Source organism: Harpegnathos saltator, unplaced genomic scaffold, assembly GCF_003227715.2.
Source record: "Harpegnathos saltator strain DR-91 unplaced genomic scaffold, Hsal_v8.6 scaffold96, whole genome shotgun sequence".
Lineage (NCBI taxonomy): Eukaryota > Metazoa > Arthropoda > Insecta > Hymenoptera > Formicidae > Harpegnathos > Harpegnathos saltator.
In genome coordinates, this window is record NW_020230724.1 from 544,978 (window position 1) to 617,066 (window position 72,089).

The window sequence follows — 72,089 nt, forward strand, 5'->3', positions numbered from 1 at the left end:
TATTCAACGCGAGCGCACGCGCGCGCGTAGCTCTGCTTTATCTTCATTTCTGTCTAATTCTGCAGACTTTTACATTTTACTATTTTATCCGAGGAATGTCGCGCTCCTAGACTCTAGTTTCCAAGATTTAGCTAATGTCCCCGTCGTAACACACTGCGCATCTCTCCGTAACACCCGCGCCCGGGAGAAATATCTCCGCGAGTCGGGGTATTTGTGTTGAAAATTTCACGATTAAATAAGAATTCGCGAAAGTAGCCCGTTTGCGCGGAGAGCGTCGCAGCAATGACGACGTGGGAAAGAGAGAAAAGCCACTTTCTTAAGTGGAGAGGAGCTTGAATGCGCGTACAGGGGAACAGAGCGGAGCAAACGAGGCAGGAGAGAAGGACAGACAGATACGCGGATTGATGATAAGTAAAAAGAAAATCACTGCGTGCACGTATAACCAAACAGAAAGAAGCTGCGCTGAAGAGAAGGAGCGGAAGACTCGGTGAGAAATCCTGTCGGAGCTCGATTTTCTTTCTTGATTGAACAGAGGGCTCAAGATCGCGGTAACGATGAGAACGAGCGAGAAAGCCGGCTCTTCTCGCGCAGCAGTCAATTCGTTCGGGCGATGCGATGTTATAAATATAGAATCTTATTGTACGCGTCTCGAGAGCGCATAAGCGCTCTTAAACAAGTTCCGCGTTTATTTAAGATGCCGCAATGCTTATGCTTAACGTGGAAATACGCCACCGAGACGAAACACGCCGCGGCGGCAGCGGTGGCTCGCACCTCGTTCGTTTCCAGTGCGCGATCCCTCGTCGTCACGGCTCGCAATTCCGAAAAGCTTCCGCCTAGGTAGCTCACTCCGGCGCGAGAAATTTCGCGGGCTCCATCCCCCACCCCCTTTCCTATTGCCGCCTTCTTCCCTCGGTTTTCACGCTCTACATTTCTGCCAACGTCTTTTACCCGTTCGCAACGTTTCACCGCGATTGCGGTTGTTCTCTGTCACTCGCGCGCGCGAGTCTTCGCGACTTCGATCGAGAGGCCTCTTCGAGTCCGCTCGCCGAACGACTGACGTTTCTCGTCGCGTGCTTGACGCCCGCCGCGGCGAAGTTAATTTCGCGCGATCGCCACGACTGGATCGGAGAGGAAACTTCGGGCTGAAATTTCGATTCTGAAGTCGAGAGCGCGACTTTCGCCCCGTAAAGTCGTCCAGCGAATCGCGGCATAGCAGTAGCGACTTCGTGCTTGTAATATCGTGTTGTTGCCGTTGTCCGTTACGTGCGCGACTTCTATTTGCATGCTGAAAATATGCACGCGCGAAGAGAAAGAAATTGAGATGTGTCTTCCATCTTCTTCCGCGGTAACTCCGTCCCGGGTAATATCCCAGTTTCGCGGAAACTTCCGTGTGCATACACGCGTGTATGTGTGTATATGTGTGTGTGTGTGTGTGTGTGTGTGTGATACGCCACAGATAACCCAACGTCGCGCGTGAAATTTGTGATCTATCTCAATTTCCCTCTCACACGGCGGCTTTCTTGTCGTCGAGTGTGTATCTATCTCAATTCCGTATTCTGGCGAACCGCGCGCGCGCGCGCGCTCGCATCTGTGTACACAACGCATGTAAAACGTGTTCTGTCTTAAAAGCATATGCAAACTTGCGCGATACGCGATATTTCGAATGCATTACTTAACGCTATTTTCTCCTGCACGCGACACACACACACACACACACACACATACACACGACCCGACCTGACCCGACCCGCCGGCCGGCCTGCCTGCCGGGCGCGAAGCGTGCGGCATAAATTTCTAATTTAATAACACGAACATACACGAGTCACACACGAGAGGCGTCGTAACGTTTCCGCGAAAATCCCGGAAGCGGCCCCGTGCAAGTTCGACCCGCGTCGCCGCGTTGCTCCGCAGTGACGGCGAAAAATTCTCACCTCGTAAGGAGCAGCGCGAGCGCGCAGCACATTACGATATCTCGCGCGCGGCTATGTCTCTCTCTCTCTCTCTCTCTCTCTCCCTCTCCCTCTCTCTCTCTCTCTCTCTCTCTCTCTCTCTCTCTCTCTCTCTCTCTCTCTCTCTCTCTCTCTCTCTCGCTCGATCTCTCTCTCTCTCTCTCGCTATACCCTCTCATCATCGCATTCCTCCTCATCGCGTTACACAATCCCGGGACGTTTACACGTGCATATATGCATCCTCGCATGCATACGGAATCCTCCGGCGTTCCCGTGGCGGAGCGAGAAATTGGCCGCGCTATCATCCTATCCCTTTCGCGGATCGCACACGCTCGGTGTTCCTCATAATTCCACTTTGACTCCCCGCGCCACGTTAATTCCGCCCGATATTATGCACGCGCGATATCTGCGAGGGTGAATTAGCGCTACGTCGCCCACGGACGTACGGACGGACGGGGAGACGGGGACGAGCGAACGAACGACGATGACGACGACGACGACGATGACGACGCGAGCGAGCTTCTCGGAATTTTTGCCGAACGAGCCGCGAGCCGTCTCGCGCTATTGCCCGTGAAAATTATGCGCCGACACGAGCCGCTCGTTTCCGGAAAGTCGATCGAGCATGCCGCGACGGGAAGAGATCGAGCACTCAAACTCCCGCGTTTACGATATAAAACGAACGGACAAAGGAGGGGACAGGGGGTAGAGGGCGAAAGGGTGCACGCGACTCGCAGCGAGCCGATTTAAATATTAGCCGGACCCGCCTGGCGAAAAGTACGACTAGGTAATCCGGGATTAAAAAGGAAGGAAGAGGCAGGAGGGAAGGAGAAAATCTTTTTTCCCCCGCAAAGTAATCCGCCGTGAAATTAAGAGGCTGATGAATCGAGCACCAAAAAAATTATCCGTCTCCTTCTGCCGTACGTCAGCGTGAGACGTGCGTTCTTAGATACACTCTCGTCCCCCATCGTTGCTACGACGAGAAAAGCGCTTTACCATTATCCGAGCACGGCTTTATCTGTATTTGCGGATTATATTTTTATATATGAATTTCGAGTTCGAGGGAGAGAAAGAGGAGAAGAGGGAGAGCGAGAGGGAGAGTGTGCGCGCGGGACCGAGTCGTCGACTGAACATGATCCATGTCGGGACGAGTCGTTCGGGCTTGTTTCGGGAAGAAGAGTCGTAAGCGACGACCGAGCACGCCGACAGGATGAAACTCGCTAGCGCCATTTTCCGCGACGTAGGCAGGGAAAATACCTCTCTGCCACTCTAGCTGAGTCCCCGCGCGCCTAATCTCTAAGTGGCGTCATTTATCTGAAGGGACGAAACTCGCGCGATACGTACAAACGCGAGCGAGCGAGCGAGCGTCTCTCTTTTTCTCACAGCGGGAATATCTGCGTGTGTGTGTGTGTGTGTGTGTGTGCGAAGAGGCAGAGGCACGGCTGGGATATATGAGGGAGAGACATAGGTGAAGTGGATACCTAGTCTCGTCAACGCAGAGAGATCGCAGTCTCTCCCAGAGGATCCGGAAGACGAAAAATATACGTTTTCCGCATAAAACGCCCCCGAGAATAGATATACCGTAATTTTGCAGGGGTCGCGTATAGATTGTTAGCGTCACCGCTTTTTAAACAAGAGGGCAATTTTCCAAATGCCACACACACACACACATACATACATGTACATACATGGACACTTCTTACATAAGAGACTCGGTATACTAAAAATTTCCGGAAAGTCAGCTTAAAGGATGAGGGGGGAGGGGATATAGCAAGAGAATTCGTTAAAGTGTCAGGACGGGAGATTCCGAGGCGATCGGCCGGACGAAACGACAAGCTTCGCTGGCTGGAAATGCCGCCGGTAAGGAGATGGCTAGGTAGTTGGGTAGGTGGGCGAAACGAGAAGAAAAAGCGAGGAAAGTAGGAGCTGATCCTAATGGCGGTAGCGTCATCCTGTCGCCCGGGAATCATGTACGGCTCCTTGAGGAGCGAAGCCTGCGCGCCGGCCTCCCTGAAATCCTTGGTAGCGCATCGAAGGTGAGATGGCGAGGTAACCTGAGGCGTTATCCGAACGTTACCTAACCGCGTCTGGCGATCCAAAGCGAAACCCTATCCGCTCCACTCTTAAGAATTTCTCGCTTCTTCTTTTCTCGCCCTTTCTTCCCTCCTCTCTCTCTCTCTCTCTCTCTCTCTCTCTCTCTCTCTCTCTCTCTCTCTCTCTCTCTCTCTCTCGCTCACTCCCGCTCTCTCTCTCTCTCTCTCTCTCTCGCGCGCGCAGGCTGTTTGGGAAGCAAGAGCGAAAACAGGAGCGGAGGCAAAATGCGGCAGCTCCACCTACCGGGCGAACGAGGGAAAGGGGTGCGAAAAAGAAGGTAAAAAAGAGAGAAAGAGGACCTCTCCTCGCTATATTGTGCAGCGCCTCAAGACTATGGAGAGGGGCCTGTCGCGGACGAGGAGAGGAGCGGGCTGCAGGGGTTGGGGAAAGGGGCAGGGGAGCGAGCAAGAGGGCCGCCAGATATTCACGCGTCATAAAGCAGTGGAACAACCTCCTCAGCCGAGTTCCTCGCTCCGCAGCGAGCAGCGAGAGAGAAGCGTCGTACTCCGTCTTCCCCCCCCCCCTCCCCCCGTTTGTGCAAAGTATATCGTAATGGCCATCGGGAGGTATGAGAACGAAAAATGCACTTCGACATCTCGCGATCTCGAAGGAAGACTACTACCGCCGCTCAATTTACCCGCCATTTTCTACCTCGACCTCCCGCGACGCGACGAGGCACTTTCGCCGTGCGAGAGATCGCGTCTCGTCGGCGCGACGTGTGACGCTGCTCCCTCATTTTTACGAGCATCGATTTTCACGGAAAGTCGAGAGTTTTCGGGAGTTTACGGACACTCGAAAATCCGCGCGCGCGCGCGCGAAATCCGTTATTTGATCCCCGCGCGTACGACGCGCACAACTCGAGACGCGAGCGCGCGTGCGAAGCTTCAGTGCGATGGACGTGACGTGTGTCGTCGGTTGCTCTCGTTTCTCACGAACAGTAATTGATCGAACTGCGCGACTGGACGCGACCGGACGATTATCCTCGAAGGATATTCAAGCGAGCTTCCTAATGGCACGCGCGTGGCGCCGCTGCTGTGTCAACGCGAGGACCGCGTGTCGTCGTTTGTTCTCCGCACTTCCCGCGGCTTTTCACGAGCCAATCAGTATAAGTGACACGCCGACATTATGCGTACCGCCACCTATCCCCGTCGGCCTACTCAAATCTCTGTTTTCTCTCCCTCGCGCTACCTTTGGCTTCGACTACTCATACAGGCGGCATACCATCTGGGCATCGCGTCGGGATGGTTGAATATGAGATACAGCGAACACGTATGGGGTGCGCGACGGGGTAAGGGGGGGAGAGAGAGGGAGAGAGAGAGAGAGACCCGTGTTACCAGGTTGTTGTGGCATGTTCCTACAACAGCCATCGCGTTATCAGATTGAAATGGTGTTCCCGAGGGGGTTTGAAACATCACGAAAAGCCCATCTCTCGTGTACATTTCGCCGTGGCTGATTCAGACGAGGAGAGTGTAGTCGCGAATAAGAAAAATTAAATGAGAGCCAGTCATGCCGAGGCGTTTCGCGCGCGCGCGCACATACACACACACACACACACACACACACGAGCGCGCGCCCTCACACGCAGCAAACATGCACCCGCGGTAGAGGCGAAAGTAATTAACTAGCTTACTGCGAATAAAATCATTCGGATTTTCAGCGCTTGAGATTCACGTGGACGCGAGCGCGAAACGTAAACGCGCACGTCAACTCGCACGGCTCCTTCTTTCCCCGCGCTCTCTCGCGGTACTCGCCTCTCTGCGCGCCTATGTGTGTGTGTGTGTGTGTGTGTTCCCTTTTTTATAAATATCCGCACTGCACCGTCGTTACACGTGTTCCCCGAAATTTATTGCCGTGCAAATAAACCCCTACCCGTTCCCACCGATCCAATCTCGTTAGCGTCTGTCGCGTTACGAACAAACGACGTCAAGTGTAAACGCGGACAGGATGAAAAACGCTCCGCCGTGCTCGAACACGCCCGCCCGCGCTTCAATCTTCCGCGTCTACCTGTCGAAGCCAAGACGGAGAGTTCTCTCTCTCTCTCTCTCTCTCTCTCTCTCTCTCTCTCTCGCGCGCGCGCGCGCCGGGTGTATCCCCCAGCATTTCGTTTCAAAGGATAAATTAGCGAAGTTTCCGTTACGCCGGCTAAAGGAACGTTCGAGCTGTTTCTCGAATTACTTCACAATTCAGCAATCAGCGTCATTTTACTTTCGTCGATTTGTAACCCCCTCGCGCCGGGGCGAAAGCCCGGCGCTAGACGCGATCGTCTTACGCCCGATCCCCGGCCATTGTCGACTCCGATTCGGGACGTTTGTGAAATACGAAAAATTCATTCATTCGTCCCTCAGCCCGATCGGAAGCGCCCTTTCCTCCAGTCGCACGATCGACGCAACAACGCTCCGCGTCCGTATCCGAGGACGCGACTTTCGCCGGAACCCTAACAGAGATCGCTCACGGATTACGGCCCGAGCGTGAGGGGAGGGGGGAGAGGAGGTGTAGGTGGAGGTGGAGGAGGACGGGGAGTCGTTTTCATTAGCCGGCACACGAAATTCGGTGTAACGAAATATCGGGCGGAAACCGATATTAATTTTTCTGAGGACGACGCGAGCTCACAGCGCGACGCAGCGCGCGACTGATATCATTTCGTTCGCTTCGTAATTAGAATCCACCGGACACCCAACCGGACTCACAGACCGACCGGGCCTGTGCACGTGCAAACAGCCGTGCGGTCGTGCGTGTACAACGAGTCTCTCTGCGCGTATCGATCGTATCGACGTACCGTCGTGTATCGATTATAGCACGCGCCGACTGAGGCAATTCCACGAGTAATTATCGGAAGGTAACCAAACATCTAATAATCCCAGACAAAATCTATATCCGTTCATGGCGCGTGTGCAGCACCCCCTGACCACGGACGTTGCATCCCTCTTCCGTCCTCCTCCTCCTCCTGCTCCTCCTCCCTGTCGGGCCCGCCGGATGCACAGTGTAATTTGCAACAACGCGACGCGCGTGCAACTCGCGAATGCGATCGACTCGCGACGGTCGTGCCGCCGGAAGTCGGCCAGACGTGCCCCATGCAGCGGCCTCGGGTACGCTCCTGCGCGCGTGAAATTGAACAGAACGAAAAAGTCGGCGGGCGCCGACGTGTAATGATACGTCTCGGGAGGAAGCCGATCGCGGGGACCTTCGACCGTTTAGAGATTTAGACGGCCCCCTTCGCCTTGACACGACTAACGTGTTATTAGGCTGTTCTGCCAATGACACTGTTAAACGGTGCGGAGAAGCAAAGCAGCTTCCGGAGCGGGAACGCGTCGCGCTTCGGGAGACGCTTCATCAATCACCGCGGCGCGATCAGCCAATCGCGCGCTCGTGACGTGACCATCGGAGACGGTCGATCGGCGAAAAATATGAAACGCGCGATTAAACGAGCGGGAGAAGGGAGAGGCAGGGGGACGGGGACAGAGACAGAGGAGAGCGCGAGAGCTCACACACAGTTGGCGAAATTTCATTTGCATAACTTATAGATGCCAGGAGCGACGGATGTAAGCGCGTAGTCGCGGAGACGGCGAGACGGCCATTTCTCAAATATCCTCGCGGAAACTTCCGCGATCCTTTATAATAACTTCGTTGCGACTCTTTGACGCGCGACTTCTTGCCTCCGCCCCGACTTCTTCGTCCGTCAAAAACGAGCGTACATTATGAGAGCCGGTATTTTCGAGAGACGCGATCGCGAATTTTACGGCCCTCCTCGTCTTCCTCCTCCAACCCTCCCCCCCTCTCACTTATCGGCAACGATCCTCGTCTATTTTCCGCGTCGCGACGCGTCCCGTGGCGACGCGAAAGTTCCGCCGCGCGCCGTGGAGAAATTAGAACGAGGGATCCGTCTCGCCTGCCACTTCAAGTATGAGCGTCGCGACGCACACTCGCACGGTGGAAAACGAGCCGCTATGTCTGACGATTGTGTACTTTCCCCGACATCGCGGCAATGTCGCTACCGAGCGTGTACCCGAGTGCGTAGCGTCGAGTAGGGTCGATAAGAGTAACGCATCCGACGCAACGCGCGCGTGCGCGCGCGCGCGCAAAACTTGCGCGGGCGAACTGAACCGCGAGGAAATAACGACCGCGGAAAATACGTCTAGCGATTTCACCGCTCGCCCGGGATTAGCGGGCTGCCACAATTATTTCCAGAGGACTTTCGCAGAGTATCGCTCGTTGCTTATAAATATATTGTGTGTGCACGAGGGCGACTATCCCCTAGTCGGAATTTTCCCTCCACATCGAGCCTGCAAATTCCGCCGGACTTGAAGAGTCAATGTGGCATTTTCGAGATGTGTGCACAAACTGTGTCCCACTTGGAAGTTGAAAATCTTTACTTGCCATCGCGTGTTCGCCGTGCTGAGAAACTTGTGAAAAGTTCTCTGTTTCAGGATTACTTAATATTCAGTTACTTTGATATTCTATCTGCGTTCAGTCTGTCCTTTATTTTAATAAGCGACATGTGCGTTCGTGTGTGTTAATTATGCAACTTGATTGCAGATAGGGTATGAGTAATTAAAAATTAAATAATAAATATAGATCAATTAAGGGGACAAAGGGGGCGAGTAAATAAAAGAGACAACAACATTTTGATTCTCGTAGCTTGTTTTTTCCTCGCTCGATGGAATTCGAAGCTCTGAAGAAAGCTGATCAGATGCCGTAAAGCCAAAGAGATTGTTAATCGTGCGCCCAATAATGCTGTGCAACAATCGACATTTCAATCTGAAATCGGTGCGATGATAAACAAAAGGTAAAAGAAGGAGTTAACATGTGTCAACGAGATGAAACTCGCGGTCCGCGAAGCATTATTAGACAAATTATTATATTTGACAAGACAGCATTTGCGAGATTCGAATTAGATGCAAAGGTCAAAGCTCACAGTCGTAAATGCTTCACCACCTTCACTCGAGAACATAATTAAATACACTTATTAATTTCTTATTCTTATAAAACCGTTATTCGGCTGTCTCGCTCGATATTTCTCGCATAAAATAAGTACAGGTTAACGAATATAATATAACAAACATTTATAAAACTATAAATATAATTACTCCTCTCACGACAGAATAGACTATGAATGGCGGCCTAAATTTCGACTAGGGTATTTCCCCCTATTTTCGCCACGTACATCGGAGAACCGTCGAGATCGGAAATATCCTGTATAATAAAGGATTTGGTGTGCCAAATCCCAGGTGTGCCCTGGGAATATACGATGTATCGCTGCTCCGTGTCCCGCTGAGAGTCCTGCTTCCTCTGTCCCAATGTCCATGCCAGGATCCTGGATCCCGGCTGCTCCATCGTGGAGTTTTGGATATTCGTCCACAGGCGCACTGCACTGACACTCGCGGAGAAATGTTCAAACACTGCCGATACACGCGCTCCGCGTCGCGGCATCGCTTGCCGGCCCGACATAGTAATGACGCGACGTACGAGAGTGCGAAAACAATCGGTAAAAACGGCAAGATCCGTAAACACGTCTGCCTGGCGATTGTCAAGCGACTGCTGTAGAAGCGCTGAAGGGCGCGAAAGGCCGAGAGAGCACAACAGCGACTTCGAGTCAAAATATTCCTCGAGCCCGAAAGCCTCGCACTCCCCTGCCCTGCCTTGAATTTGCCGACGTCGTTTTTCCGCCGCACGGCTCTGTTTGAAGGATTATTACTGCGTCGACAGTGCAAATTTTAATCCCCACCGGAGCTCGGCGTTTCTGCACACGCAACTGTTACCTTTACCTCTACTAAGTATGCCTTTCCCGCAATTTCTGACGTCAATGAGAAGCGATAATAAGCAGATTCCGAAAGGAAAAGAGTGCGCCGTTTTATTTACCTATTATTACCTATTGTTACCGATTATTCATCCGTATAAATTATTTAATATCCGGTTGTCGCGCATACTCCAACTGCGGTTGAGTTAATTACGGAATCAATGTATCGCTTTTGAATGAGAGCAAATACCAAACGGAAAATAACCGAATGTTATAAACGAATCAAATCTCAATATGAGGAAAACGGCAGCGAGAGCGACCACTTATAGAGACACTTATAGAGCGCAGTTAGACGTTAAACAACGAATATTGCGCGCGAATATCGCGAGAACTGTGAGATATCGGAAGGAGACTCGATATATCTCAGTGTCGAGGAACTTTCTCTAATTTATCACGTTAAATGTCGCCTCGACGGGAAGTGCTAATCGATCGGGCAACAATACCGCGCGACAACCAACAGCGTCGGCGGCGGCGCTTACATTTTCCCGCACGTTTCACGAACGCGCATCTAAAAGCATCAAAACGGATCATCGACGCCGCGCAATCATCGAGGAAGTGGGCGGGTGCGACGGCGGCTCTGCGGAACCCTCGATTTTCTCCGTCGGCGAGAGAGAGAGAGAGAGAGAGAGAGAGAGAGAGAGAGGCGACGCTGTCATCGATGTTTCACGAGCACGGAGAAAGCGCAGACGTGTATCTCGTACACGTGTTCGACGAGCTCATGTACGTGTGTATGAGATTCGCACCCCTTCGCCTGCAGCACGCACTTCGCACGCCTCCGCCATCGCCATCGCCATCACCCGGCTGGATGTCAATGACTCGGATGACTTCGTGAATATTCGTCGTCAGTAACAACGACGGCGGCGGCGGCGGCGGCGGCGGCGGCGTCGGCGGCGGTGGCGGGGGTGGCGGGGGCGTCGGTAGAAAATCGATTGCCACCCAGACACCGAGGTTCCTGCAGGGGTGTCGGGCATCTCACCGAATGGAGGTGGGACGGTACAATCCGAGAAAAGAGAGAGAGAGAGAGAGAGAGAGAGAGAGAAAGGGGGGGAAGGAAGAGGAGAAGGAGGAGCAGCTCGGCGAGCTCGCTTTTTTATCCACCAATTAAAATAATTGACTCTTAACGCGGCGGGAACGAACAACGTTGTGCCGTCGTTCCGTGTGGGAAACTCGGTACGGTATTATTTACGTGTCGACGTGTGCAATAGAAAATAACACTTGGCGGAGATCCGTATATTCCGAAGGCGTGATTCACGCTCGAGCTCGTTCGCGCCAATTCGCGAGGCTAATTGGCTCGAACGACAATACAAAATTCGTGTCATTCTCGTCACTCACCCGGCTGATTCCGCTCAACCGCTGGAAATCAGTCACCGTACTCGGATCACGAGACTTACCTGCAACAGAAAAAGAGGAGGAAATAATTAGTTTCGTTGTGTGCGATACAGCGCGATATTGACGTCGGCTTCGTCACTGACTCTGATGTATGGAGGCGAGGTAAGAATGTAGGTGTGAATTACATCACGCGCATTCTCATCGCCCCCGACTTTCAGTCTCGAGGAAAAGTAAGGTGGAATGGCGAGGAGGTGGAGGGGGCGAGGCAAGGCTTTTCTTTTAATTAATTTGGGAATTATCATGAAGGCAAGGCGACTGCCCCTCATAGCTGCCCCAGTCTCTCCCATCGGACGTCTGTGCATTATGAACAACTTTTATAATTAAGCAATGAAGAAAACTTCGCCGGAAAATTCGTAGCACCGCCGTTACTTAGCGCCACCTTGTTTCCTGCGCTGTTTCAAGGGCCGTCTCTTTTATTAAGTAACGCCGTTTATTCTTCTTCTTCTCCCGCGGCACGTAATTTCCCACCTCGAGCGATTACGCCGAAGCGCAATGAGATAACGCGAGCACGCGCGAATAGCAGCGCCGGCAATTAGGTAATGCAAAAGTGCGAGCGTGCGAACAATACTATCCGAACGTTTGCACTGGCAGGGACGGAAGGAGGGAGAGCCGTCGCGATACACTCTGCTTATTTCGAGCTTATTGCAGCTCGCTCGCGCAGACACAAGCCGGCAGCGTAAACCGGAAAACGATGAGGACCCTGATGACTCGTGAGCCGTATCGCGCGAACGCAGCCACCCTTGAGACGGGAAATAAAGAGAGAGAGAGAGAGAGAGAGAGAGAGAAAAAAGGAATCCGACGCGTTTTAAAAGTTTGCCGTAAATGGAAAGAAACTCGACGCGGCGCGGTGTAGCCGCCGGATCCGCCGGATAGAAAGTGTGTTATCAAGTTCCGCCCTATGGTTATTTCATGACCGGCCGCGGTATAACTCAACATGTTCATGCATACCTTATGTCTGCGCGCATGCAACGCCGACATCCGGTCGCGTAAACACCATTTCGCGGCGTGCCTACGCGTCGCCCGTTCCGTATGAAGAATATGTTACGCTATCTGCTTACCGGCCACAACGCCGCGCGAAACGGACGCGGATTCACGCGGGAGTTTGCATTTCATCTCGGACGAGGGGTTCCTCGCCCCTCGGATTTTCCGGCTCCGATCGCGAGCAACGTTACATTCTCCAATTCATGCATTTTGGAGATCTATCAAGGCACCGCGTGAGCGCGCGTGTACATGTGCGTGTGTGTGTGTGTATGTGTGTGTATGTACGCGCGTGTTATATGTCGTACGTAGGTTCCATGTACGATCGAGAGCAAATTGCACATAAATTTACCAGCGTGTGTACATACAGTAACGACGGTGGCACCGTGTGCAACACCGTATAGTATTCCGGACAATTTATTAGCGAGCCTCGCGTGTGCGCTCGCGCGCACGTCCAACTTCTTCGCTCTTATCATTAAAATACGCGACGCTGTTTTCTGCTCGCGGTATTTTGAATCGCGCGGCTTTATATACGCACCTTTTGTTACGGCGTCCCCGTACGCGCACATGCGCCGTCAACGTTTATAAATTGAGAAATTGAACTGCATCTGTGCGTGACAGTTAATTAAACGAGAGGAAAGAACAACTTCCCGAAGCCTCGCTACATCCCGGCGAGAGAGTGCGGCGGTGTCTTGATCCGTCGCGGTGAGCGATGCAATGTTTAACACGTATAATATGACTCTCTCTTTCTCTCTCTCTCTCTCTCTCTCCCCCTCTCTCTCTCTCTCTCTTTCTCTCTCCCTCTTCGCTCGATCGCGATTAAGGCAAGAAACATCGCACGTCCGAAACAATTTCGTTTCCATTAATTCGCCGCCGCCCCAACGCTGAATCGCGAGGCAATATTAAAAATCTATTTACGCCGGTATAATTCGCCCGTCGGAAAAATTGCTCATGCAACGTAAAACGCGAGTTCATAATTAAATTCAATACCAATTATAATAAAAAATATTGCGATGCAGAGCGCGCGCGTGCGCCACCGTTATTTCCGCGATTTTTCACCGGGTAATACCCGGTAATAACCGGAGGCGAATAAACCAACCAAAACTGGACGTTACGCACACGTCCGAAAAAAAGAAAAGAAACGCAAAGAAACGAAGGAAAAGCCACGACGGATGAAAAATGGACGAACATTTGACGTCGAGTCTCATGATTCTTTCAGCTCCGAGATATTATTGCGAGGTTCCTGGTTTCCGGAAATTATTAGAGAACCGGAAGGATCAATTTCAATGAAACGCTGCAAAGTGCGGCAGTCGATCAATTTGCAAAAAGATACATGTGCGACGACGATTTCTTTTTATCCCGGAAATAAAAGTGCACTCGCGCGCGGTTAATCACCCGCGACTGCGCGTTTCTGCGAGTTCAACGAAAATATCGTTCCGTAATGGGTTACTTCCGCTTAATCTTTTTACGGAACACTTTTCTCAGAGGATTGCCGCTGCGAAACGCGAAACGAAAATACACGGGACCGCGTTTTATACGGACGAACTTATTCGTACGTCGGTAACCGTCCATTTCTCTTGCTGGAGGCGCGATTCGAGACGGTGCGAAATATCCGTAGCTTAAATTAAACTCAAAGAATAGGAGGGTAAAGGAGGAAAGGGGGAGGAAAAAGAAAATTCGTGCGATAAGCACCGTAATAATCGGAAAAGCGCTCGCACGCGACAGCGCGCAACATCACGGGTCGCGATCGATTTCCGTCCTGTCGTTAAGTTTTTGCGGCCGCTTGATGAATGGTTTCTTCCAGATGACACTTCCAGATAGGTCGTCGCATCGGCCACGGAGTTATCTCGAGAACGGCGGAACGAACGCATTTTCCTCCACACGCTCGTTGCTCGTCGAAAGGATAAAGAGGTAGGAGAAAACGATCGTCGTCGTCGCCGTCGCTGTCGCCGTCGTCGTCGTCGTCGTCGTCGTCGTCGTCGTCGTCGTCGTCGTCGTCGTCGTCGTCGTCGTCGTCGTTGAGGAGGAAGATGCGAGAAATCGAGAGAAGAGAGGAACAGAGGAAGAGAAACAGAAAGCAAGCGCACAAGCACGAGAGAAAGAGAGAGAGAGAGAGAGAGAGGCAGAGAGAGAGGCAGAGAGAGAGAGAGAGAGAGAGAGAGTAGAGGTGTACCGAGAGTTACTAGAGGAGGAGGAAGAGGGGTCGACAGGGACCCGAGGTATCATCTATCATCCGCCTGTTTACCAGCGAAACAGCCTGCAAATGCTATTCAATTTGCCTGATGGAAAGTCCTCCTTCCTTCCTTCCTCGACCGTGCGCGTTCCGTTTCGCGTCGACATTCCTTGACTACTAAGTTCCTACGCGCTGCTCCTTTTCCCTCTTCTTAAACCCCCGCTACCCCTTTCGTCAGCGTGTCCTTTCACGAGTCTTCCGACGACGACGACGACGACGACGATGACGACAACGATGACGACGGCGGCTGTTCCCTCGCCCTTCGACTCCCTGTCTTCGCGTCGACCTTTCCGCGATGTATCTTTCACTTTTTCTCGCGTAATGCGTTTCCGCGTGTTTGCTTTCATCTGAATTTCGTCTAATGCGCTCTCGGGAAAATGGGGCTCCCTCTCTCTCTCTCTCCCGTCGCGGTACGGAGATTCGCGAGGAGCGCGCATCGGAATTCTTTGATAACGTATAAGTACTCACTCGTAATAACAATCTTGTAGTCCTCAAAGGATCTCGCATCGCGACGCGAGCGAGAGAATTTTAACTTCCCGCCGAGTCGAGTTAGATCGGATTTTTCCTTTTCACACCGATTAAATATCTCGTCGCTCTTGTGCTTCGTACGCGACGAACACGATGCGCTACTGTTTATTTATTAAGCGGAGTTCTCTCTGGCTCTTCCGCCATTTATCCCGTCGAATTTCCACGATGTTTTTTCGTCCGTACATTCTCTCGTATGGGCCCACATTTTCTTTCCGACGTACTCTAGAGTATTTACTTTCCATCGTGTCACACCGTTTCTCTCTCGCTCTCTCTCTCTCTCTCTCTCTCTCTCTCTCTCTCTCTCTCTCTCTCTCTCTCTCTCTCTCTCTCTCTCTCTCTCTCTCTCTCTCTCTCTCTCTCTCTCTCTCTCTCTGTCTCACCCTCTCTCACATGTACACACATACACACATGCGATTCTAATGGCCACTCGAAAGGTGGCACGTTGCCTCCTAGACGATCTTAAAGCGTGCGGTATCGAAGGCCAAAACGAATATACACGTAGAATACAACGATAGAGAGATTTCCACGAGTTGGAGCCAGGTCCGAAAGGAAACTGAAAGAAAGACCTTTGCCATTCGTCTTACAGAAGAAAACCCTTTTCGCAAGTCTATCGACGTTCTCGTGAACACGTGCGCGATGGGTGGTGACTAGCACTCTACGATGAATAGGTAGAGAGACGTGAAATAGAATCGACGAGAGAGAGAGAGAGAGAGAGAGAGAGAGAGAGAGAGGAGCGCAGAGACGAAATGCAGCGAATGAATCGAAGGACCTCGCGCAGCCATAACATGATATAAAAAGCCACGTGAACCTCCCGTCTCTTCCTCTGTATCTCTTTATCGATCGATTCGATTTATGCAATTCTAATCGAGGACCCTTGCACTCTCCTCAAGTGTAAAGCGCAGATGAAAGAAGAAAAGGAGACAATCGTCGTATGTGGGTGCAGAAGTCGAAAATAAACATTCGTTAGAAAAGTTAACAATTATACAAAGAGTTGAGCGCGACAGAGAGAGACAGACGGAGGGGAAATGAGAGAGAGAGAGAGAGAGAGAGAGAGAGAGAGAGAGAGAGAGAGAGAGAGAGAGAGAGAGAGAGAGAGAGAGAGAGAGAGAGAGAGAGAGAGAGAGAGCTGACGAACGGCATCGCCGGCTTGCTTCCATCTACTACGGATTTTCACATGGTATTAATCGCGCCACGGACGAATGCCTCCGGGGGTTAGCTCGCTGCAAAGACTGGGAGACGGGAAGGGTTGAAAAGGGGGGTGCCCGATGCCGGAGTTCGGGGGGTAATCCACGCATCATATCTCACCGTTGACAAGCATTCATGACCCTTGGTACCCGGCGGCCTCAATAGCGAACGACATTCACCAACAAACGTTCTCTTCCTCCTCCTCCCCCCCTCCTCTTCGATACCCACCCTCTTTCGTTCTCGTAACCCCTTGGCTCCGCGTGCGTGCTATCACTCTCTCCGTATTATATACATATCTATATATCTATATATCCACACACACACACACACATACAGATATAGTATGTACATTTCTCTCTCTCTCTCTCTCTCTCTCTTGCTTTCTCTCCTCACGATTCCCTTCTTGTCGCTCGCCGCAAATTCGCAGCGTGCAATCCCATAGACCACAGTCGACGAACCGGACGGAACACGTCAACGCGACTGCTAGTAGCCAGACCGCGCTTTATTAGAAATTAACCGGCTCACCGTGAACGTGTTCGTATTTTCCGAAGCGCCCCCCCCCCCCGAAAACGTGCGCGGTTCCCTTCCCCGGGCCGGACGCGGTCTTTATCGCGCGGAATGCCAAACGACCGGAATTCGCGTCGCGATCACGCGGAAGAGATGCCACTTGCACATACGCGCGCGGCCTTGAATACACGCGCCTGGGTATTGTGTCGAAACGCACCACAGCGGAGCACATTGTGCGCCGCATGGAAGCTCGTCGATCGCGTTAACATTGCCGCCGCCGCGAAAGCGCACCTCGCAGATGAGATTGGATTATCTCGCTCACGACGCGTCATCTATTATATCTTCGACAGCTCCTTCGCGGATAAACAGCGACGCAAAATAACATGAATAACACACCGGGCTGCGTCGGGTCCATCAGGCCAAATTAAACGTTTACACTGCAGCGTCCTGCAATCTGGCGACACTTTTCATTACTTCGGGAAATTGTAACGACATACGTATGCGATCGTTTTCTCTCACCCGAAGGAATTAGAAACTGCTCGACAAAAAAGCTGCACGCGCAAAGATAAATAAAGGGTGTCCCAAAATTCACGCAAGATTTGAATTTCGCGCCGTTTGTGCGGTAAAGTGTTGCCAACGAAAAAAAAAGACAGCGTGACAGTTTGGGGTTTTTAAACTGACCACGCACAGCGAAGAGAGTTCGTTGAATGGATTATGGAACGACAACAAGTGGATGCTGATTTCTCGAACAAAATCATCTTCAGCGATGAGGCTCATTTTCTTGATGGCTTGGTTAATCGACAAAATTGTCGCGTTTGGGGTTCAGAAAATCTACGAGTGATTGTTGAGAAACAAATGCATCCACAACGTGTCACTGTTTTGCGCGAATTTTGGGCTGGAGGCATCATCGGACCATTCTTCGGAAGAAAATGCGGCTGGTCAGGCAATAACAGTTAAAGGTGCTCGCTATCGCGACATGATAATCCAGTTTTTTGTGCCTAAATTGCAAGATATGGATGTGGACGACATGTGGACATTCAACAAGACGGTGCTACATGTCATACAGCCCGAGAAACAATTCAATTACTGCACGAGTCATTTCCTGGTCGTGTAATTTCCCGTTTTAGTGATCAGATCAGGCCGCCCAGATCATGCGATTTAACGCCGTTGGACTTTTTTCTTTGGGTTTTTTTGAAGTCTAAGGTTTACGCCAACAAGCCCACGACCACCCACGCCTTGAAGAAGGAAATTGAGCGCTGTATCAACGAAATTCAGTCACATTTATGCAAAACGGTCATGGAAAATTTCAACAAAAGAGCGCATATGTGCCAGCAAAGCCGTGGAGGCCATTTACCCGATATGCTATTCCATACATAACCCTATACTGTATACTTTATGAATCAATAAAAAATTTACAACGTTTAATTATAAACCTGTGTTTTCTATCAAAATTACTTGTTGCGTGAATTTTGGGACACCCTTTATATCTTATGACGCTCGCGAGTGCCGTCGAATACGAAAAGTCCTGAGTGGCAAACGCGCTCTCTGTAATCCTCTTGGAGAAAGTCACAATGATTAAACTCCTAATAAGCGCGTAATATGTTTACCGCGCGGGCACAATGTGCAAATATATTTTTACGTTTCCGCAATGTGTATAAAGTATATCGGTGCCGCGTGGGCTATTATACAATGCGCATTTTCACGCAGAAACGTAACACAGGATATAAATTATGCGAGCGAAGCGAACGCCAAGTGCTTTTATCGTAAACAGCGTTTCCGTGATAGAATAATTAAGGCCTCCGCAATCAATATAAAATGGCCATTAGAGCGTTCAGACTGGGCGTCAGCGATACGCGGGGATATATCGCGTTAAAGCGTAATTTCATTGAAAATCGCACGCGTACATAATGGCATTAATTTAAGGGGGAATTAATCCGCCGAGCGTCGCATTAATTTAAAAGCGTCCGCCCGAAACGATTTGTTGGCGCGCGCGGTACTTCACTTCGAAACCTGCCAAATTAAATGCCCTTTGAGAGATCGACGGATTTTCGTGCCACCGCGACACGGGTGCCGCCCCGTCTCCCCCAACACTCCCCCCTCACCACCCCCCCGGGCCATTTCCGCGCTCGCGCCGAGCGCGAGTAGAAATTCGGCATAAAAACACGTCGTGGCCGGTCCCTTTGTAAGATTCGCCGGTCGGATTCATATTCCGATCGGAATTTTCAAAGGGAGCGCCGCATTAACAAATCCCCCCTTCCGGCCGGGAAACACTTCCCCTCCACCCGTTCCTACCACCGGTCGGCATGAATATGTAATAAACTCGGATATTTCGTCGAAATTTCACAATTGTCAACGAAAATCACGTTCGGTTCTCCGAGCGCGCGATTTCTGTCGCACGCGCGCGCGCGAGAGGTTAATTGGACTGGACTCGAATCCGGGAAATTGGTATCGTGTGACGCGGCAATTTGCCGGAAACGTCGTCGACACGACGACGACGACGACGACCGCGGAGCGGCGGTGAAAAACGCGCGACGCATCATCCATCAGGCAACGGCATTAACGAAGCGAATTAGTGAACCGCGACCTCGAGGCGCGCGCACGCGGGTGTATCGTCGTCTACCGATGTCCGCAAGTTGTCGCATAGTTTCGGCCGGCCGGTCGGAGATTAAACCTTCCGGGGGACCGGCAAGAACGTCGTGAGCTTTATTAACAATGGCGGCGTGGCTGCATGTGGACGGCATCCGATACGACACGTGCCACGTAAAATCCCGGCATCGGCATGCCGGATATTCCTGATTAAGCGAGCTTTTCTGACGATATTCCGCGAGGTATCGAGCACTCGCGATCGTAAACAAACTATCAAGCATTTTATTACAGGAGCTTTGCGCGCAAGGATACACCCGCGAGCGCGCGCGGATTTACAGCGCAGCGTGCATTTTTCCGATAGCGGAATTATTACTGCGTGCTACTCTCGTTTTCCTTTTTATCGAGTAATTTTTTAATCGAGCGTGCATGTGAATCCACATCAGCGAGCGATTTAATCTTCCGTGTCTTCGGCCACGCGGAACGGTCATTCCGGAATGCGAGAGAGGTCCGCGGACGGATCCGGCGTCACGTTACCGCCGTGCGACGTTCGAATTTTGCCGATGCGGAATTAGTCGCGGGAAATCGCGACTTTCGAAATATTGTACGCTCGTCGCGGACATTTCGGCCGTTACCTTCCGCCATTGTTACGCGTTTCGTTTGATTTACGTGACCCCGGCCGATTACCTTCTCGCCTTCGCTACGTTCCAACAATTTTCGCCAGCATTTTAAGCACCAAGCCCGCCCCTCCCTCCCCCTTCTTCCCCTGGTACCCCTCGCACCGTAGGCACTTTCCTCGGTGTTACACCACCGCGGCACCGACGACACCCGACAGACACAATTCCGTTATAGCGATTCCCACCGATAACGCCGCGAGAGCGCTGAAATGGCGCCGGCGGGTATCCTTGGCGGCAGGCGCGCAGCGGATTCCGCGGCTATATAAGCCGGTCTTAGAGACAATTCAATTAGCCGATATGATCCTCCAACGTGCGTAGGTGTACGTAGAGCTCGCGCACTTGCCGATCCCGATCTACCTTCGCGTTCCTCGCAGGAGCACGCGAGCATTCGGAACGCGCGTGCAGCCTCGGCCGCGAGCGCACTTTTCCCTCTTAGATCAGATCGGCATTATCGAGCGATCGAGCAAACGGACGAGTTGCGGCGGTCGGGATCGCCTTCATAAAACAGCAATTACTGGCGGACTCTGCAGACGTTTACGGAGGTTAAATCCTGCGGGCGCGCCACGTGGTTGTTTCATCGGCGGGCATAACCCGCGCCGATGCGATTTCTCGGCAAAGCCGCGTGCGTTTACCGGCGGTTTCAATTCGCTTAATTCAAGCGCGCCGTTGTCTCTCCCTTCTTCCGCGCTTTTTTCCTCGTCGCGAGTCGGAATCTGCCGGTTATGCGCGCAACAGGAAGCAAACTGCACTCGGCGTTATATCGCGTAGGATTAACGCCAACTCGCCGTATTGTTTCCCCGCCGCGTGTGAGTTCACTTGATAGCGGATCGAGATACGCGGATTATAGCGGGGCGACGGGGAGGGGGGGGGAGAGGGGCGACGTTTCGTCGCTTCGGGGAATCATTTTGGAGATTTATCGAGCGAAACGAGCGTCAAATTAAATCGCCGGCCAACGGGAATCGCCGCTGGCCGGCGATGGCTATTGTGTAATCGAGAGATCAAATTCGGGCGTGCTGCCGGTCGCCCAAGGAAATCTGCCGAGGTGAGTCCTGGGCACGTACCGCCAATCACGGCATCCGCCTCGTTTCACGATAGCCAGCGAAACAGCGCTTTTCTAAACCGAATAAAGTCGCGTCATATTGATTGAGCTAATAAATAAAGTACAAATAGCAACAAGCGGGCACGCGCGCGCGCGCGCGCGCAGGTCCGTTTTCTTTGCGAGAGCGAGCAGTCAAACGGAGCGCGAGACTGAATTGCAAAATACGAGATTACGAAATCATTGCGGATGTTACATTACCAAGCGGGAGCGGAATGCAAGCCGAGAGAAATAATTGCAGCGATAATTACGGCACTAATTAAGCGGATTAATTATTGGTCGGGCGGACGACAAAAGATGATCGCGAATACCCAGGCAAAGCCGATAATTGGATTTGAATTTTTACGACTCGCTCGCTAGCAGGATCGCGCGGACTCGCGCGCGCGCGCGGTGTTTGATATCAGAATAAGTCAATTAATCCGTCGGGCAATAAGGTGACTCGGGTGACGTGCCGCCGAAATTCCAATAACGAATCGCATTATGTCGCGCTCGCACGCGCCTCGACTCCGCGTGAAATTTTGCCCTACCCCTCTTTCGCTGCCGCTCGCACGGCCGACGTTTAATTGTTTCAACGGCGAAACAGAGCCCGCGCAATTAACACAACGTGCACCGCGACGGCCGGCCGCAGCGGATAAACGCGCGTTGGGCGCGGGCGGTTGAGATCCACTGTAAAATCTCGAAAAATCTGTCGGGTCCGGCGCCACGCGGACGGATATATATTCGCGCGCGCGCGCCAATAAAATTTCGACCGACAATGCCGCGAAGGGCGAAAGCGATCGGCGACGACTTTTCCAGCGCGCTGGGCATAAATCACCGTCAAAATAGCCGCTCTCCTCGGCCGCGCGCATACGTCCCCTTGTGCGCGTGTGCATGCGCCCGCTCGCATACGCACGCACGTACGCACGCACGCACGTGCGTGCGTGCGTGCGTGCGTGCGTGCGCGCGGAGCACGATCGTCGAGCTTTAAACGGACGCGACAGAGGCCTCGCTGATTTATCCAACGCTATTTGTTCGTCCTCTCACCCCATCGCGCGCATCTCCCCTCCTCTTCCGTTCTTTGCGCTCGCATTTTCATTTTTTCCTATTTTTTTTTCATCCGATACACGCAAGGCCTTCCTACGGGGTGGTAACACGTACCTGCGGGCGTTCGCGTCTACGTGCCGGCGGCGGCGGCGGCGGCGGCGGCGGCGGCGGCGGCTATGGCGCGCCAGCAGTTTTCCCCACCGGGAAATCTGCAGCAATTTTTCATTACCCGACGCGACAATGTATCTGCCTGTTCCGTCGTCCCGCGTCCCGCGTCCCGCGTCGCTCCCGTCCTAACGCCCTCGAAAAAGTGTCGTGCCGCTACCTGTGTTCCGACACGGGAGGGCCGCGCAGCACTTCGTCGGCCATGATAATGTTTTCATTATTCACCGGATTATACCGGGGCGCGTCGGCGAAAATCAGGTGGGACGGTATTATGCGGCACTATCGGCTGTGTCGAATCGGTGATTTACCGGCACGCGGGCCCGGGACGGAGCGAAGAAGGAAACGGGCGAAAAAGCGAGGAGAAAACGTCGAGGCGCGTCGCCGTCGCGCGCGACCAGCGCTGATGACTCGGCACGGACGTGGGAAGCGAGTGATGATTTATCTGGACGCGCGCCGCGCGTCGGGAAACAAATGCCCCGCTAATGAAACATTCACGCTCGCGCAGCCGCGCGGTATGCGGCCGTGTCGAAATTAAATTCGCGAGCGTGACGCGAGCGCGCGTCGCCACGAACACACACGCGAGATAATCCTCGCCGCGGCCGGAGCGCGCGCTCCGAAACAGCCGCTAACTTGTAATTTTCACCAATGACTCATAAACGCGCGCGCGCGCGCGCGCTCAGGAGGCTCTCACTTTTTCACGACCGCGCGGCGCGTATCCTCGGTCTGCGCAATTTCGCCGAACCTTTATAGGCGCCCTAACTCGCGGCGGAACGACGAAACGATGGCACTTAATGAAATTTCGTCGGTCGATATCGCGCGAACGCATCGTCTCTCGGCCGAATGCAATATCCTGGCCGCCGCCGCCGCCGCCGCCGCCGGTATCGCCACGGCGAGAGGCCGCTTCTCGTGAGACGGGCGTGTTCGCTAAGAACGAGGCGGTACAAACGCGGAGCAACACGGCGCGTCGGCGATGATAGTCGCGACAGCAGCAGCAGCAGCAGCAGCAGCAGCAGCATCAGCGGCGACGGCGGCATAGCGAGCGGCTATGATAGCGCTTTATAAACTTCTTCCATTCCGGATGAAGCCCAGGTCGGTGGAAGCGCGTAGCCGGTTTTCATTGCGAAATAAGCCGCTTCGAGCGCCGACGGATAGGTGGATATGCTATCCGCCTACCGAAGGATTAGGGAAATCGGGTTTACAGCGCGGCACAGATACGAAGGAGCGCAGCCACAACGACGAACAGACGAGGCGAGGGGAGGTGGGGCGGGGCGGGGCGAGGCGACATAGAAATCTTTGCCGGAGCGCGTCTTAGCTCTATTTACCCCCTCTGAGAGATCGCGATGCAGATAGGCTTCCCCGTGGTAACTGCATCTTACGACTTGGTTGTAGGTTGATGCGGTCTCTCAAAGAGCGCCGGGTTGCGCTACTCTCTCTCTCTCTCTCTCTCCCTCCAGCGAGCGCGTTTCGTGCTCGCAAGGAGAAGAGGAGCGCGCGCGCGCGCGCGCTCTGTTCCGCGTGCGTCGCGTCGCCGCGCGCCTGCAAGATACATCTCGAGAGATATCCCGATGTGTCGTCTACGTTGCCTCTCGTTTGCTTCTCGTGACGAGGTAATCTCAAAGTAGAGAAATTACATACGTCCTGAATGGAGCGCGAGCGCGAAGAACTTAAAACCGTTGGAACTGCGAGAGGTAAGTAGCGCGAGAGCGAGCTCGCGGGACGGGGAGAACTCGCGGCAGTTGACGGGTGGAATCGCGCGATTATGCCGAAATATATGAATTACGTTTCGCGATGTTTGTTGAACGAGCAGCGCGCGCGCGCTCTCGCGTTGGACAGCAACAGTTTCTGCGCGATTTACGCTCCGGCGCTGGCGCGGGGAACTGCTTATAATCGACGCGCGAATTCACTAATCGTCATCGATCGTCGCGCGTCTCGAGTGGTCCCGGCGACATCAACTGCGCGTCGAGTAATCAACAATTTAATTACTCATTCTCACTGCCGTCTATTCGTGTAAGCGCGCCCGCTTCCGCCTACTCGTCTCTGTCTCGCACGGTGTCCTTTGTCAGAGACACTTATTGCCCCCGGGGATGATTGGTGAAACCGAGCGGAGTACATTAAGTACCTCGGAAAAGAGTAACCGGCTGAATCCACTTACTACAACGATAATTACTGCATCGTGAAAAGTGCGAGGCCACTGGATTTGCAGGAATAATCGATGAAAAAGTGCGCGCAAAGAGGAGTTGACGAAGGCGGCGGAGAAGAGGGATGAGAGGGGGGGGAGGAGGAGGAGGAGAAGGAGAAAGAAGTGGAGACCCCGAGAAAAAAGAGAACGAAGAGAAGATAATGCGGGCATCGAGCGAAAAACCGGAGAGAGAGGCCAGAGTGCCGATAACAAAGCCCGCAGCACGACAGAGAGGAGAGGGGGAGAGAGAGAGAGAGAGAGAGAGAGAGAGAGAGAGAGAAAGAGAGAGAGAGAGAGAGAGAGAGAGAGAGAGAGAGAATAGCTTATTACGAGAGACTCGACGGGCGCGAACGAGCAAGTGCGTCTCTCTGTCTCTCCGCGCGGCCGGTTAAAACCGTTTAATTCACAAATATGGAGGACCCGCGCGATCGATTGAATTTGGCCCAGTTCCGAGCATTGTCGACGATAGACAAAAGCCTCACAGATGCAGAGAGGCGACGTGCGCGCGCGCTCGTGCGACGGTGTTGTCGAATTGACACAGGAGAGAGAGAGAGAGAGAGAGAGAGAGAGAGAGAGAGAGGGCGGAGAGAGAGAGAGGACGGAGAGCCTCCGCCGCGTTGCAAAAGTTCGCTTTTATAATCGCGAACAAATACCGCGCCGTTTCTCTCGCTCGCGAATAACAAGACAGAAACGACTAAAGAAGAGTAATCGCGAATTACAGCCGGCAAATCGGCCCAGTCAAGTCTAAATAATTCCGCCGATCGTTTTCACCCGCTGATTTCACGCTGCGATTATGTCCCATCCCCTGCCTCATCTCTCTCTCTCTCTCTCTTACTCTCTCGCCAAGAGTTCAATGTTGCAGCGCGATTCAGCGGTTCTGCATTATTAATCGCAGGGCTTCCGATAAGCAAGAAACTGCAAAATACGATATTGCGATAATTCGCCGATCAAGCACGCGGCTAATTGAATAAAGCGATCATATTGTCGGCATAATATCGCCGCCGTCGAGTAATCAACACGATTGTTTACGATCGTGACAGGGTAGATCGGCAAGCGTTGGAAAAATATTATTTGTGACCGCACATCGTAAATTAATCACCTCCCTCCCTCCCTCCCTCCCTCCCTCCCTCCCGTCTCGTAATTCTCTCTTTCTCTTCCGCTCTTGATCTCGACACAACGCGCCTCCCGCCGTTCCATTTCCGAGGATAACCGCGCACTTTAGATTGGTTTTAGTGGCTTAACTGTCTGCAACCGCGGCGCGTTATCTTCTCCGCAGCCGATAGAAACATCGGCCGGCTCGCGTGAGCGAGCGAGCGAGCGAGCGCGAACATCGTCTAATACACTTTATAATACACCTGAGAGCATATTCAGGTGTTCGGGCGCACGGCCGCGCTCCGCCGTTCCGCCAACTTCGGCAGTCTCGATGGTACCTGGTTACAGGTTAATCGTCCGTTAAGAGACTTTGACCAACACGCAGTGCGAACTATCCCGGACTGGCAAGAAGTTAGTAATTACCAATTATACGCTACCGAAGGCGGTAATTGGAGGTATGGCCAGATTTCAGGCACTCTTGCGAGCGCGGGGCCGCACGTTGTGGAGCGCCGCGCGCGCTTATTAAAGCACACCTCGCGTAATATTACGGTTTCTCCCTCCCGCCCTCTCTCAGTCTCTCTCGCAGCCTCTCTCTCTCTCTCTCTCTCTCTCTCTCTCTCTCTCTCTCTCTCTCTCTCTCTCTCTCTCTCTCTCTTTCTCTGAGTCTCTATCTTACTTTTCCTCTCCTCCCTTTCTCTCTCTCTCTCCCTCCCTCCATCCCTCTCGAGCTTGAGCAGCGCTCGTTTCCGCGCGCGCTTTCGTCCTTTAAAATAAATAGTCCTCTCTCCATTATTGCTTCCGTGCAATTTCGAGTCCCGCCGTTGCCTACTGATGTAATAAAGAATCATAAAGCAGCGTTCGTGCTGCGACTTAATGAGGCAGACAACGACGCGCGCGCGCGCGCGCGAGAGAGAGAGAGAGAGAGAGAGAGAGAGAGATCGGCGAAATAAGGAGCCGGTTGAATAAACTTAAGCGTTAATAACGAGTGACGCGGTGGTGGCCGGACCGGCGCGGCGCGCGCTCGTCGCGTTATGAGAAAATATTTGCCGCGTTTATCGCGAAATTAGCGGCGCCTCGCACCGCCGCGCCGCGCCGCCTCCTCTCACGCTCACTCTCCTCGTGCTCTCTTTCGCGCGAGCTGCTCGCGATCTGCCACAGGCTGTTGCTGCTGCCTATCCCGATTCAAACACCCCGGTTCTCGTCGATCGTTCTCGCGACACGAGAAGCCGCGGCATGCAGTTTCGCGCGCGGATTACGGATGCGCGAGGGTGAGAATGCGCGCGCGCGCGGCGGTGACGGCGTTTTCGTACACGGAAGCCCAGTCAGCTAAATTCGGATTCTAACTCCATGATGGGATTCAGGAGCCACGAGCTACGAGGAGGCTCGTGCTCGGCACGGCTCGGCAGGCAGGCAGGCAGACCGTGGTCCTACGTTGCATCGAATTGCCTGTTTGTACACGCGGCCACGCGTATGTAGCCGGCTGCCGAGAGGGAAATGTTTCTGGAGTGCACGTCCCCTGCAGCCGCGTGCGCGCGCGCGCGCGCGCGCGCGCCACGGTGCACGCACAGGGCTTTGTTTAAGCCGGTATTATTGCTGCGGAAATTGGGGTCTGACGCGAGAGGCTGTTGATTCTCCGCGAACGAGGGACGTCGGGCGGCGGGACCGGGGAGAGGGCGGCGACGGAGGGGGTTGAAAGGCGAGAATCGACGGTGCCGCTTGTACACGCGCGCGCTCGCTCGCGCGCGCGGCGACAGTTTGCTTTGGCGCTTTATCATCCTGCTTACGATGCGAGTATTCCTTCCGCATTACGATCAGAGCGGAGTGTAACATATTAAGGGCGCTCAGAGGGGACAGCGGCGGCGGCGGCCCTCTTTCCGCGCCGCGCCACGAGTGTCGCGGTGACAAATGGATTATATAACACGCGGCCCCGCGGTAAACGGATCTGTGTTTCTTCGGGCACGCCGACGACCGCGGCGGCGGCGGCGGCAGCGGCGTCGTCGCGCGCTCGCGCGCGACCGATTAATTAGCGCGCCGACGAGGATGCACGGAGACGTCGCGCCGCGCAATTTATTCGCTTAAAGCCGCGAAAATTCCCATGAGCCCGGCATACCGCGAGGCGCGACACCCGTGACGGATTAATCGCCCGTGAATCGAGCGTGACGAATTTTTAATTAAGCGCGCCTATCACACCCGGCTTGCGGCGCTCGCGCGGGACATGAAAAAAGGGGCGATATTCTTATTATTACTCGATTACGCGTTTCAATGACGAGGCAGGCCTCGCCGGTTCTCCCTCGTGTCGATCGCGCTCGGAACCGCGCCGAACGCCGGACACGGCGCGGAAGGACGCGCGGAAGGATCTCTCTCGCCGCGACACGACGAGAAGGGGGACGAGTGCAAATAGGAGACTGTTCCTGCGGTTTCGCGCTCCGTCCCCCCCCCCCTTCCCCCCCATCCCCGAGCGATCGTAGGCACTCGAGAGAGAGAGAGAGAAGGGAAGAGAGAAGGAGAGAGGGTGGCGCAGAGACGAGCGGAAAGAGAGACGAAAGACGGAATAAGACGGAGAAGACCGGAGGTGGAGAAACCGCGGCGTGATTAAGTGCGTGTCAAAGCCCCATTCTACCCTCCTGGAGCGCCCGCCAGCTTCCCGTACAACCCCAGCGCCATGGCATATCCTCGTGTGGAACTCATCCCCTTTGCGTGAGCACCGCGTGCGAGGGATGTGCGTTACTCTCTTCGCCTACTCGCGCACGTCGCGAAGAGTAACCGAAGCGATCGCAGATTCCTCTGCGATTCCACGCGCTGCGACTCGCGGCTCGTCGTCGTTGTCTTCGCCTTCGTCTTCCTCGTCGTCGTCGTCGTCGTCGTCGTCGTCGTCGTCGTCGTTTACCGTACATCAGCTGCGTGGAGCACGAGACTAGAAGCAACGGCGCCAGGTTACGCAACGTTACGCCAGGTTCGCGATCCCGAGCGCTGTTTGCGCTCGGGCTCGTTCGTCATTACCGGCGGCTAGAGACGCGTCTTGCAGCGTCGTGTGTTTGTTAACAACGACACGATGAAAACGTCACCAAGTAGGAAATATATCTTATAACGGGGCTCGAGACAAGGATACGGCGGGCTTTCACGAGCGCGACTAATCTGATTTATAATTTGTCGGAGCTGCCGGCGTCGTGTAATTTCAACTGCGATGCAGCTTGGAATTTCAAGCCTGATCTATCCGAAACGCCACTCGTCTCCCCTTCACTGTTTCCCTCTCTCTCTCTCTCTCTCTCTCTCTCTCTCTCTCTCTGTCCAGAGCGAGAGAGCGCGCGTTATAGACGGTGGCTGCGCCGCCATTCAGCAGCGACAGAAGATACGTCTCTATACGTATGCACTTCACGAAGCGGCTCTCCTGCACTCGATTCATTCGATTCCGAGCGCAAGAGGAGCTCCCTAAATCTTGAGATTTCACGTCTTTGTGCGACGTAACGCGCGCGAATTCATCAGCGACTCGGCGAGGATCGCGTTTACATCGTTCTTCTATTACGTTCGTCGGCGCCATTGTCGTCCTCGTCGTCGCGTTCACGCTCGCGTTCGTTCCCTTCTTCTCTCGACTCGTTCTCAGCTAACCCGAAACTTTACCAGCGACACCTCCGATATACCGAGATCGACCCTCCGCGGCCCTTCGACTCGCCGCGTCATTTCGGCGCTTCAATTAGCGAGCCAACATACGTTTCATCCGACTTGAAGCTTCCCGCGGCGCGGCGCGTTCACGCTGTAACGCCGCGCCGATTAAGCGAAACCTCCGCACGCCGTGACGATCAAACGGAAGTTAATCTCGCAATCTAATACAGACGCGCATCTCTCTCGGCGTTTGCCCTATCTCACGGCGCACACGCGCACATATTCGATGGCGCAATGCAGCGCGGCATTAGTGCCGCCTCCGTATCGGTGCCACCGCGTCGAGAGCATAAACGGAGAAATGTGACCATTAAAGCTACGACGACACCGCCGCCGTCGTCGTCGTTGTCGTCGTCGTCGTCTCCGGCGTTCAAGGCGACGTCGACGAGATCGCGCGATACGACGTTACGTTATCCGTCGGCGGATCAAAATGCAGTTGCCAAGTCGTACGGCCCTTTTCGAGAGCGTCCATCCCCCCCCTCATCTCCCTCTCTCACCCTCTTTACTCTACCCTCCGTCCCTATCCCCGGTCCCGGCAATTTCGAGCCCGAAATCGCGGCGTTCGCCTAACCCAGCCACCCATCGATATCGACTCGGACACCCATGTCGGCGGTTCGAGCCGGGCATGGCGTTCGCTCGCTCGCTTGTGTTTCGGCGGAGGCGGCGCGTCGCCCGCAACCGGCCCGCGGACTATTATTTGAACGGTTATTGGTATGATAGCGCGTATCTGCGCGTCGTGCATCACGGCGCCAACTCTACGGTTGTCATCCTGATTTCGGCCGTTCTCTCTCTCTCTCTCTCTCTCTCTCTCTCTCTCTCTCTCTCTCTCTCTCTCTCTCTCTCTCTCTCTCTCTCTCTCTCTCTCTCTCTCCTCCTCCTCCTCCTCCTCTCCCCCTTCCCCCCCTCTCTCTCTGGCTGTTCCCCGGTCCCCGCAGTGCACTCACCTCACCCTCGCGGCATCTCCGCCGCTGTTCTGTCTGTCGTACCGCCTGCCGTGTCCCTGCGCACTTGTACAACCTACGCCGCAACCCCGGCTGCGCCCTCTCCCCCCCTCCTCCTCCTCATCCCCTAACGCCCGCCCGTTCCCATTGCCGTTCCCCGTTCCTCCGGGACGACTCGCCGCATAAATGTATGTTTCCAGGATTTCTGGTTGTCTGCCGAATGAATTATGGAGGCTCGACGACCGCCACTGCCGCCGCCGCCGCCGCCGCCGCCGCCACCGCCGCCGTTGCCATTGCCATTGGCGGTGACCCGGTTGAGATTGCGAGGGTGGAAATCATCCTGGAGAAAAGAGGCGCGCTCGTGTGCGGTTCGCTCTGGTCGCGATGTTTACGCCGATACGCGGATCCTTAGAAGCGCCACTGATATAGGTGATACATTAACGTGAGTGATTACGTAACCGCCGTCCCCGAACTTTATCGCGATGAACACGATACGGAGCTCGCGCGCGACGGCGTTTATATGCGCTCCCATCAAAACTTGTGATTAATGGCGACTGTTAAAGTATATCCTTTCCATCTTCGTGCGACTTGGGGAAACGACAGAGAAGGACCCGGGGCGACAGCCAATCGTGATCTAACCGGAACCGGCGGCTAAATGCACAGGCACACACCTCGGCGCATTGCGGGACGAGCAGCCGCGCTGATTAACGAAACTTGCGGAGAGACGAGGCAGAAAAGACAGTCTCGCGAATTTGACTCGTGTCTTCTAGAGCTATGTTCCGATTATTTCCCTCGATCTCGAATCACAAGATACCAACATCGATACCTCGTTCTTGTTAAAACAAGATAGACTAGAATCCGCTTGCTTACGCTCCAGGGGATGAAACCTGTGACAGGCGACGATTCTAGAGAGCGCTACTACAAAATAAAGATTTCCACGGGAAAGGAGAGAGAAATCAGCTCGGGTCTAGAAACGAGCCTAACGAGCGAGCGAGAGAAAGAGGCAGAGACCGAGAAACGCCATCGCGCACGGGGAGTTTTTCTCGGCTGAAATCCACCGTGACGTTTGTGCGCCACGATCGCGCAACGAATCGGCAATAAAAGCGCGCCGAGAAGATTGCTTTTTGTTTCATGTCTCTAGGTCGATTAGCTCGCGAGTTACGGCTCTTTCGAGTGGAGAGCGCGGCATGCTCTCGCGCGCTCTCGGTACTAGAGAGCGCTGCACGCCGGCTGGCCGCTAGGGATGGACTTCGTCAAAGAAAAGCATCGTCTTCGATTTAATCGATTATCAAAGAACTTGTTTTTGCACAATCGATATTTTCTTAAAAATATCGATGATAATCGATGTATTCCTAGTTTATCTTAAATTAATATGAAGAGTTATTACTAATATGCATAAGAGTTGCAACGATAAATTAATATATTATTAAAAGACCTTAAAGACCCTTTTGACAATGGCTGCAAGCATACGCTTATGTTAGAACAAGAATAAAGCTATAAGCGTAAGCTGCAAGAAATAAATCAATTAAAGTCGGTTGTTCTCATAACGTCTTACAAAGTCGACTGTTGGTTTATTTTTTTACCGTTTACTGTTACAGCTTTATTTTCGCAGCTATTGTAGACGGGCCTTAATAGTAGTAAACAAATTCCCTAGTGATCCCAAATTTAGTAACAAATCTAGCAATATAATCGACGAAAAAAATAATCGATTTAGGGAATAATCAGCCTCAGATCAAATATCGGTCTGATAATCGATTTTTCAAGAAAATAACAATCGACGCTTGTTTCATCGATCGATATTTGCCCATCGCTACTGACCGCTATTGCGCGCGCGCGGGCGCGCGGGGTGAATGACCGCGGCCAGCCGGGCGGTCACACTCGCCACGTGCGTTGCGTAACACACACACACACACACACACACGTGCGAGATAAGACATCCCGGGAGTGCTACTACGGAATGCGCGTCTCGCTGATTCAGCAGCAGCAGGTGGCTGATTGGTGTGACGCGACGCGGCGCGGCGGCCGCGTCGGAGTGATCGAGAGAGCGCCCGCGGCTCGTCGATACACCCGTCGATAGTTTCGCTCTCTCGCAGGAGTCACAGAGATTCGGCGGAGCGCTCTCGCCGGAAGGCTCTCTTGCGCGCGCGCGCGCGTGCGCGCGGTCGATCCTCTCGGGGCGAGGATTAATCGCTGGGCTTGGATTATCGCGTTGACGAATACCGTTCGTCCAGATATCGACTTTCTGTCCGCGCTCGTTCGCCTCGCCAAGTCGCAGCACGACGAGAAGACAATATCCGAAAATCGCAGCCGCGTGTCCGTCGAGCTGCGACGGCGAGTTGTTGACCCTTCCGTCGCCTCCCCCCCCTCCCCCCGCGTAGTTTCGCTCTTTGGATCGCGAGACTCTTTTGTTCGTTGCACTGGAGCTTCACCATCGGCTGAAGTCGCTGCTGACACGCACAGCTCGACCCGGGACGGTTGATTAACGAGGTTATACTTTCCATCGCGATTATATATTCCCCTTCCCTCCCGCCCTTTTTCTATGCAGCGCCCGAGCAGCGCCGCGGTGTCCCGCGCTTCCCGCAGCGGCCGTGACGACGTCTTGCATTACCGAAAATAAATCCGCGCGGCAAGTCGATGCGTAAACAGCGCCCGGCGGAATTGTATTTGCTAATTACCGGCGTTCTACGCGCCGGCCAAAGTATGTAATTGTCAGTAACGGCAATATGCAATTAACAGCAAACACGATGTAATTACCGCGGTTGTAATCACATTGGCAATGTAATCTGATGCTACCATTCGCAACCGACGATTCGCCGCCCCGCCGTCCGTCCGTCATCGTTTGATGTATCGTTACCGCGATTCATATCCCGATGAGCTACTATTCTTGCTGCAACGGCCGCTCCGCGCCGCTCGCCGTCCGTAATTACCGTCCGCGCTTTCTTCACGGTAACGCCGCGCGCGCGATAACATCGCCGCGATACTCCTCTCGAAAGTGCTTCGCTGTTTTCCCAGCGCGCGCTATCGACTTTTTCATCCTCAGCCTCCGTTATTTTGTTTCTTACGTCGCCCGGTGGCGCCGACAAAGGGGCAAACTTCGCCTCCCCCGTTCAACTTCGCCATTGTAACGCCGCCCGGAAGGAAAAGTCGACGGCGGCGGCGCATTTGAATCTCACAAGCGACAATAATCGCGATTACGACAATCGCGAGAACGAGGAAAGAGGGTGGAGCGAGGGATTGGCGGGGCGGGGGGGGGGGGGGTGAAGTATATTCCGCCGAGTGCACAAGCTGTGTACACCGAGTTCCGGATCGGATCGTAACTTTTAATTATTCTATCGCGCGTATAAAGCGCAGCGAGACAGAAAGAGACAGAATTATAAAAATAGAAAGAGAGAAAGAAAAAGAGAGCACGGCCAGAATTCACCGACGACGATCACGGGCTCATTTCGCGCGATCGGCGCATTCGACGAAATCATCCTCGGATGGCGGCTATTTCGCCGTGAAGGATCTCGTTCGCGACAACGCCGTCGTTGTCCTCTCCGAGCGACCCGAGACACAACCGTCGCGCGTCACACACGCGCGTGCAAATGATTTCCGTGCGATGCAGACGGTCGAATTTGGGAAAGAATGGCTCACGCATTAGGCATTTCGCGAGGTACAAAGTCGAGATTCTCGTGTCGCTTTATCGCCCGACTTTGAGACATTCGCGAGTCGCGAGAAAAGTGCGAGAGCTTCGCTGAAACGTTTGACGATTTCACGCGAGTTGCTGGAGGCAACTTCTTGTCGTCTCTCTACTGCCCTTTTTCCCGCTCCGAATCCAATTATGAGACACGCGGTGCGCAACAATTTCCAGCCGCGAAATTACCGCGAGCGGCGGGAGCCGGACACGATGTATAAACGGAGAGGGAGACGCACGGCACACACTCGGAAGCGGTGCTGCTTTCTGTCATAGCAATTCGCCGAAACGAGGTCGATAGGAAAGGACGAGAAGTTACAACGATGCCGCTGTGTTTGGAATGATCTCGACACGAGGGTACGAGTGCCTGCCTGCTCGAGAGCCGGTCTCGCGCATCCTTGTTTTCGCAGCATTTCCCTGCCGTCGGACGGAGAGGAGTGGCTGATTAATCGCGCCGAAAGCTCCGAGTGGACAGTTATACGCGAATGTTTGATTGCATCCGTCGCACAGCGATCCAGGAGCTCTCGCGAGCGGCAACGAGGCGCCATTCGCCGGCGCTGCCGCGAGCCGCGCCGCCATCGCTGCGCGCCCTCAGAACATTATCGAAACGGTTCGTTATCGCGACGTATTAAACGCTCCCAAAATATACAAAGCCACGGCGAATTGATTGCGCTCTCGTTAAGCTTCGGCGGGGAGAGAGAGAGAGAGAGAGAGAGAGAGAGAGAGAGAGAGAGAGAGAGAGAGAGAGAGAGAGAGAGAGAGAGAGAGAGAGAGAGAGAGAGAGAGAGAGAGAGAGAGAGAGAGAGAGAGAACACAGAGAACAGAGAGAGGGAGACAGAGGGAGCGGGACGGGGCGGAAGAGAGGAGCGGGCACGAGAAGTCACGAGAGGGCACATCTTGATTCTCGTCGATAAATGTATCGTTTAATAACGTGGCACAGCCGAAATATACCGCGTCGAGACGGATAGAAGGGGCAGCGAAACGAAATTGCAGAAAAGCCAAGCGTTCGCGAGTCCTTTGAGGAGGTGCTTCTTTCCTCTCTCTCTCTCTCTCTCTCTCTCTCTCTGTCGAGCCGTGAATAAATAAACAGTCTTCCGCGGATTAAGCGAAGTATTCACTCTCCCGATCGCGCAGCAGCTTCCAGTGCTCCAGGCCGCGCTCTCCAGCGGATACTAACAAATGCACGGTAAATACGGAAAATTGCCGGCAAATCTTTAGACCGACAAAATACTCCGCGAAAATCCAGCCTGCAAAAAAGCGGCCGTAACTCCGCTCTCCTCTTCGGCCTTACCGCGCGAGATATCGAGCGCGCGCATATTACTACGGCGAGGATTTCGCCTGACGCTTCGAGCCCTTCGAGTGGAAATGGACGAGTCGTACGAACAGGTTCGATGCGCGGCAAGTTGAACGACGGTAAATTGAGCAGCGCGCCAACGACACAAGCGGCCGATACTCCGGTAGTAGTTTTTCTCCTCTCCCCTTCGTCGCTCTTCGATATTTGTCGCTCGAAGAAATGACACTTGGCGCGGTGTCGGCCGGCGAGCAATTTCACGAATGCTTGCCTAGATCGGCGGCGATATAACGACGACTTTGCGATGTAAATTCATCCAGTGTGCGGTTTCGTTTAACGAAGTCCTCTGTCCGCGCTTTTAACGCCGCGTGCGCGCTCTAGCCCGGACATTTACGTCGCAATTACGTCGCCGGCAAAGTGATAGAGCGCGTCGCCGCAGCCGGCGGCCCGTTAACGGGAAAAAGCGGGAGACGAAATAATAACCGCGCGAGTTTAAGCGACAGTTCCGCGGGCGTGGGCGTTTTTGCGGGATCCGTTCGCAAATTCGCGAGTACGTTGCGGTCGCCGACACACGGCGACGTCCAGCCGCGCCGAGAGCTGGACAACGTCGGACGAGTCGGCGACGGGAAAGTCGAACGAGAGACGCGATGAAGCGAAAGGGCGAAGGCGAGAGGGTGGGCGAACGGCGGGGAGGCAGGGGGAGAGAGAGAGCCGGCGTGCGCGAGAACAAACGGCCACCTGGCGCTTCTCATCGTCGGTTAAATCTCACGGATCTCTGGTTTGACGACCGGCTTCCGCGACAAAGATCTCTGATTCCGGGTCTCGAGATGGAGTCGCATTTACGGGAATTGCGATAGAGCACCTCGCCGGGAACTCGAGCGATTTCCGCATTTGTCGTCTTCCCCCGGCCGTTTCTTCATCCATATTCCCGTTCCCTCGTACCTCGTGACGTTCCTCATCTTCCATCTGCCTTTATCTCATCGTCTCATCGATTTTCTCCTTTTCCCTGTCTGTGTTCCTTCGACTCACTCATGCCCACGTCCCGCCCCCGCCCCCGTCGACGGTTCCACCGTCGGTCGGACTCGATCGCTGATTGACTAATCAGATTCACTGGTCTCTGCCTCCCGTCTTGCGGCGCTTTCTAGCTGATTGAACGCGATTAGGTCGTTTCGGAGAACCGATTGAATTTGGATTTATGAATATTAGGAAGCAAGCGAGTCGCGTGGATGTGAATTAAGAGCGGAGCGCGCTGACGGCGACGACGGTGGCGGCGACTGACTGATGCACCGCACACGCTGTCCGGTGCATGGTTGCGCATTTTTTGGTTTCTTTAGTTTTTTTCTTCTTTTTTTTAATCAAACGCGCACGCGAGGAAAAGAATATGCCGAGTTGATTATTTTTCGGTCGGATTTCACCGCATTCTCTCATCAAGTTACATTTACGCTGGCCAGAAGCGACATGTTACATTTCTGCTGCAATTTTCGCGGCAGTCTCTCGTGCTCGTGCACACGGCTGATCATGAAAACAGAAAAATTAATTTCTCTCCCGTTCTCTCCCCCTTCCTTCTCTCTGTATTGTCACGACGTTAGCCCAGCTGGATATCATTATTATACACGTTCGCACCGTTCCTCTATCACACTTCTTCCATTTGCACCGTGCCGACATCGATCTCGTCGATCACGTCGGTCTCGGAATAGTGTGGTTTACGATGGTAATCCAAGACGCACCCCTCGCCCCGCGTAGCCGAGTTCCTCGCCGCCACGATCCATTAACAGTTTTGTTGTCCGTCGAGTCTCTCCTCCAGCCGTGGCCGCGCGCTTCGTCTCTCCGCGCGCTTTTCTTCCCGGCCGCCGTTTCCTTCTTCGCGTTTTCGCGCTTCGTCCGAGTCCCAAACCTACCATTTATTTTCCCTCAAATGTACCGTATAACGGGCGCTCACGAGCACCGCGACTAAAGCAATTAGACCGACAGATATCCGGTTTCAGGGCCGACAACCGACGCGGGAGAGAAGGAGCTTTTACGAAAACGCCATTTCGCAAAAGACGAGATCTGTTACGCGGAGTATCGTCTTCAGACGAAGGATCGCCGCACACTTTGCCGTCCTCTTCACCCTCCTCCCTCCGACCCTCCCTTCCTAACCCTTCGCTACTCGCGTTTCTGTCTTCACGTTCCATTCGTCTCAGAGCAGCGAGAAGCGGTACTTTCTAAAAAAAACTCGAGTATTTTCGTAAGACGCTTGTGAAACGTTCGCGCGCCGCTTCTACGTGTAATTCTCATCTCCGATACAAGACTGTAATAGATGAATGTAGCGAGCAAGAGAAGAGGATAGAAAGAGGGAGAAAGAGGTGCGGAGGGCGGGGAGAAAGAGAGAGATGCATTTAAGCATTTCTTGCCGATGCGCGGCGCGAGTCACGAAACGATTGCGATTGAAAACGTCCAAGAAACATCGCGAATATTGCCCGCTCCATAATTGTATGTCGTGAAACGCCGCGAAAAGCGTTACGGGTTTTGCAGCTTCGGCTTTCCGAAAGAGCGGTCGGGATGGGACACGATATTTCTGCGTGTTAATGTCGGCCCGATGTACGGTGAAATATGTCGAAAAACGCCGAAAAGCGCACGACAGACAGACACGGGATTGCCGGATGGCGACCGCGCGCCATCCGCAAAACAAGATTAAACGTATTTATTCGTTCGGCGGCGCGGCGGGGAAGGGAGACGCGGTAGCGCGACCCTTCCGGAAACGGACCAATAACTTCGGCCGGCCGCCATGTGATTTTACGATCGACATTTACGAACGATCCGACGTACCGAAGTGGAAGTTTACGAGGCCGATAATGCGATCGATAGTGTCGCTCTTCGTCAAGAAGTTGATAGACGCCCGCAGGTAGGAGCCTTCAGGCTCTCCGCCTGCGCCAGACCGGGTTATTATAATCGAATTTGTCAATCTAGTCTTAGATACGACTGACAGGATACGTAGAGTAGAGGGCGGAAAGTCGAAGGAAGAGGGGAAGAAAAAAGGATAGACACCCATCGGAAGTTCTTGACCGACGAGCGCGAACGGTCGGCGAGAAAATTTATAACAGAATCGACGCGGCTATTCAGGAACTTCGCCCCTCTCGGCTGTATCTCCTTTCTTCTACCCTCCATCCACCTCCAATCCGTCTTTCTTTTTTCTCGACCTTCCCTTTCGCGCGGGTAGGCGCACGTCGGGTGTTTGCGGAAACGATAGAACGCATTTCTTTGACTCTCATCTGCACATAGTATGCCGTTTACAGCACTAACCGTAGAGAGATGCAATATTAATTATTCTTCTCTACAATACATCTTGTTTGTGATAATGAATTATACGACAACTATACCCGTTAACTGAAATGAATAAATAACGTTATTATTTCACTAAAACCAATGCACCGAAATTATCGTTAAACGTGCCGGAGCCGCGCGACGCGCAAATAGAACGCGCGCCTCGCGAACACTCACACGCGAAATTTACATAACAAACTTTCAATATTCTGTAAATTTGAAATATCGCGTTGCAAATTTTTAACGCACTCGAAAATAAAATTTCATCCCTCCATACGCGAGTGACACGCTCACCATTCGCGGAAGTGGCATCTGTAAAAAAAAAATAATTTGGACACACAACAACGAGCCCGAGGGTAGCTCGGAGCGGAGAGGAGGGGGGAGCGATAGGGCGAGTTTCATTTCCAATCTTTTCGCTTGTTGGTAGGATCCGCATAATATTCGCGAATAACGCAAAGTTCACCTGGTGGGAGAGCGAGGGAGGAGGCAAAGAGGGAGAAAGAGATAGAGAGAGAGAGAGAGAGAGAGGGGGGGGGGTGGGAAGCGAACGGCGGCTCGCAGCGTACATCATCGCGCAACAATGCGCCAAAAGCTCGTGGCGACGATGACGTAACTTAAATCGACCGTGCCACCCTAAAACCGACCCTTCATTTCCCCCTTTGATATTCGGCCAAATATCCGAAAGCGGTGCGCAATTAATAACCGCTCGATATTATTGCGGAAGCGATATTAATTTGTCATTGCGCGTTCAACCGAATTTTCCACGTTGCGTGTAACATCGGTCCGGCCTCGCTCTCGCTGCCGCCGCCGCCGCCGCCGCCGCCGGCCGGTCGAGCGTGAATAAATCTGCACAAGAAGACGCACGATCCGCGGCACGTGCGCACGATCGCAGTCTCCATTGACATTTCGCGTTTCATCGCGGCCACGTATTCTGCATTGGTAATTACGAAAGTAAACGCGCGTGCGGCCGTGTTTGTTATCGCTTACACGCCGGATTCGATAACCGGCACTCGATTACGTCGTTATCTATGAAAACAACTCTCTCTCTCTCTCTCTCTCTCTCTCTCTCTCTCTCTCTCTCTCCCTCTCCCTCTCTGTCGGGTACAGAGCACGCCTAACGTATATATGCGTATATACGTTGTGCGTGTGCGTGTGCGTACGCGAACGCGTCGCGCGCCGTTTCCACGCTCCTTCGAGCCCGATTCTAATTTATTTAATGTACACATGTCGCGTCGAGCGTCGCGCGGCGCACGATTAATCCATTTCTATTTAACTTGTTAATGCCCGTAATGATTTCGCGTGACACTAGTTTGCATATTAGCCGGCAATATTCATACGTTCCGCGACATTTAAAATTCAAACCCCCGCGCGCCCTGGTAGCGCGCCCGAGCGCGCGCTCGCGCTTCATAATGAGCTCTTTATAAGTTAGTTTCGGCGCGGTAAACGATTTCGCAACAGGCTGATAAATCGGTCCCTAAAATCAACTTTGAACACACGTGCGCGCACGCGCGCGCGCGCGCGCCGGCAACAAACTGTTTGACCAACGAGCCAGGAATTAGTCGATTTAATGCGTTTCGTTTGCGCTACAATTTAGCAAGTGCGCCGCTCTCGCGTCGGATCGATGCAGCCGGGAATGCGGTCCGCGGGCCAAACTTTTTCGCCCCCGCGCCCGCGGTCGGACGGCGAGAGCCACGTTGAGAGCAACCGTTGTTTTTCACCGGGTGTCCGTAAGAAGGAAGGAGAGAAGAAAGAAGGAGAAGAAAATTACTCGCCGTGAAATCAGCGTGCTACGAGAATCAAGAGCGGGAGGAGGGTCGATGGAAGGGGTCGGGGGTGGTTGCGCGCTGCATCTCTCCCGCCGGCGCGGTAGAAATATCGAAAACAGAATACGGAAGATTGAATATCCCGTCTCGGTGCGGAAATCTGCGCCAAAGACACAAGGATCCTCGGGTCCACGTACGGCGCACAGGATCGATGGAGCGGAAGTATTTCGCGAATGCGGGAGAAAGGATACTTCATCGGCAAGGCGCGTCACGTACTTCGGATTCGACCCGCTTCCCCCGTCGCCCTCTCTCACGTTCGTAACAGTTTCTCTATCTCTCTCCGCTCTCCTCTCCCCTCCGCCGTGCATTCGCGATTTCTTCGCCTCGCTTCTTGTAGCCGCGTGTGTCGGACAGTAATGAGACCGCCGAAATACCGGACGGAAAACAACAATGAGTCTCGCCCCGTTCCATCCGCGAGACGCGCCGACACTCTAATCGCCGCGAGACATTTTCGTCGTGATGACTCCAAGGAGAGAAATATCACTCTTCGCGTCGCTCAAGACGCGAGGGAAGAAACTTGTCCACGAACCTGGCGGCCGAGAAGATCGACTGAAAATACTCGAGCCGCGGGAAGAGGGGGGGGGGTGAGGGTAGTAACCGAGCGATTAACCCTCTCGCAATGACCGATAGACGCGCGTTCCGCGTCTTCAAAGTATCGCCGTTGTTTCGAGGTTTCTTATCCGTTCTAACACTTGTCAATTTTATCCCCCCTGTTTTTGTACTGGTCTAGCCAAGTGCTGCTGATGGTGGCAAAAATTTCTCCGAGGAGCGCAGGAGAATACTGGGGGAATTAGCGTATCTGCGGGGTATAGCGCGGGATCAGCATTTATAGGTGAAAAATATCGTGACTAACGGAGGGTTAACGTCCGTCTTCTTGCCGCACGCGAGAAGAGAACGCCGCTCCGTCGTCCTTCGCGGCGGCCAGACCGAAACAATCACGGCCATGGCGTGCGATCGAAATTGCAGCCGCGACGCAGGAATGCCCCCCTCGTGCCTCGGCGAGTGCAATACGTTTCCAGATAACGATCGGTCGGCTCGCGATCTTGCGGTTCGCGGCCGAGTTCAATTGGCCGTGTTGCGGTAACCTTGGAGTCGCGGATAGGCCGCTCCGTGCAAACGGCAGAGAGAAAGAGAGCGGGCGAGAGAGAGAGGAGAGGAGAGGAAAGGAGAGGAGAGAGAGAGAGAGCTCAGGTAATCGCAGTTATCTTAAGCCCGGACGGACATCCTGACATGTCAATAGGGGTACAAACCAATTTTACCCGCGCTCCTAACGCCGCGCTCGCGATTTACCCTTCCCACCACGAGTCTCCTCTTTGCTCCTTTCCACCCCGGGGCCTCCTATATCCTCCATTCTTCCTTCCTTCCGCGGGTTGACCTCGCTTTATAGGTTTCCTCATCTAGATAAACGCTGCCTACGACGGTGCAGGCAATGGCCCCGGCCTTATTGGCGTATCGGCGCATCACCGCGGGGCTCCTGTCACCGCTCGATTATTTCAGATAGGCTAGGAGCCGGGCTTATAAGTCGCCGGGCGGCACTTTGTGCTGGAACTCGACTGCCCCGACTACCCGAGACCGCGATAAACGTCGGCGGCGCTCATGCCGGAACGGACAATCGATCTCTCTCTCTCTCTCTCTCTCTCGCTCTCGCTCTCGCTCACCTTCGTTCCCTCGTTCTCTGTCCCTCGCCTTGTCGAGGGCGCCGCAGACTGTACAGGAATGTCTCACGGAGGGTTGAAATCTCCCACGCCGGACGGCTACGTCGCGCGCGTTCCATCGCGATCGGGTATTTACTGCTATCTTTGTGGAGAGCGTCGGCGGTCATGCGGACCGGTCGGAATGGCGCGGCTCGCAATTTAGGGAGGTAACGCAAACACACGGAGCGAGCACGGCGCGCAGCGCTCGCGTAATGACGGATCGCGCGGAATCGTACCGAGAATGTGCGAGGGGACGTTAGTGCGTGAATGTGCGCGCACGTGCACCACGAGTGAACAGCCTAATTCGAGATCGGGAAATATCGCGCCAAAGTGTGTGCGCTCGCATCGAGCGAATAAGCGTATTGGTAGAGTCGCGTGAGATGGAAGTGTCGGCAAGAGAGATCTCTCGATCGAGAAAAGTCCACAAAAGCTCCTTCCGGCAACAAGAGAGAACAAGAGCGCGGTGAAGTCGCGGTGATCTCGGCGCAAATCACGAAACACCCCGTTGCATAAGCGACGTTTGAAAAGAGCGACAAAAAAATGCGCCGAGTATGAAATAGCGATAAAAAGAGGCGCGCGATCGCGCTACTCGAGCCGGTTAGCGTCGAAGCCCGCACGGAGAAAAGGACCGTCGCGGAGTCGACGCGACAATGTGAACGACACGGAACGGAATTTCCGGCTCTTAGAATCGAATTCGGAATTCTGGCGAGAGCCGGGAATTTTGCCTCCCCTTCGACCGAGGCCCCCTCCCTCCGGCTCGTTTGTCGTCACGTTAATCCGACCGAACACTTTTCGGTGTTATTACGCTTCAATGCAACGTGTTGCCGCACTTTCCGTCTGTATCCCCTCCCCCTCCCCCTCCCCCTCGCGACATCAGCGCGGCTCTCACTTGCGACATTAAATCGCGGCTACGTTATTCAGACTGCACTTAATATGTTTACTAAATTGGCTGAGATTACATCAGCCACTCGTATGCGCATAATATACCCGTCGCTCGCGCATGACACGCATCCCCGCCGTCGATGTACCGCATGGTCACAGAGGGACAGAGACAGAGAGAGAGAGAGAGAGAGAGAGAGAGAGAGAGAGGAGAGAGGGAGGGAAGGGGACGCGTATACACACGTGTCGCCACGTGTACGATCCACGCGCACATGCAGCGCACTTAAGCCCGTAAGTATGCATGTCATATCTCGCGCGCTCGCTCGGGTATACCGGATGCGTGTCTACGGGATTGATATAAGGATTCCGCGTCGTTAGACGCCATAATCGAGCTACAACGAACAGACAAGATATTGCTGTGTCGACAGGCGACATCGTGTCACACGGGCGACGCCTCGCCGCAGCCGCCAGAATTTGTCGATAAAGGTAATTAACTCATCAACGTGTAAAAGAGGAGGGAGAGAGAGAGAGAGAGAGAGAGGGAGGGAAAGGAGCGTCGATCGATGGGCGGATAGCCGGCGACACACAGCCGACAGTCGTTCCTCGCTTGTGCGCCATGCGCCGAGCCGCAGCACGACGACACGACACGTTGCGCGCGCGCGCGCGTCCAAGTGATTTTCATTTATCGCCGAAGAAATTGATAACGTCCCGACATCGTCCGACACCTCGCGCTCGGAGGGTGAGATGCGAAGAGAAGCACGGCGGCGGCTGTAAGACACGATCTAACGGCTCGGTAGCACGCCGCCGTCAGGCTCTTGGCTAGGAGCTATTACAGGTCGATGTAAAACGTGACCTAATGACCGCAAGGAGCCTCGTCAGGTTTACCGAGCAGTTACCGACGGCTGACCAACGCGCTAGTGCCGCTTAATTAATTCGTCTATCGTCGACAGCGGCGGTAACGAACGAACGAACGAACGAACGAATAAACGAACGAACGATCGATCGATCGGCCGGCCGGCCACGACATCAACCAGCTATCCTCGTAAGGTTACAACTTATGACGGGATGGGAGCGCGCGCTTGATCGCTTTGTGTTCGCTATCGTGGTGTTGCTTGTAGCCTCGGCTTACGATGATGCCGATAACGACTCGACGTCGCCGCATCCTGTAATCGGAGGCATCGAACGAACGAACGAACGAACGAACGAACGGACGGACGGACGGATGAACGAATGATCGAAGCAACCAACGTGATACGCTGCGTACGTCATGACGTAATAATTCAGCGCACCGCTGTAGTTTGCCACTGCGCTCCTACCGTCAATTAATTTATCAGTCTTGCTGAGGCGAGCGAGCGAGCGAGAGAGCGAGAGAGAGAGAGACGGAGGAAGGGAGGAGGATCGACCGACGCGCCGAATGATGCGCTTCGATGAGTTAACTTACATGACCAGGAAGCCTCAAGTAGAACAGAAATATTATTGAGGTATCGAATCGCCGGCCAACGGATCGACACAAGGGCGCGCAAGAGCGCGCATCGGCAGCCCGCTGGTACTCGCGACTCGTATAAAACATATTATCGAGAGATCGCCGTCGACGGGGGCGGGTGGAAAAAAATTTTATTGAAAAGACCAGCATTGAAATCGCGTAGCACACGGAAAAACGAACTTTCGCGGTGCCATTCCGTTCGGCGGGATCGACTTCCTATCTGTGTATGTGCAGCGGCGGCGCCGGCGGGCGAGATGAGGGAGAACGAAGTTGGCGTTTGTGGAACAGAGACTCAGGCTCGCGCGGATCGACTTTTCGATAAACCGATGAGAGGCAGGCAGGGAGAGAGAGAGAGAGAGAGAGAGAGAGAGAGAGAGAAAGAGCACCGATTTTTACGGAGGCGGTTCCCTACTTGGCGAGTCGAGTTCCGTCGACAGAGCAAACGCGACGGAGGGGCACAACGCGCGTTCCAGGCCGCGTCCGCGGTAATAATGAACAGCCTTGTGCTGGACAAACGATCGCGCGAATCGCGCCGCAGCATCAGATCGCGCGCGATCGGCTCGGCTAAGATCAATATTAACCCGAGCGCGTTCGTGAGCGTAAAGCTGCGCGCGACGCACCGACAGATACTAACTAAGCGGTAAGCCTAACCGATAACAATAATAGTATCTACGTGTCAATAGCGGCATGCCATAAGCAACGCGATATAATGGCTGACGGCGCAATGGCCGAATTTATCGTGGCCGCTGACAATGGCACGGCCATGATTAATATGTCAACGTGGCCATAGGGGCCATCGCGATCGGCCGGAACAGTCCCCCGCGACGAGCTCACTTATTCGCCGATTCCGTCCTCTCTCTCTCTCTCTCTCTCTCTCTCTCTCTCTCTCTCTCTCTCTCTCGCTCGCTAGCGGATCGTTACGCCGAGCGGCGAGCACCGAAGGAGAAGAGGGTCGGTTCGTTGATCTTGCGGCGAAACTGCAGACACCGTCCTCCTCCTCCTCACCCTCCACCCTTTCGCCGCTCCAGGCCGCTCGCGCGTTCCCGCTACCTTCCTTTTGCCGCGATCTTGCCCTTTCCGCGGACCGTCCGTCCGACCGCTCAACCGGGAGTCTCGGTGCCTTACGAGCGACGAGTCGGCCGCAACGTCGGCCAGGCAGAAAAGCGTGTAATTAACCGGCGACGTGGCCGCACTTCTTTTCTGGCAAGAAGTCATTATCCACCGGCAATTCGGCGCTTTCGCGGGTAACGCTCAATTATGCTAATTCGCGTCGGGCAAATATAATCGTTCACTCGTTCGGTGGCGAGTTACCGCGGCGGTCCTCGCCCGGATGTCTGCTGTCGGCGGAGGCCGAGGGTCCATCCTGCCTATTTCTCCGTTTCTCCGCGCTCGCATTCGGCGAGAGATCCCCGCGTGCGCGCGCGCGCGCGCGCGCGCGGCAGAAAGAGATCCTCCTTCTTCGTCGCTCCTCTCCTCTCTTTCACGGGTAGACAATAAATACGGTGCGGCGAATGGGCAGAGCTCCGCGCTCGCCGCTCGAGCCTGGCAATCAAGATGTCATCGATCGTGCCAAGTAATGCGTGCTTGTCGATCGAGCCGCGAAACGGCTGCCAGACGCGACGAGACGCACGCTCGGCGAGATTAAGTCGGCCGTTTCTCTCGACGGTTTCAATGTCAGAGCCCTCTAATTCGTCGATCGGGCGCTCTTTCCGCGTGATGCAGCTTGATACGCGAAAGAAAAAATACAAAAAGGAGGAAAAAACATGCGCGTAGGCCAATCGCGCCGGCCCCGGTCGATCTGTCCCGATGCAGACAGGTATAGGCGCACACGCGAGAGAGCCACTCGAAATTGATCCGGTTTCGCGCAAACCAGCAGATTGCAGACTAAACGACAGAGGGCTGTGAGCCGGCTGGCCTTTGGAAATGTTAAACAATTAACAGCGCGATAAATGACCTCCGCGGAGCGAGCGGCCGAGGTCGTACGATTCAAGGGGATGTAGCGCGCTATAATAAGCGATAATCTTATCGCTGCGCGCGACAGAGCGAAATGCTCTCCACGTCGAGACCTGTTCGCCGTACAATCAGCGCACTTTCATTAATCAAATGACGTGAAATGAAAGAATACGCTGCTCAAAGGGAGCTAGGACAATGGGTGGGGCGAAGGGCCACAATTTTTATGCCGGTAATCGTTTCTGAGTTGCGCATAAAAGAGAGGCGACAGAGCGCGAGCAACGAATAATATAACGTTAGCGAGAGGGATTAATAAGCTCTCGAGGAGAAATACGAAAGAAATACGACGGAGACGAGGGTGCGGCGAGAGGCAGAGAGACCCCCTTTGAACGGCGAGATCTTTGCAGGTCCTTTGCCCGTCAAGCTTGCACAAGAATCTCGAACCGCCCCGGCATCGATTGCTTGATTTTCCCTTCATTTCGCCAAACTCTGTTTGCGAAATTTATTAAGCGCGTCGGTCGATAATGACGCGCGTCGATGAAGTCGCGCGGATTTTTCTGCCGTTTCTCGAATTCAAAATGTTGCTGTATAATATACAGCTATGTAATAAAATCACTGTTTGGAGGCGGGGGGGGGGTAGGGGGGAGGGCGGCGGCGGCGGCGGCGGCAGGAAAGTTCCCGAAATATCTCGACGGAAAGGTGAATCTCTCGTGCCAATTCAAGGCTGTTTCGTTTTGGGCGACAAACGCGAGACGCCGAGGAATATTTCGAACATTTAGCATGTTTCGCGTCTCCCTATCATTACGTACACGCGTCCGGGGTTAGTTAGAAGAAAAAATTAGTGGCCACTACAGTCGCGACGGCAAACAGCCACTTGCGCGGTCTACAATTATCGTTAAAAGACCGCGGGACAATGGCGCAGCGAAACGATTAATGGATAATCCGAGTTCCCAAAGAAAGATTAACCGCCCCTCGAGGAGAGTTCTCCGGCCACTCGGCGGCAGAAAATGAAACGAAATGGAGCGAAACAGACCTTCAACGGCACATTCTAGTTTCCGTTCTTTCAAACCCGAACAAGAGGCTCCCACCCTCCATCATACCGGAGGTACGTTCGCGGAGTGAACCTGAGCGTTTTGTTTGCCCGCTCCGCGCCAAACAAATCACTTAATGACCGCGGAACGTCGTCCAAAGCCGGCGAGGAGAAGGAGGAAAATGAACGGCCGCGTGGGTATCTATCGAGACCCACTCCGCTGGAAAGAAATAGTCGAGTGTGGCACGTAATCCGTCGCGAGTCACAAAATCGATTATTTTTGCCGGACGAGATTGAGAGTGGCGCGCGCGCGCGAAACGTTGGACCGACTCTTCTATCCCCGATCCAAGCCATTGAACACATATCCCAGATCGATGTGGAGTGCGCCTCTGGAAACTCGCGGTCTTCATCCTTCTAACCTCTTCATCCCTTCCCCACGGACCGGGCGCGTCGAGCGTTCCACGAGTAGAAAATAATTTGGCATTGAGCCGAACGGCCATTGGGTTCGAGGGCCACGGTCCCTTTTGTACTGTCTATCAGTTCCGTTTCTTTTTTTTTTTTCTCTCCTTCTCCTCCTCCTTCTCCATCTTTCCTCTTCCTCTCCCTCGACTCCTCCTCCTCGCGTGAATTCCGCCGTCTCTTTTCCACGTGGGTGGCGAAAAGGTGTCCGCGAGAGGGCGGAAAGGATGCAATCGCGCGAGATCCCTCTCTTCGCACCGTTATCGCGCGCACGTTTCATCCCGGAACGCCGCGTCTTGGACCGCTTCCAGCGCGCATCCCAGCCGCGCCACACCCTCACGTTCCTCGGCCGGCCTCGTGTCATTGGAGTTCAATCAATTTTTCATGCAATTAGAATCGCTCGACGCGAGACGCCGCTGCACGGTAATGAACGTAGTAGAGCGAGTGGGTCAATGCGTTCTCACGAGAGCGGCCAAACGTGAGGTAGGTCGTGAGAAGAGAGAGAGAGAGAGAGAGAGAGAGAGAGAGAGAGAGAGAGAGAGAGAGAGAGAACGAGAGAGAAACAGACAGAGACAAAAGGAGAACGGATATCGTCGATTTGCCCCTCATAATTCCGAAGGGCGAACAAGTACGGCTCGCGCGCGCGCGCGCGCGCGTTCTCATGCGTCTATAGAGTGCAGGAAGTCGTCAACCTTGTGAGCGAGCAGACGTATCTCCAATAGAACATTTCATCTCGCCTTTTACGACGACTTATTTCCCTCCCCTTTCTCCGTCCTGCCGCACGCTCTGCTCCCCTGTTTCGCGAGACGGCTGGTAATACGCGTCCGTCATCTTGCGTGCTCCAAATTCGGACCTGCAGATTAATATATCGCTGAAAAGTTGTGTCGGCGCGTTACGAACAACACATCCGGCCGACTGTGAATTTTTAATAACGCGTCTCACGGTTTCTCACGCGGCGACGGTGATTGCCGGCGAGAGTATACGCGCGGCGAGACGACGTCGCGGCTCGTTTGTAACGTCGCGCGGCGCTAAGCGAAGAATTACTCTTCAGACGAAATTATCGCGAAAAATATGTACACGCGTCAACAGCGCGCTAATGGCCGCGCCACGCCGCGGCAAAATGACCGTCGCGACGTAGAAACGCGAAGCGAAGCTGGCGAAGGTAGCGAAGAGCAGCGGCCCGCCGTTACTGCGCTTGCACAGCAATGGAGAAGGTAAATCAATTAGCCCCGCGAAAAAAGGGACAAAGAAATGCGGCGCGAGACAAAAGACGGTGTTTAACAGTGTAATGAATGTTGGCCGTTGATACGATCTTAATTCAACGGTCTTGGTGACGTGATATCTTACACCCGCGTATACCCGCGCATTAAAGTATGTTAATGAGAATAACAAACGCGCGGCGGACTCATTGGCGATGTTTGCCCAACGGCGGCAGAACGAAGGTTTGTCCATGATTTAATTAAAGATTAAAAATTTACCGGTCGCGCGACTTCGCGAGTAACTGCGGGCGGATACGGAGGGCGGAGTGAGGGGCAAGGGGCGTTTCTTCGTTTGAAACGTTCCCGAGATACGACTGCAGCGCATTTTCGTCGCGACAGGATCGTCTCTCTCTCTCTCTCTCTCTCTCTCTCTCTCTCTCTCTCTCTCTCTCTCTGGCTGTTTAAGTAACGCGTCGAACGCGTGAGAAAGAGACAGAGCGAGAGGGCAAGAGGAGGAGTCCGCTTTTATTCAGACGCAGGTTACCCTCGAGCGTTCCTCCCCGCAAGAGTACGCGCGCTATATCCAATAGAATAAATGTCGACAGAAATTGCTCGTTAAGCCCCCCCGCCATAATGCGAAAACTGCACACGCCGCGCCTCACCTCGCCAAGCTGCGCCATGGATCCGTACATCATTCCGCGCGAACAATTTTCATCGTACGCAAAAGCGGCAAGGATTCTCTCTCTCTCTCTCTCTCTCTCTCTCTCTCTCTCTCCCTCTCCCTCTCCCTGCCTCTCGACAGTGGTAGCGGCGGCTGCGGCGAGCGCCAAAGTTACGACGAACGATAATTTTCGCAAGGCGTGAAGAATACCCCGCGCGCGCGCAACGAGGTTGCTGCGCGGATGGCTGGATAGGTTGATGCATTTTAAACCGCTAGCGACGTGCGCGTGCGAGCTTCCTACCCTTTTTTTCCAGATTTATCTTCCTTTTTTGAGGGCGGTCTTCCTTCACTCCTCCCGCGAGTTCACCCTCGCCGCTCGCGGACGCGACATGGCTGACGGCGGGGCGAGGGCACTCGTGACGCTCGCATTCCAGCTCGCGATATGCAATTGCTCGTTCGTCCGTGTGTTTAACGTGTTCCTCGGATTCCCCTTCGTGCCGAGCACCTCCACCTCCACCTCCACCTCCTTCGCCGCCGCTGCCGCCGTCGTGCCGCATCGCGCCCTCGCTAATGCAAGCCGATGAGAAGTGCAACGGGGCGCGTTCGCCGCTCTCGGCCGCCAAAAGTTGTCAGGATATATGGGTCACTGAGATAATTCCGTATCATTTACCGGAGTGAGGAGTGGGGAAAGGGAGGCCAAGAGGGCACTGGTTAGTTACGTAATAATACGGGCGCGCTCGCGGGGATTTAACGTCGCGCGAATACAACCGCGCGAAATTACATGCGGTAAGTTTGCGCGATTAAGCCGGGGATTAAAGGTACGTTTTACGCGCATACGTTGCAATAACCACCCCCCCTCCCCCTAGTGCTCGCGCCCTTCTATCCCGGCCCCCAGCCCCAGTCCCTCTTTTTCGTGCCCTCGCGTAGAGGACGCGCGTTTATCATGTGCGTGCGTGCGTGCGTGCGTGCGTGCGTATGCAAAAAGTATCGGAGCAATTCCGCGGCGTCGAACTATTTTGCTCGCGATGGGCGCTCTCCACGTCAACTCTGTCACTGTTATTTCGGGATCGACTTTATGCGTTTGACGCTCATCACTTCACGCGACAAAGTACCGCGCGCTTCGCAAAAACGCAGTCACAAATGCCGGGGACATGCGGAGCGAAATTTCCCGCGCGCGGCAGTCGCGCCGCTCGAATTCCAGCCCGGGAGGCCCCGTCGTGCAGCGAGCGTTTTCGCCAACGTCACCCTCTGCCCCCTCCCATCATCGCCCCTGGGATCGTTTTTTAACGCGGGACTCACGTTTCCACGGGCGTCGAAGGTCGACGGGAGCTGGGAGCGATAATTTGCCGCCGATCGCGTCGCGGCTGCAACGGAAGCGAAAAACGCGAAAAAACGGCGATGGAAAGGAAAAGGCCAGGCGAAGGGCGAGAAATAGGCGAGAAATAGGCGAGAAATCGCGAGGAGCGGACGCACAGGGAGCGCGACGTCCTCGGGGGATGATAGCGGCGACGGCGGCAGCGGCAGCGGTGGCGGTCCGAGCGAACGCACGGCGCGGCGGATGTTTCGCGGACGAAAATAGAGGAAACGTCGTTTTACGAGATGTCGTTACCGCGGCGGCTAAACAAATTAGCCCGTAAAAAGCGAGGTGGACCCTCCCCGCCGACACGGGGACTTTATTCGCCGCGCGGAAGGACCAAGCCGCATGGGCGGCGACGCCGAGGGTTCAAGCGTGGGCGGTCGGTCGCGTCTTGCACAAAGGGGCAACCGCGGGCGACGGAAGCCCTTTGGGCACCCTCGGTGACCTCGCCGAGGGATTCGAGGGAAAGGGCAGGGGACGCAAAAAAGAGCCGGCGACAGCGACGAAGAGACGCGCGCACGCACACGCGCGCGCGCGCGCGCGCGCGTCGAGGGTGGATTTAAAAGTTTCACGTGCAGCCGAGAAATTAGCTCATCTAATCAGCAACGGCAGTTTTAATAACATCCCTTGCCTCTCGTCTACCTCCTCGTCGTCGTTTTCTCCCCCCCTCCTCTCTCTCTCTTTCTCTTTCTCCCACTCCACTTCTCAGCCCCCGTCGTAGCGTCGAGTCGACTATGTGCGCGCATTAGCCGTGCTTTATTTCCGCGACGCTCTCCCGATTCCCTCCGGCCGGAGAGCCGACATGGAGATAAAAATGTTTCGCGACTTTTTCCGCCGCCGCCACCGGCGTCGCCGTCGCCGCCGGTGGCGGTGTCTCTCGAGCGGCGCGCTCCCGCTGCGGCTCCATGATTCGTAAGATATGTCTATGAATCATGGGGCACGGCGCACTCGATGGCTCGACGGCGAAAAGAGCGGCGGCCGTGCGCGCGCTCGTAAAGCACGCTCGGCGTGAGCCGAGCTCTCCTTCTTTCCGGGCCATTTCCGATCGAAGTGTCGCGTCAGAAAACACTTTGCCTCCTCAGGCCGCGGCGAGAGACGCGGAATCTGCTCGACGCTTAACAGGACTGGTGATGCACGAGAGGTCCGCGAGCGCGACGGATGATTCATCATCCGGCGAGCGTGGATGGATAGTTGGTGCGATTAAGCCGTATCTATCACGGGTTACATTTCGACGTTGGGCGTGCTCGGCGCAGTTAGGCGCGGTTGAACTTGTAATTATTACACGCCCGCACGATGATTTGGCGATGATTTAGCGGCACGGCAGTCCCGTTGATCAAGCGCTGGCTAAACGAGCACAGCGAAGACGGCTTTCTCTCTCTCTCTCTCTCTCTCTCTCTCTCTCTCTCTCTCTCTCTCTCTCTCACTCTCCTTTTCTTTGTCTATGTGTGTTACGTTCAATAAGAGATAAGGGATGCTTGGTGGAAATAGCCCGGAATTCAACTATCCGGATTGAATCGGCGGAACTTGGAGCGCGCCGACCGACCGACCGACCGACCGGCCGAACACACGAACGCGTCCACACAGATAAAATTGATGGGAAAGAAAAGGAGGCGCGCGCCTGTATGCAGTGTAAAACGCAACGCAGTCGCGTACTTCGCAGCGTCGTCGGAATAATACGCTGTCGCGCGTAGTTATTTAACGTGATAAGACTGTGTTACGCCGCGAATATTTATCCGCCGCCGCCGCCGCCGTGGGTGCTAGCTGAATTAATAACGCGGCAGAGTCGAGCAGTGTAAAGCGGTCCATTGAAATTTCCTGATATACGGCATCATATGCGTCGGCATTATGACGCTCTTCTTAATTAAGGTATTGCGAGCGCGCCGCCGCGGTCCTGCCGTGACGTATATATTCCCTTTATGAGCCGGCAACAGCCGCGCGCTAAATGGGTCACGATAATAATATGTGCAATACGCCGGAATCCAAGAAAGCTCCTCGCCGAGGACTTTCATATTGTCTCGGAATCTTCGAGATTCCCGAGCGCGTTTCATATTGAAATGAAATTATCAGCGGAAACCTGCGCGCGTACGCGGCGCAGCGATTTTTCTCACCTCGCGCGACATTCCCGATTCCGCTTGATCCGCGCTCGCCGCTACCGACGTCACGTCGTCACGTGTGCGACGCGATAATTTTTCTCCTCATATCAACAGAGCGTTCGTTAATTACACAATGATACAAAGACAAATACACTGAGAGAAAAGTATATGATATTTGGAACTATAATGATATAATAACTAAATCATATTTATAGTATATATATAGTATATATAGTAAGTATTACCATAATATCGGTAATAATTACGATATAGGCATAGTATAACCAACCATATAACCATATAATATTTTCACTGAGAATTATAGTAAGTTAAACTCAAAAATATTGTACGGATGCAAATTTAAAGGTAGGCAGGTAAAAATAACTCTTTTATACAGTCAATATTACCAGAATATTTGCTAAATGATGACAGATGTAACTATATGAATATTAAATCTCCCTATATTTGTGAATGAGAAATTACCATATATGTGGTAAAAGTAACTAAACAATTATTTCAGACAATCATTGACTATATATTTGTGTTTATTCTACTATATTTTGCAGGTTTCCACGAACTATAAAAATATGGTTGACGCCAAAGTGAACTATAAAATATAGTGAGATTATAGTTAATCTCAACCATCTTTTTCTATCAGTGTACACGGCCTGTGAAGAAAGACCCGCGACTGCGAGCGTATCCGTTTGTCCGCCGATCTGCCGAGTCCACCTCCACTTATGCCGATTTCTACCAACATCCAGCAGACTTGAATCTGAGCTTGAGCTCTATTCAGACAAAGATTTCGAGCTCAACCTGAGCTTCAATCGACGTCCGTAGGCCGTCGGCGACGAGCAACACAGAAGCGTTCGCGCATGAACTCCGCTGTACCGCGATAACACGAATTGTAAAAAAAGCCGCAGCTTGACGCTGAATATCCTTCTGAACACATTATATAGGCCATATGGATGCCCCCCATGAGAATACAAGGATAAAGGGGGATCATCGGCGCTGACGGGTCGACCGGGATATAGGCGAGAGGCCGCGGCGGAGGAGCGTGCGGAAAGTAGTCCTGCGGAAACTCGCGCGGGTAACTCGATATCGACCTCGTCGGAGCGACGAGCCGAGATAAAGCGACGGGGACGAGCGAGGGAAAATCCATCCAACGCGCTTCACGTGGCGTGTCGCACGCTGGCGTTCGCAGCGAGATATCGGATACGGTGCGTGCCTGCTGCCCGCGACCGGAGGCGAACCCCGTAACCGGCAAGATTCGCGCGACTCGCCGGGGGCGGCGCGCGGAGAGGAGACCGGGAGCGATTTTCCGCCGGTCGGCGTTACGTGTCATAATTATAAGGTGGATAATGATGCGCGCTCGTTCGAGCGAGCGAGCGTCCGGGCGCTATTTTCCGCAGGTGCGGGCGTGCGCGCGCGCCAAATTGCCCCCTTGGTCGCCCGAGTCCGGCCCGGGTCTCTCCTCTCGACCGTACGTCTACGTGCGATGTCTACGTGACCGGACAGCCGGTCCGGATAATACCGCGGAACGAGCGGCCCGTAACCCAGATCCGATGTCCACGTTATAACCCGGGGATCGATGTGCGCGCGTGTGGGTGGCTGCCACCTCGGCTCCGCTGGTGCGAGCGCGCGTGTTGGCACGTACGTGCGTGTGCGAGGGACGGATATGACGACTACGATTACGACTACGACGACGACGACGACGACGACGACGACGACGACGAGGACGACGAGGACGACGACGAGGATGCCGTACGGGCGCGTAAGCGTAGGTGAGGACGGAGTGTTAACTGCGATATTGAGGTAACTTTAGCCGCGAATTCACGAGCACGCCGCTTTGACGCCTTTAACTACGCCGGCCGAGTATTTCGCGAGAATTAACGCCAGAGATACTTTGGGAGTAAGTGAGCCATGCGCGTATATATTATTATGTGTGTACGCGCGCGTGAGGGAGCGAGCGAGCGAGCACGCGCGAGTCTACGAGGCGGGGTTTATAATAAGACCCGCGAGAAATTATGCGTACCCCGGGGCTGGTGATTTTGTTACGGGTGAGGAGAGGTAGGTAGATAGGTAGGTAGCGCGCGCGTCGGCGATGTTTGATCGATGCCGGGTCCTCCGTTGATTTCTCCGCCTGATAATTGCACGTGGATTAAAGTAATCGGCAAATATCGCAATTAGACGGACGCGCCGCCGTATAATGCAATTACGATGCGTCCCGGATAACAAATGCTGAAAATTACAACGCGAAAAGGAAACACGCGAGAAGCGCGCCGATCGATATCGGTCGCGTCGGCCGTACGACGATAAATAATTTAAATTGCGAGGTATAAGGCGAGGAGAGAATATCTCAGGAGTGCCGAGCTGCGCGCGCGCGCGCGCCCGTTCGTTATCTCGACGATTTCTTATCGCGGAAAAGAGAGGAAGACAGAGAAGGGGGGGGGGAGATTCCTTCGTACGATTTCGAATTTACGTATGCAGCTCGAGCCACGATAGCGCGACAGCACTGATATTAATGCAGGTCTCATGCTCGATCGGCCGTGGAGATAGTAGGCATCGATTTCGACGGACTCTTAATCAATCTTAAAATGGATCGACAGAGAAACGGACCACGGAGCCTCGACTCGCGCAAATTAATTGTCTGCTCGGGCCGGGCGAGTTTATTCCGCCTATGGGTATACTACGAACCTGACAGATCTACACACATCGGCCTGCGCGAGTGGAACGGAGAGCGTGGAAAATGTGGGGAAAGTACAGGCTGGATAGAGACAGAGCAGAGACCAGGAGAGAGGAGAGAGAGAGAGAGAGAGAAAGAGAGAGACCCACCTGCCACTACTCAACTTCAAACTCAGCCAACATTCTCCCCTCCTTTCTCGTTTTCCTCACAGGAACTTTCAACCCTCTGACCACCCTGTGCCGGCCTCCTCTTTTTCTCTGTCTCCCTTTCTCCCCCTCTCTCCCTCTCGCCCCAAAGCGCCCCTCAATTTAGTCCATCGGACTAATGGATTATTATACGCCTCTACCTACATGAAAACGATCCCATTCTACCGAGACTCACCGTATCTTCCGCGGAGATACCTACTTTCGGATCGATTAACGAGTTCGTCTCTCTTTCCAGTGTGTGCGCGCGCGTACACACACGCGTGTGTGATACAGAGAGAGAGAGAGAGAGAGAGAGAGGGAGAGAAAGAGAGAAACGCGCACACACACCAACTGCGACTCCGACTCTCTTGCGCTGAACGATGTGGCTAGCACGGCTATCACGCAACCGAGCCTGAGAGAATGATAGGTCCGCGGGGGCGAGAAGGAGAGGAAGACAGATAGGACGAACGAATGAACGAACGAATGAACGAACGAACGAACGAACGAACGAACGAACCCGATTACGAAGTAGTCCAATTTTCTGCGGCGCTGGATACAAATTGAATTCCGCGTAGGATTAACGTTAACATCGACAGATTTCACGCGGCCGCTTTTGCGCTAGGTACGCTGTATTTTGGAAAAGGGGAACGAGTGTGGAGCGGGGGGTGAGGGGGAAAGAAGGGATGGAGAACAAGAGAGAGAGAGAGAGAGAGAGAGAGAGAGAGAGAGAGAGAGAAAGAGAAGGAGAGGGAGAGAGAGAGAGAGAGGGAGAGAAAGAAAGAGAAAGAGAAAGGGAGAGAGAGAGAGAGAGAGAGGGGGAGGGGAGGGGGCCAACTCTGTTGGCCCAACTGTCACCCATTCTGGGAAACAAAGTCCCCTCTACGTGAGCGCGAGCGAGCGGTCGGGAGCGTGTAATTCTGTAACATCCCCCGGAACGGGCGCGGACTGGTATATCTGTATGACATTTTCGACTGAGATTGACCTCGGCCGCGGCCACGTAAAATTGTTTGTTTTAATCACGGGACTTGTTCCACATCGACGAGCGGGGGATCTCCTCCAGCTCCGACAATCTGTAAGTTTCGCGTTACAGGCAGAAATTGCTTTGTGCCGAGCTCGCGCGCGCGCGCGCGCGCGCGCACGCGCGTGTAACCATCGCGAGAAGCGTAAACGTTAATTGCGGTGCGCGATGTCATTAGCGATGTCCAGAGGGAGGACCGAAGGGCGGAAACGAAACTTTCGAAAGTAATTGCGTTTCGCAATAAATTATTGTGTCGTGGTTAATCATAGTTCGCTGTTGCGCTACATTTTCCGCCAATACGACGGCCGGTGTGAGGACGGAGGTCGGATTAAATTGTTGTAAACGACTTTCAACGACCTTCACGTGTGCGCGGTCAAAGTTCGCGCGCGTCTTCTGAATTATTACGCTCGTGTAGCAGCACCTTACCGCTCGTGTCTCGCAGTCTACGTGAAACGTCGTACGGTATTAAGGACTATTGAATTTGAAAGCTGTGTTATTAATGCGGGGGAGCCTTGCGCTGTGCGCGCGCGCGCGCGCGAATGACAAATAATGAGCAGGCCGTATTACGGGTGTAGCGCAGGAAATTGCGGTTATTCGTCATGTTTGGAGGATATTAAAATACGATCGCCCCAAGTCAACGTGTACTTATCGGACTACGTAGCTTGTTTGCGAAATTCAACATCGCGCAGCCAGCAGAGGCCGGAGTCAAATAATTTCGCCAAAGCAGGGAAAGAGTTGCTACGCGCTGCACTCTGCTGATGTAAGTGCACTCGCGTGCTCGCCGATAAACATTAATATTTAACGCGACCGGGCGAGTCCGTTTGCGTTCATTGTATGTTATCTACGTGTAAAGGTAAACAGGTATGAGTTTCGGCGAAACAGTGGCCGGCGCTCTTACCGTGCGCGCACGGGACGGTGTAACGTTCGTCGAAATAATAACCATCGGACTCGTCATTGGACACGCGTCTCGCGAATTGATCATCTCCAGAGATCTCCGAGTCGAATTTGTCATCTCATCAATCCTGCAAATTTCGTCGAATTTGAAGGACCGATGAGGAATGTCGAAATACTGCACGCGCTATTGTCCTACCTTGATCGAGTTTGAAAGAAAACCTTACTTCAGGATTATTGCATAATTTAGCCCACCAACTTAGCTGCGCATAGAATATGCGAGATAAGCAAATATGATATGATCCGCATCTGAGAAACGTAATTGATATTTCGCTAATTGACATTGAGAAATTAACAAATACGGATTGAATGCACAGATAGAATATTGAGATAATCGAGCGTTAAATAATTCTGACACATCTCATCCTGAGATTGCACTCTATCGATTCGTCAAGTTGGGCGGGATTTGTAGGGTTAATGTGGAGCCTAAATTCCGGCCGAGAATGTTACATTCTTCGCGCGTCTGCGTATCGGGAAGCCCGTGGCTTCAAGTTAAGATACAATTTCGCGGAGGTTAGCGTTTAAGGTTCCCGCGAAAGTTTCCTCGGCGGATCAGCGTTTGACGAACGCGTATTTACCGTGCATTCCGCGCGGAATATAAACTGTACTTTAGCGGTGGATGAAGGGGAAACGGCGACGGGGCGATGGCGCAGCCCCGAGCCGGGTAACTCGGGTCTCCGAGCTTTCAGGAAGGGGAACTGCCGACATCTGCCGCCGCCCCGCTAATGCACCGTTGCATAAGAAATTGGGGAAATTAACTTACAACTGACTAAATTCCTAAGACGGGGAAACGGCAGGAGGTAGGAAGGCAGGGATAAGATCAAGAAGCACGGACGTGGAGTGCGAGGCGAAAGGGCGGGGGTGATAGCGGCGGCAGGATGGCCGTGCAGGGGCGGTAAAACGGCGGTAACGTTGAAATCGTTATTGAGCCTCTTCCCGGACTTTCGTCGCCGGGAGTGGAGTCGTCGACTGCCATTTTCTTTAAGTTCCACGGGATCGTTCGGCTGCCGCTCGCTTTCCTTTCTCAGGGAAACTTTCTTAATTCGAGCTTCCCCGGGCCTCCCTGACAAAATGCAACGACCCCTGGTGGATCCTCTCGGCCGCGAACTTCGCTCGGCTGGGATATAAGGACACTCGTTAGATTCGATTTAGCCGGCGTAACTACGTTAGGAAACGGCTGGCGCGACACGTCGCCGCGCTGTATCTTTGAATAATTCGTCGCGATATCAAAAATTAGCCGCGTTCCGCGATCGACACGACACGCAGCTGTCGTCGATCTCGCTGGTCCGACGAACCATCCGTCCCGCGACCATCGAAACCTCCACCCACCCTTTTCCCACGTGCGCCTCGTTAATCCACCCGTTCGTGTATGTCCGCCCGCGCGATCATTAAACGCGACGCGAGAAATAACAACGTCCTCGCAAAGCGCCGCGCCGCTCAGCGACGCAGATTTCGATCGAGGTGCGAGCGCGCCAAGAGTCACGAGTCGCGTCTCTCAGGTACCTGAAATCTCGCCGCTCGCAGCGAGAAGGGAACAAAAATGCGACGAGGGGGTTTCGCCTTCTCCTCGCGCTAACGCGACTTCTCTCTCTCTCTCTCTCTCTCTCTCTCTCTCTCTCTCTCTCTCTCTCTCTCGGTCATATCCTTAAAGGATCCTCTTATCCTCGTCAGGGGGTCTATATAGAGGTCTATAAGAACGTCCGTTGGAATGGGGTGTGTCTTCCTTTCGAAGAAGAACGGGCCATGCATCTCCGGGCTAATAGAGCCAGAGTGTTGCCCGCATGCCTCGGCACGCCGCCTTCGATCAATTTATTATACTCACTTAAGCTCGCTACCCCGTGCGTCTCGCTTTGCGCTTTTTGCTCTCGCCTTCTCTAACACCGCTTGCGCGCTTGCTCGCTTCGTTTTTACCTCGACGCGCGCATTGACCGCGCGCGCGCGAGCGCTCTCCCTCGCGCAGCCGCCCACCGCAGCCGATTACTTACCATTTCGCCTTAATCCCTCTTATAACCTCATCGCGCGCGCGCGCGTTCTTTCCTGTGTGTCGGCCCATCATTGATTTCCTTCGCGTACCATTACAGCGGGAGACCGGCTCCGGCCCGGCTTCTCCGTCTCTCCCTGTTCCATCCTCCCGCTACTCTTCCCGCGCCGAGATGCGCGGCGTCACGCGCTCGACTCATCGTCGCGCCGCGCGATTCTGGCCGAAAACTAGACCAGCCGCCTATATCGCGTAGCGTATCGACGTAGCGATGCAAACGCGTCGCGAAGTAATTTGCCGTTTCGCGTCTGTGCGCGGAGGAGACCTCCTATCGTCCGGGTCGTTTGTCATTCGCTCAGCGCTCGGCGCTCAGCCGCTCTCTCAACAACGTCTCACGCTTCACAGACGACCTGTCCGCGAGCGATTATGATGCGGCGGTAGTTGCGAGTCCGCATAATAACAGGTCTCGAACGCGTGCAGCGATGAGAATGCGCCTCGGGCATGGAAACACCGATCCCTCGGCTTCGATTAGTAGTCCTGACGCTAGCGCGGCAGACGGGCGGCGGGGAGGGGAGCGGGCACCGAGCCTGAGATAGTTTCAGTTACCATCGATAAAGTGCTAACGCTTGATTCCACCTCGTTTAAGGCTGAAGTCGTGCTCTCGTTACAAAGCCACGGCGGCGGTGCGTCCTAGAATGCACCAAAGCCAGAGCGGTAAAGTGCAACCTTGCCCCCTCCCGTCGGTCCGCCCCCTTGGTCCACCACTTCGCTGACATCCCTCACCGTTATACGATCTCAGGAAGGAGGAGTGTCGAGTAAATCGGGACACCGTTTTATCGGCGCGCAACGCGATATAGCCGCGCTCCGCAAAACTCCGCGGCGCCGTGAGAGAGTCTAATGGATTGTTTATCTTACGGGGATCTGGTCGAACGCGCGAATTGCCGTGCATAAGAGTGCCTCGGCGGCGAGGAAACGCGGGGTTGGATATTAACGGATAATTTTTATCGCGCCCCATGAAAGCTGATAAATATGCATGTCTTTATCCTTCCCCGCCACTTCCCCGCCGCCGCCGCCGCGCTTTCTCTATTTTCTTCCTCTTTGTCTCTTTCTCTCTCCCTTCCTTTCTCTTCTTTCTCTCCTTCTTCTTTCTTTCTTCAGACCGTCATTCTGCTATTCGCAACCGGCGTTCAGAGCGGCGTCGCCGCCGCCGGTTTCACGACAAAATCGCACACGCTCCTCCAGGCAAACGACGAAAGTTCTCGACTCGAGAGTCAGCGACAAAGTATAAGAACGCAATCATCGCTAATTGTCACTCCGAGCGTCACGCTCATTACTAATAAAGCCTGACGACGACGACGACGACGACGACGACGACGACGTCGACGACGACGTTGGCGTAAGAGGAGGGGCGGAGAACAAGTGCCGCGGCCGGGTGTGCGGGCATTTACGGGTGACGTGGGATCGATTGTCGGCGAGAATGGACTCTGCGGAACGCCATAAACGATCCGAGACGCGGAGACGCGCTTAAATATGCGGAACGTAGAGGTAGAGTCCAGGGCGAACGCGCGCGCGCGGGACCACCGCGTAAAACGCGAAACGTCAAACGGTTACGACGGCCCACTGGGGCTTTACGAGACTTTACGACGGTCGTACCAGCCGAGATTTGACGTAGGAGAATACGAGGGACCCCGGGGGTTTATCTCGGAGTCGGTGCAGTTTGCGACTCTGCCGCCCGCTCTCCCGTTTTCCACCCCTCCTCCTTCTCCACCGCCCTGCCGATAAATATGAGCAGTGATAAAATTCATTGGCCCCCGGTCGACGTGGCGATGCCCCCAGGGCCCCGCTCGTTCGCTCGCGAGAGAGAGGGCGAGAGAAAGAGAGAGAGAGAGAGAGAGAGAAGGTGAGTGGGAGGGAAAGAGGGAGGGCACATAGATATTGCAGATTATATATGTACTTGGATCGATTTTTCGCCGCTTCGTCGCGTAGATACATTTTTGCAAAATCATCGGGGCCCTCCGATAATAGGATACGTATTTCGGGCACGGAGAGGAGTTATGAAGTGGTAATACCTGTATTTTTATGATAGGGCATAACGTCGCGCTTGTCGTCGCGGAGCAGTTAAAAGTGACATAAAAATCGATATCGCCGGCAGCCTGGCCGGGAATTTTCTACACAGAGGGAACGTTGTACTTTATGAAAATGTATAACTCGATTATATTGTAAAAAAAAAATATATATATATATATATATAAAGATCGATGTGTGATAAACAAGAAAACCTCCGTTGAAAGTAAAAAGAAAGAAAAACTGCGGCACGGATAAAGTGTATTCAGCGTCAGCGAGAAGTAATCAACTACGAGGCAATAGACGCGATCAATTTAATTACTCGCGTCTCGCGTGAAAAAGAGCCGGATGTGGCCCCGGGGCTTTTCTAAGGCTGTGTATGTGTGAGAGAGCGAGAGAGAGAGAGAGAGAGAGAGAGAGACTTTCCTCTCACATTCTCTTTCTCGGCCGAGGCCGTTACGCAGCGATATAAGAAAACGGGTGGAATTACAAAGTCGAAGACGCTTACAATGTACAATGGTGGCGTAGATAACTGCGCGAGAATAACGTAAACGGGGTGCGGTTGGGAAGAATGCGAAAGACAAAGAAGGAAAAGAAGGCTAGAAGCAATTCGAACGGCGGAAAAGAAATAACGGGGAAAGCTTTCATTTCAAATGCCTTGCTTGCTTTTGCTTGCTTGCTTGCTTGGTTGCCTAGATGCCGAGCGGTTCGAGTCGAAACGCTTATAGGCAGAAGACGAGAGGAAGAGGAACGGAGAAGGAGAGAACGAGCCGATAGGGGTGACATCCCCGGAGACACCACGTAAAACGAGACACAATCGAGAGCACGTGAGCGCTCGACGCGGGCGTGAGACGAAGCTGGAAAGAACCAAGGATATAAAGAGCGTATCGGGGTCGACGGAGAGAGCGAAGGAGGAAAAGCGGTCACGCTTCAATGGAGATTTCAAGTTTTTCCGCCTTTTGAGCAGCGTATAATTGGAGCTTGAAAAGTACGAAGGCGACGGAGTCGCGGCCGAGAGAAGCACGTCGCTCTCTCTTTAGCGGCTTAATATTATATATATATATATATATATATATATATATATATATATATATATATAATGCGAGGCCGGTGTTTCTTCGTAACAAAAGGCAATTCCTAATGATCCTGGCCCAGATAGCGTCAGTCTTTATCCTCGCAGTTAGTACCAATGACGCTCGGCATTGTTCTGCGTCCTTCATTCGCGCCGCCGGTAAATCGCTCCTTTGGCGCCAACCGACAGTTATTTTTTTCTCTTTTTCTTCCCCTCCTCCTATCTCTCTCTTTCTCTCGCTCCTTAACGGGATTCCATCTCGATGTCGTAGCGAAATCTATCAGGCGTCGTCTCCTCGGGTAAAAAAAAGGCAAAAAAAAAAAACGATCGGCAGCGGCTTTGACGCGATGCCACACAGCGGCGCGAGAATTCTCGTTCGACACGGTCGCGCACCCCGTCCTTCCCCACCCTGTGTGACCTCTCAAAAAGCCTGACGATATTTTATTTTCACGGGTGCTTTGCTCGCGCGCGATGGAAAGCGATTTCGCTTAACCGCGATGCAAGAATTCGAGAAACGACGACGAAGCCGGTGTGTGTGTGTGTGTGTGTGTGTGTGTGGCGGCGGCGGCGAAACGCGGGAGATCGCGGCGGAAAACAACAAGCGTGACGCGCGCGGGATCTTCGAGATGTCGTAATTTTCAGCACCGGGTGTTTCATAAATAAAGAAGTTTGCCGACGCGACGACGAAGCCGACGCGCGTCATCAGTATGAAAGAATTTCGCGAGCTCTTGCTGGCGGTCTAAGCGACGAGCTTCTCCCGTAGCTTATGACAGTCTTCCGGAAGATAACGTCACAGCGTTTTCCACGACGCCGGTGTCACCCGCCCTCCCGTGTTACCGCTCGTCGAGAGATTTATTTTCTATTTCGAATTTGCTTTTTACTTGCTGCAACTCGCTCTCGCGAGGGCATGCCTTTCGTTTTTCCAACTGCCCTGCTTCTCTTCCTCTCTATCTCTCTCGTTCTTCTCTCTCTCTCTCTCCCTCTCCCTCTCTCTCTCTCTCTCTCTCTCCCTCTCTCCCTCTCTCTTTCACTGAGTTTATCCGCGAGTTTCATTAGTATTTATTGTGCACACGGGGGCCGATCGATCGTACACCGCCACTGTGCCACGCGAAAAGCACGCTTTCCGAAAAGGGAGAAATATTGAGATAGGAGTTTCGGTCGTGGAAAATGTAGCAGCCCGGTCCCGCAAAATGTCCCGTACATCTGTCTCAATTGCACAAAGTCTGCGCGCGATAATCTCGCGCGGTACCGTCATCGATGCTTCAAGTGATAACGCGTTTTCTTCGGACAGTCAGCCGGGGCTCATAATACCGGTGTGTCTACCTGATATTCATCCCCGCGAGCACAAAAGAGCAGTCTGCCGGTCGCCATCCTTGCCCGTTGCGTGACGCTATTGTCGCGCACCTACGCTCCGTCGAGTGAATCACGACTGACGTAAAGTCCCGGGTAACAACATCGCGCGCGCGAAAGAAACGCACGGTGCCACGTCAGTTTCAGCGGCGTACAATTTAATACCGCATGGCGGGAGGAGCAGAGAGGGCCCGGGCTTCACGTGGTTATTCGGGCAGTAAATAAACCTGTCCGCCTTAAAACAATAAGAACGTCTTCCGGACTGAGTACGCATCACTCCCTGTTTCCCTGCCTTTTTCCCGAGCAATTTCGCTCGGACGAGAGGCATCAGAACACTGCAGAAAGAGAGCGAGAGAGCGAGAGAGCGAGAGAGAGAGAGAGAGAGAAAGAGAAGAAAGAAGACAGAGAAAAACGAAGAGAGCAAGCAAGGGAGGAGAGCGAAAGGCAGCAGACGGGGCGAAGGAGCACCTGCAATATTTGTCAGAAGCATCCCAAGGACAAATTGAAATGACGTGTATGAGATGGAGTTGTCACAGGGTGCCGTTGGTGTACACACGAAGAGAGCTACGGCATCGCACGCGATACCATGCGTGTCGGCTGGCTGTTCGTCTGCGCTGGCGCAGGGAAAGCGCGAGGGAAACGTCTGAGGGAAACGTGTCTGAGGGAAAACGCGACTCGCGGAAGACGAAGCCGCTCGAGGATCGCGAGCGTAATTTTAGCGAGAAATTTTCGCCCCGGGCGTCATCCGGTCCGAGTCGAAATTTCGGTTAACCCACGTGAGCCCCGATAATTCCGTCCAACTCGCGAGATTGATGCAGCGAATGCGTCGAAAGGAGAATACGTTGTTCACGAGACGAGGCGACACTGCAATGGAGAGCTCTCTTGACGCGCCTGACACGCGTGCGACGGCGAAATTTATACTTCACGGACGAAGCTACGGATACATCCTGAATGTTCGATCGGCTTTTACGAGCGCATCGCGCGCGCCGCTCATGCATACACATAGTTGCCGACGATGTTATTGATCGGCATCGGTGTTAAAGGTAAGGTATGTACTTGTCCTCATCATCGCGACATCGTATCGCTATATATCATGCTCATTATATCCCCATATAACAACGTCCAGATGCGAGAGGCATCTTCGAGATGGTGTGAGAGAGACAGAGAGTGAGAGAGAGAGAGAGAGAGAGAGAGAGAGAGAGAGAGGGGGGGGGGAGGGAGAGGAGGGGGAGCGAGAGCGAGAAGGAGAGAGGTGGAACACTTACTTCATGGCAGCCGTCACGCTTCGTTGGCGCCTTTTTGCATCGTCGCCCTTACAAGTTCCCGATACTCCGGCCGGCCTGGCAGTTCTCGTTCAAGGCCACCCTTTCGTCCTTGTTCGACGCCGTTCGCGAGCCCGATTGCTGACTGCGTCATTAATTTTCGGGATGAGCTCATTAATAACAAGCAGAAAAGGAGCGCGAATGCGCGTATACCGCGCCGATAGTCCGGACGAAAGTTGCCCTTTGTCCCAACTTCCGGCCTTGTAAGGCTTTCCCGCCACGACGCGACGTCGGGCGATATGACGGGGCCCGCCAAACTTTCGCCGCGACCCTTTTTTCTTTCCATTTAGTCCCGCCCGGATCCTCGAAGGATCCTCGCCCTCCGACGACTCGGCGAGCATGCTCATGAGCTTTCCGCTTGTTCAGAAAATAAATGAGCCTCGCGAGAGCCCCCGTGCCTATTTTCAATCAGTAATCCCTTGACGGGGGAGGGGGGGGGGAGAACCGGGCGTGTGTCCGTCCGCGTAGCGGCGAGACAGGGCTTTATTCGCCTGCGATGGCAAAATTTCATTCTCGTGCCTGCTCGCGCGCGTTTCGACAACACAACTGTTACACTCGAGGCGCTTTCTGCGCTCGACTCTGCGATCGACTCGCCGCGATCGGTCCGCCCTTCGTCCGTGCAATTAAGTTCGATCGAGCTAACAACGCAGGGATACGCGGCGCGGTGTCCCAAGTTCGTGCTGCGAATACCTCGGAAGAGCCCGTCCGCGCGCCCGTGGACGACGCACAGCGACTCGACTCGTGTTCGTTCGAGCTTGCAGCGCGGCCAGCTGCGACACGCCGCGCGCGCCGTCGATCGAACGTGCCTCGTGGACGCGAGAATCGTCTAAGGCACTGTCGAAAATTGCAGGCCTAGAACGTAGGCCGGGCCGCTCCTAATTATATGCCATTACCGCCGAGGCAACAGCATGCTGTATCCTGTGCACGTGTCCTGGCCATGCGCGTGTACCCTGCCTGCACAAAGGATGTATGCATAACACTCGCTCGCTCTCGCTCGCTCGCGAGGCGCTGTACGTGTCTGTTTCGGATGCGTGCGTACCGCGAGGAATTCACGTGAGGTCGGAGGTCGTAATACTCGATGGAAGTTACACTTGTTCCCGCGCCTCCGGCGGGATATCTATTGTCTCCTAATAGTTGGCGGCGAACTTTCGAGTCGAGTTAATACCGCGAAAGATCCGCCGCTCCCTCTCTCTCTCTCACTCTCTCTCTCTCTCTCTCTCGCGCGCATCCAACTATGCGGCGCGACGCATGCAGACTCGCGCGCTGCATTCTCTTCTCCTCCTCCTCCTCTTCTCCCTCCTCTTTTGTCTTTGTCGGTTACGAATCGAGCGTGGAGACTTCTCGCGCGCTCTCGAGATAAGATCGGATTAGAGGCGCGCGAATAAGTTGACTGAGAAGAAGCGAAGCTCGCGGCGCGACGTGAATTCCGGCAAATGATTGCTTTAATATAATTCTGATACACGCAGATGCAATCTAATCTGCGCGACCCTTGTCCCTTGTAATTTACCTTATCTCGAATCTGCCCCGGTCGAACACGAAATGTGTCGCGGCCACTTGCTTTAATGGCACTTAGCGCGTAACGCGGCAAAATTGTACGGTCCTTTGTGCGCGCGACGGACGTTTACTGTCGTTGAGCGGGTCTGCAGTGACGAGAGGGGTGAGGCGATGACTCGAGGGGAAGGGAGCTAATACACAGGCGATTCGAAGGGCAATATAAATTACTAAACATCTGTCGCTCCGATTTCGTGTCTGATTTCGCGCCCGTATTACATCCGATATTTTCAGATCAAAACGAACGTAGATGAAAAAACAGCGAAAAATACGTGGGCAGTCTGAAAAGTTCTCGACCTGACACATACACGGCATTAGAAACTGTCAAACTATAATTGTATTGGAAAGTGGTATATCCCTGATATAAACCCATGTAAAATTTTATTCGGTCTGTCGAGTCATTCGAGTAGTAGCACCAGTTGAAAAAGCTTTGCGCAAAATGAGTGCGGCATTTGCTAACAATTGACCGGGAACGCATTCGAATGCGTATTTTTTCAAGCGTGTTTGGGTCGTTTTAAGCAAAATAAAATGGATTTCAAGCGTCGTTGCATAACTGTTGATGAAACTTGAATCCACCACTAATACACCAGAGCGAAAAGAACCTTCCGGAATCACACACTTTAATGATGGTGTTGAATTATTGGAAAAAACGTTGGAATAAATGTATTGAAGTTTCAGGAGATTATATTGAAAAATAAAACATATTTCACGGCAAACAAAATTTCTTTCATTGTTGGGCCGAGAACCTTTCAGACTGCCCTCGTATATGTCAAGCGCCGCGCGTTTCGCAGACCGAGTTAATCGTACACGGCGCCGAGAAAAAGGGAAGAAAGAGAGAGAGAGAGAGAGAGAGAGAGAGAGAGAGAGGGGGAGAGGGAGAGAAACAGGGCGCGAGCGGGGCAAAAATATCGCAAAGTCTTTAATGAAATTTCCGCGGCGACGGGAAAATGGAATCTGTAACTAGTGAGTAGTTGAAGCAAATAAGCTAAACTCTGATCTTGAATTCAAAATCACAAACTGCAGCCGCGGCGTCGCGGCGAGCCGTCTCTCCGTCTCTCTTTCGACGGAATAACCGTCGTAGAGACGCAATAACTTTATTATCGCGCACCGCGGAAATGGTGATTTTGATTTGTCACGCCAAACGTAGGCGAGGCGTCCGAAATCAATTACAAAGTTCGGAGATAGCAGCCGCAGCACCGCGCGGCTTGAACCCGCGCGCCGCTCGGATTATTCATCAGCCGGTGCTGATAGAACAGCAACGACTAATCGCGGTATTTATTCGACGAACCGGCCGGCGCGGCAACTTTCGGCTGAGCCGTTACAACGCATGTCGCAAAAACGAGATCGCGTGAGGGGAATCGGCGCGTACGTGGCAGGGAGAAGTCGATTCGTACAACTGAATTTCCCGCCGCCTCCAGGAGGCGAAAGCTCGGCTCTGTAGGAATAAAAAAACCCCCCCCCCCGTAAGAGGTTTCCCTCCACTCGGTCAACTGTACTCGGTTATTTCAGTCGAATTTTCCTTCGGATAAAACTCCACGGCTGCCCCCTGTGAGAGTAAGCTGCTGTCAAACGAGCGTTGCGCGATTTGTTTCAGAAGGTTCTCCACGTAAAACGTTGATGTAATCGACCTTCACTCGGCAGCTGAACGTGTCGAGGAACGTCTCGGTAACGGAGACATCGTTCGCTATCATCGAGTTTCCGTCCGATTCCCGTTCTTCAATCACACGAACTGAAATTTCAGTCCCGCGTAGGTGTCGGTGAGAAGTAAACAAACGTGAGTAACTTGACAACGGGACGCGACTCGGACGCGAAGAAATTGGTCAGTCTCGCGAGAGAGACACGAAATTAAAGCGGAATTTCTCCGACAACGGCCGACTACATCGACGACGCCGTTATGAGAAAGACGACGACACCGGCGGGCTTTATCTTCATTAACGCGCCGCATTCTTTACGCATAAACGCTGGCGTAATTGGCGCCCGTGCTCGCAAAAGCGGCCCCCTCTGTCCTCGTAAACGTTGCGCGCCGGCAAGAAATTGAAACGTGAGGAAACAGCAGCCGCGGACATTCCCGTGTCGCGGAAAAAGGAATTCCTGATACGGGGGCGCAAAGCGCTTTCTCCCTCGGTTTCCCCCCCCTCTCTCTCTCTCTCTCTCTCTCTATCTCCCCTCCGTCGTCCGTCCCTTTCTCGCGCGCGCGCGCGTCCCGAAAGCTCTTCGGAGTTACTTCATTTCCTGCGCTTCATCCTGCATTTCCACGCGCTCGCGAGCGCACACCGGCGCCCGTGGGGGCACACGGACGGAGGGCGTCGGTTGCGAGAAAAAGTTCCGCGACGTCGCCCGTGGACGAAAGTGGACCGAGAGTAACCGGGACTTGTTGTGGAAGGTTTCGAGTCCGCGGTTAACCGGAAAGCGCCGGTTCCGGCGGCGTATAAAACTCATGGTGCATACGCGCGGCGCTTCTTGCACCCCGGCAGCGCTGCTGCTTTTTGTGCCGGCGCACTTTCCGGGAGAGACGGGAGAGCCGAGCCCGGGCCGCGACGATCTAAAGCCCCGGCCTGAAAATCGCGCGTCGCGATCGTAACCTCGGCTGCGGTATTTCGTTTCTTTGCATCCGCGCCGCGCCGAGCAGAGATATTTCGCAGGAGAAGGAGGAGGAGGAGAGAAGGCCGACCGAGACCCGTTTTTGCCTCGCCCCCGAAAAATCTGTCGCGCTATTGAGCGCCGCGGCGGCCGCGCGTCGAGAGTCCAAACGTTTACATGCATCGGCGAGATTCCGAGATTCACGCCAACGTCCGCGTCCGCGAATTGAATTTTAAAACGTGCACGCATCGGCGGTACAAAGTTCAGCGCGTTAACGGATAAATAGCGGGGTTCGCGTGAAACCCAACGCCGATGTTAATATACGTGAGCTCGCGCGTAATGTATTCCCGGTGCTTGAAAGTTAACTCCTAAATTAAAGCGCCTTTAAGTTTCGCCGCGGAAATTCATGGAAAAGTCGCCGCTACGAGCAGCTCGCGCAGTGTATTAAATTCATGGCGCATTGCCGCCCGCCCGGCTGTGTTATAAAAGTCGCAACACACACACACACGCACGTACGTAAGAGAAAAAGACACGCACGCGCGGATACGCAGGCACGACGTCTGGTGGATTAAACGTGGACGGAAAAAAGAGAATATATATCAAATTTGTCACACGCGGAACGGAGCGGCGCCGCGCTCTCGCACGACGACTGTTACATCTGAACGGCCGTTAATCCTGGCGCCCTCGGCGCCGATGTAACGTGCATCGAAGATTTCGCCTCGCGTGCCTCGACTTTTTCAAGCGAGCGACCCCGTACCCTTTAATAGCCCCGGCCTTAACGTCAAGCGCACTCCTCGTTCCTGCGGAGAACAGGTCTGAATATTTTATGTCATATTTTAAAAGCAACAGCGGCCGGACTCGAAACTTCTTTTTCGACTCGGCTGCTTTAGTTAACGTTTAAAGGGATATGTCCGTATCCGTATTGCGCGGGTAAATTGCGCCGTGCGCGCGAGCTATCGCGGGTTGTAAATTTTTACAGCCGGACAAGAGAGGGTGCGGTGGTGGCGGCGGCGGCGGCGGCGGTGGTGGTATTGCCGATGCCGGCGGTGCGCGGGGGTTTACGGCGACGATATTTATCTGTCCGATTGAAATCCGCCCTAAACAAACATATCGCGCGCCCTTCTTTTTTTATCGTCCGGCGCAGTCGCGCGTCGGGTTAATTGCGAGGAGATGCATGTGCAAAAATTGCTAATGGATGCGAAACACCCCACAGAAGAAGAAGAAGAAGAAGAAGAAGAAGAAGAAGAAGAAGAAGAAGAAAAGCGGAGGGTGAACTTGACAGAGGGGGAAAGAAAATTTCGAACGAGTGAAGCTCTCTCTCTCTCTCTCTCTCTCTCTCTCTCTCTCTCTCTCTCTCTCTCTCGTCCGACGCGGGCAACTTGGTGACGGCCGTGATGAGAATACAAAGGAGTAGCGCGATTCGCTGCCGCGAGTCTCCACCGTCTTAAATTCATTACATAATCTAAGCAACTAGCGCGCCGAGAACGTGCGGGATTTTACAACAACGGCGATAAGGCATGGAAACGCGAAGAGAAAAGTGTCCCGTGGCAACGCAATTTGCCCGCCCGCTCAGTCGCTAATAGAAAACTTTGGCGTCGTATACAAATGACCATTCGCGCGCGCGCGCGCGCGTATATCGCTGGAAAATCGTTCCGGTGCGTGGATTCGGCGCACCACATCAGAAGCAATTTCTCGGCGATCCGACGTACGCGTATCTGCCAACGTATCTCGCCTCCCGTGTCCTTTCTCCTATCCCGCCGGGCTCTATCGGCATCACGGTAAAGTATTTCCTGAATCTGACGGTGGTATCGTCTGAGGCCGACGCTTGTCGGAAGTGCTTCGATTGATCGCTCTCTACGCCTCGCGGAATACGTCGATAGCATCATTAATCAGAGCTTCGGCCCGTGGCCTCACGCAAAATCCTCGCCGCGCTTAGCCACGCGTCCGGCTCTTTTCGTGACGGCGGCGACGGCGGCGGCAAGCGAGCGATCGAACGTGCACGAGGTGCAGGTGCAGCCGGTCGCAGGTGGAAAAATCCACGCGCCAGTGCCGGTGATTTCTCGTTTTCGGAGGCAATTTCGTCGGCGCGCGAGCGAGCGCCGCCTTTCGTCGGTCCGTCGCGAAAGCGCCGCGTAAACCGAGGCGGCTTATCTTTTAACGGCCGGATGCTTTTACGAGCTACTCGCTGGCGCGAGCAAGTTCGCTTGCCGCGACCGAACCACGCCGCTCGCGTGTAATTGCCGTTGTTATGCGTGTCTCGTTGCCGGTTCTATATTATTTTCCTTCGTTGATCGTCCGATCCGGCGTTTAACGTCGCGAATCGTCGCCTACGAATCGCCGACCTAGTGAGAGAGAAAGAAGAAATGCGCGAGA